The sequence below is a fragment of the Vigna unguiculata genome, chromosome 8 (assembly GCF_037176805.1).
Source record: "Vigna unguiculata cultivar grain cowpea cultivar isolate G323 ecotype 2 chromosome 8, ASM3717680v1, whole genome shotgun sequence".
NCBI lineage: Eukaryota > Viridiplantae > Streptophyta > Magnoliopsida > Fabales > Fabaceae > Vigna > Vigna unguiculata.
This window is the reverse complement of record NC_140799.1, coordinates 26,605,044-26,677,132: the sequence shown is the minus strand read 5'-3', so window position 1 is coordinate 26,677,132 and position 72,089 is coordinate 26,605,044. Positions and strand designations below refer to the sequence as shown.

General features: G+C 35.1%; 1 protein-coding gene and 1 pseudogene across 5 annotated transcripts; one reads left to right on the top strand and one right to left on the bottom strand.

The window, feature by feature from the left end:
• Positions 1-38,713: 38,713 nt before the first annotated feature.
• On the top strand, positions 38,714-42,159 carry LOC114194179 (F-box/kelch-repeat protein At1g22040 pseudogene; annotated as a pseudogene). Of its 3 annotated transcripts, none has more exons than XR_014984223.1 (2): positions 38,714-38,859; positions 40,426-42,159. The product of XR_014984223.1 is annotated as an F-box/kelch-repeat protein At1g22040 pseudogene, transcript variant X1 (transcript). The 3 variants fall into 3 exon arrangements; XR_014984224.1 differs by having other exon boundaries at positions 38,744-38,859; positions 40,405-42,159; XR_014984225.1 differs by having other exon boundaries at positions 38,757-38,859; positions 40,454-42,159.
• Positions 42,160-49,307: 7,148 nt separating this feature from the next.
• Positions 49,308-59,296, bottom strand: LOC114193528 (uncharacterized). 2 transcript variants are annotated; one of them, XM_028083362.2, is made up of 9 exons: positions 59,031-59,296; positions 57,718-57,888; positions 57,564-57,613; positions 57,389-57,458; positions 57,190-57,295; positions 55,891-55,957; positions 50,544-50,619; positions 50,010-50,305; positions 49,308-49,494 (listed from the first exon to the last, which is right to left on the bottom strand). In XM_028083362.2, exons 2-9 carry the CDS (start codon positions 57,875-57,877, stop codon positions 49,414-49,416), a joined length of 906 nt encoding a protein of 301 aa, XP_027939163.1. In that variant the 5' UTR covers positions 57,878-57,888; positions 59,031-59,296; the 3' UTR covers positions 49,308-49,413. The 2 variants fall into 2 exon arrangements, with proteins under 2 accessions (XP_027939163.1, XP_085521380.1); XM_085665254.1 differs by lacking the exon at positions 59,031-59,296 and adding an exon at positions 58,355-58,499.
• Between the last annotated feature and the right edge of the window lie 12,793 nt (positions 59,297-72,089).

The following is a 72,089-nucleotide window of genomic DNA, read 5'->3' as shown; positions in this document are numbered from 1 at the left end:
AGAGGAAAAAATTGCAAATCTTCAAAACTCGCCACTCAACACCCCGTCGACCTCCACGATAGTTCCAACAAGACTCAACAACATTGCCTTGGCCTTGAAAACCTTACATTGAGAAGCTTCTCAGACCTCAAGAACAGCTTGCTAAGCTTAGCGGGGTCCAGATTTGGATCTCATCCAGCATCAAAGACAAGATAGAACGTGATAACGGTCCATGAGTTGGGGTCCTGCGTACTAAATCCTTCCTTCATTAAGAGCTTTAAGAAGGAGGAAGATGACTACAAAGTGACATGTAGATGAATTTAGCACAAACGGCCAGCACAAAGGAAAAGGTCACAAAGGTGGAACACAAGGTTGTTTAGAACCAAACAACAAGGAGGAACATGATGTGGGTGTACATAAACAAGGTTGTGGTTGTAAGAGTGACAGAGCAGTTGAAGGAAGCAGGGGGAGGAAGAGGCAAAAAGAAAGGTGTGGTGGGTGTAACGTCCCTAAGGGAAATTACATAAACAAATAAAGAATTGAAATTCAATCGTCATGATTTTATGAATCCCAAACGCGGGAAAAAATTAAAATAATTCATATAATGCGATTAAAACTCCAAATTACAAATCCATAAAAATCGTGAAAGTTATACATGTTCTCAAAATAACTGAATAAAACTAAAATCTTAAATAATCAAAGTCCAAATCCTAGCTCGACAGCCCAAGCTAACCCATCTCTCCGTCTCAAGCGTCAGCAGCATCACCTATAACATCATCTGCTCCCGTGTAAAGAATTACATGACAATCGCCAAAAACACATAAAAATGGTGAGCTTATAAAATAAAAATGATATATAAACTAGCAGAATATAAGCAATACACCCATCTTATTCATCCTAGTTAGTTCTTGCCAAGACCTTAATCCACAAGGCTTTTCAACCTTCAAATCACACAAATAGTTAGCCTTGGACTCAGGATTTATGATGCTCACACGAATCTGCCCGCTCATGGTCCTACCTCTACGAACCTCCCCACTCATAGTCTTGCTCTACGAATCTCCCACGCCCGTAGTTCAATACATGTGATCCACCAGCTACGTACCTCCTTCCACGCAACATCTCTCAAATGTGATCTCGAAACATACGAACCTACCTCGCTTGTATCCCCACACAAGAGTAACAGGATATGAACCTCCCCGCTCATATCATCACGTGTTCACCACCATCCATGAACCTACCTGCTCATGGCACACCATCTCCTGATCCAATTATAGCACCATTGCGTGAAACAACACACGCAAACCATTGGCAGCAGCATTATCTCCTGGCGCAGACTAAGCGCCGCCAGGCGAAACCTGCACAGACTGCCTGACGGTCACTCCTTGCCACCATGTGCCAAGCTCCATACAAACCCACTTTTTTAAGCTATGTCGCCTGACGGAACACACCTTGCTGCCAAGCGCCACACATTACAGGGACCACGCATGGTAGCCCTATCGCCTGGCACACAAATCTGTGCCGCCAAACGCCATATTAGTAGTGCATCAGTGACTGATTTTTGCATACACACAAACATAGGAACCTAACTAGAAGTTCCACATATCATAAAATTCCTAGAAACCTAATGAAACAGTGACAAACAGCACGCATCGCCTGGCGGTTCCGTCTCGCCGCTAGGCAGTTCATGACAGAACCCATAATTTGGATAAAAACTGATGTGCCGCCTAGCAGCACATCCCTACTCGCCAGACAGTTTCTGGGCAAAAAACCCAGAATTATGCAGAAACAGCATAAAAAGATTGGGGTTGATGCAATTATATTCATACAATGCACAATATATTGGAAAACGATTAAAAACATGTATAGCCAGCTCCCCTTACTTGGATTCCTTGCTCAGAAATCGAATTGGGTGGGTGTCCTTAATCAAACTCTCTTGACCTTTGCTTCCACTCTAACAATGGCTTCCACACTCAATTCTCCCTGCAACCCAACACGATTCCTATAGTAAAACCGCTGCCCACTGACTCACACACATTGTAGCTCCTCTCTCTTCACTAATTCCCTCTCTCTCTAACTTACTACCACTCTAATTACCCTTTACTCCACCCAAAACGAAAATTACAATAAAAAGATGTTTAATGGTTATTCAATGAGTATTAACCTAGTGTTTCCCAGCCCACTAGGCTGCCCTTCTTGGCAGCTAGGGTTACTCTGCCCTTTCATCTCCATGCCAAAAGAAAATTTGGCAAAAAGATAGGTAACTCATTCTTAGCAAGGTTTGAACACACAACCACTCAACTGCAAAGCCAATGCACCACCAATTCATCCAATACATGTTTCCTGATAATTCCTATAATTTTAGGATTACATTATCACTAACCACATTCAAACATATAAAAAAATGCATAAATTAAAATAACATACAATTGGCATACATAGGACTTGAACCCAAGTCCTCTTACACAATTAAGCACTCTCAACCATTTGAGCTAGCACTTTTCCACATCATAGCAATCAACATTAAATGCCTTAAAGGCTTATACTACCCACATTTATTAAATAATTATTTATTTAATTATTTAAATTTCTCAGGTCTTACAATGGGAAAAAATGAGGAAGAATCACACGGTGAATAAAGTGATGGGCTTCGGGCTTAGGGTTAAGGGTGACAATGGAGGTGCCACTAAGGTCAATGAGATATAAGGCATATAGGACTACGACGATGGTGATCCAATTGTTATGGGTGAATGCTAAAGGGTTTCTGAGGGATTTGAAGGAGGATGAAAAGAAGGCGATGGAAATGGAGGAGATGTAGTGAACATGATGTGACGATGAAGGGTGGTAATCGTAAGGGATTTTACAATACTTTTCTCACTAATACAAACACACTAAACTATTTCTTTTTGTGAATCTTGTCCATCTTATTCTCACTTAGGATCTGTACGTAAAATTTGTATGTAACGAATTGTTAAGCTTATTATAGATAAAATTTGTATGTAATATGCATTTACACACGGATTAAAACTGGTAGGAAATATTTATATGTAATGTTGAATTTACTTACCAATTTAGATCCATATAAGATAATTGGTAGGTAATCAACACTTTCTTGTAGTGATATACCTGACCAATATGGTACTCATTGCATGATCATTTGCGAATGTAGTTCTTAGGTTGGCGTATCATTGTACTTCGACCTACTCACCTGAAAATCCAAACAGTACTTTGTTAAAAGGCTTGAGCTAATCTCTTGGAACTTGAAGCTTTGAAAAACAGAAAATAACAAAGAAGGGAGAGTTGAATTGTAATTTTAAAATTTCATAGTTTTTTATTTATATGTTTGAGTATGCTCGCTCTGAAGGCATGTAAGAGAACATGATATTATTCTTCAAATATTTACTCCTTCTTAGTTAGATAACAAGTTATAACACGTAATATGAAAGAACATTGAAAGAAAATATACCTAATCTTTTTATATTGATTTTTCTAATCACACGAACTACACGAACTATTTGTATGATCATTTGAGCATGGTTTATTCTTGGTCCCATTCAAGTGTTGGTGTAACATCCTAGCCAAATATTACTAGTTTAAATAAAATATAATAGAACTGCAATTAATAAAAATGCTTTCCCAAAATGTGGGAAAATTCAAAATTTATTTCATGCGCCAAAATTCCAAAATTACATTAAATCCATAAAGGTTTCAAGTCTCCAATTCATAAAACATAGTAGTGAAAATACAAAGAAAAATAGTGATAAAATAGTCTCTTTAAGATCCCCAAACTAGTCCTGCTCTGGCACTAAGCATCACTAGCACCACCTGAAACATCATCTACTCCCATGTAACAAGTTACACGATCATCACCATACACAAGCAGATAAAGTGAGTTAAAAAATAAAATATAATAAATAATAATGATAAATTGAAACTTAAACCCACGACCCTTCTGAGAACTACACTCCTCAGACCCAAGCAATCATAGCTTCGACGGTACGTCTCTTGATTCTACACCCTCTGATGATATCCTTAAGATGACTCTTGCCACCACAAGCTCCAACTCGTGATTCCACCATCTACTAGCCACCACTCGTAGACCACACGCGGGAATTATCCAATTATGGACTACAATCCATAACACTGAGTTGAGCTCTCCAATACGGACTACAATTCGTATTCATCACAAGACTACCAGCCTCACTGGCTCCGATTGTTAAGGGCAATCAAGTGAACCATCCATATTAGCCACAACTAGCACATTCATACTGGAATTCCAATCACCATCAGGCTCCAACCTAGAATGGCTACGTGTTTAACCTCCCATTACAAGCTACAACTCGTAAATGGCCCCCAACAATTCATCTCTGTAAGGCCTCCATCCAAAGCTGTGTAGAATCCTCCAAGGCAATCCACTTCTACATGTGAAATTGCCTAACGTAACACTAGCGTTGCCAAGTGAAACAACACTCTAGACTACCTGGTGGGCACCACACACCGCCAGGCACCATGCTCTTTCTAGAGTCCCTGTCTGACAGTTTCTACCTAGTGAGACCACCCTTTCTGCCTGACATCGCGCGTTCCAATGGCCACTATTTTAGTCGTTATCGCCTGGCGGCTTGCCCCGCACCGCTAGGCGCCATACTAGTAGTGTTAGTGCTACTCATTTTTTGGCACTTTGGAAAGGTTCTAAAGAACCATGTTGTAAGACCCGAGAAAAATAAATAAATAAATAAATATTTATTTAATAAACGCAAGGGCGAGAATCTCTAAGTTAATTAATGTAGAGAGAGAATACAAGGAATAGTACTAGCTCAAGTGGTTGAGAATACTTGATTATATGAAAAGACTTGGGTTCAGGTATTGTGTATGACATTGTGGTGTTAATTAATTATTTAATTTGTTTTGCGTGGGGATAAGATCTCGTGACTTAATGTATAAGCACATGTGTGCATAAAACATCACAAAACATGAATTGGTTGGTTGGTTGTGCTTTGACTTTGTATTTGTGAGAGTGTGGGTTTGAACCTTGGTGAATACAAAATCATTCTTTTGCGCTCATATTATTTTGGCGGTGAGGAGAGATGTTTAGAAAACCCTAGACCCCGACAAGGCTTATAGCATTGGGCCAATGCCTAGGCCCATTTCTTTTAATTTCTTTTATTTTTAATTAAATAAAAGTTGTTCTAATTGGGTTTGTTTTGCTAATTGCAGTCTATTTTTCCAAGCTGCCAATTTCCTTAAGTGTTGGCATTGGGCCTGCGGCCCAATTCTTCTCCACACCAAATTGCAGCAGCCTACAACACGTGCCAATTTAATTATGTCCGTGATTGGCGTTTTTATGCTGAAACAATCTATCAGCGTGCCTAGTTGGGCCTGCATCAAATCGCAACATGTGGCCCAATTCACTCACGCATGGCCTGCTATTGCATCTGCACACCTTCACACTTCTATAAGTGACAGCCAACATTCTCCATTTGATTCAAGCGTTTTTCTAATGGGCCGAGAAGCCCAATCTCGTTCATAAAGAAGACTAGCCTGGTCATTTTGAATTCACATACCACACGCATTCAGCCAGGGATCTTTTCCCTTTATTGCCGAAACCTAACCTCTGCTAGGGTTTTCTTGCCACTGCTTCATGCAGTTTCTGCCATCATCTTCACGGCACCATGTTAGCAGCCACATTTACCTCACAAATCACTTAGGGTTTACATCACACCTTTGTCGTTAGGTCCATGTTGGACGGCGTTTGTTCTGTTGGTTTTTTCGGCTGCCTTTCTTCCCCTATAAAAGGTAGGCCAACCTTTTGTAACGATTAGCTTTGATGAATGTGAAATTGGTTAAGATTACTCGCCCATTTCGTCTCAACTCAAACCCTAAACCCTAAATTAGGTTTTCACCTCGTCAGGTTTACCAAACCAGTGAGATTCGAGAGAAATCCGAGCGTTAATCTCCCTAACAAAGTCTTTCGCTGCATTTCCCTCGCATTTCATGAGTTTCAATCGGTAGAACACCGATTGGAGAGGCTTTCCGGCGAATTCTGCGACGGAGCAGCCTCGTCACTAGCCATCGTAGAAGGAAACTAAAAGGGCTGGAAACTGTCAAGTAAATGACAATTGATGGTCATTTACCTCTTCCATTTAATTTTCGTTTTTTTAGTAATGTTAGTGAAATACTTAAGTTAAGTTCAAAGTAGAGAGGAAACAATAAGGTTTTAGTGGGGATTCAATTGTGGGTTGATAGAGGAAGAGGTTTCCAAGCACACACCTGAATTCAAAGAGAGCTAATGCCCATTTTAGTGTGGAGCAAAGGTGTGAATTTTTGGAGCAAAAAGAACTCTATAAGAGCTTTGATGCGGGAAATCCAGGTTTGGGAAGCTGCCATTTTTTGTTTTAATAATATTATATGCAATTGCATTATATATTGATGCATGAAAGTATTCTCTTAAACCAAATTATTTTATCATTTAACCTTTTGATGTTTGTTGTATGCGATTTTAGAGAGAGTATGTGTATGCTTGTGGTTTCTGTTGTGTTGAGTACTCTATGTGACTCCATCATTACTATGATTAGACTGATTCTTCTTTTTGTTTTTACTTGCCGAGATGTTTAGAGTTTTTCATCTAAATGTGGCACAATTATTATTATTATTATCTTATTATTATTATTTTTTTATTCTTATTACTTTGATTATTATTATTATTATTATTATTATTACTATTATTATAATTATTATTTATTATTATAATAATTATTTTTAATATTATTACTATTATTATTACTAGTTATTATTATTATTATTATTTTTTATTATTATTACTATTATTATTATTATTTTATTTACTTAATTATTAATATTTTATTATTATTATTACTATTATTATTTTATTTTATTTTATTTTATTATTATTATTATTTTATTTTTATTATTAGTTTTACTATTATTATTTTCACTATTATTATTATAATTATTATTTTTATTATTATTGTTATTTTTCATTTTATTTTATTTTACTATTATTTTATTATTATTGTTATTATTATCATTTTTTATTTTATTTATGATTTTATTATCATTATTATTGTTTTATTATTATTATTATTTATTATTATTATTATTATTACTTTTTTATTATTATTTTTACTATTATTATTATTTATATTTATATTATTATTATTATTATTATTTATATATTTTTATTATTAGTTATTATTATTATTATTATTATTACTATTATTATTATTATTATTATTATTATTATTATTATTCTGATTATTTTATTTTACAATTATTATTAATATTTTATTTTATTATTATTATTATTATTTTATTATTATTAGTACTATTATTATTATTATTCCTATTATTTTTATTTTTATTTTATTTTATTTTACTTGTTAATTTATTGTTATTATTATCATTTTTTTATTTTATTTATGATTTTATTATCATTATTGGTGTTTTATTATTACTGCTTTATTTTGTTATTATTATTATTATTCTATTATTGTTTTAACTTATTAGTATTATTGTTTTATTATTATCGTTTTATTTTATTTCATTTTATTATTGTTTTCATTATTATTAGTTTTATTTTTATTATTATTTTTTTTTTTATTTTTATTATTATTTTTCTATTCTTGTTTTAACTTATTAGTATTATTGTTTTATTATTATTGTTTTATTTTAGTTCATTTTATTATTGTTTTCATTATTATTAGTTTTGTTTTTATTGTTTTGTTTTATTTTTATTTTTATTATTATTATTGTTGTTGTTGTTAGTTAGTTAGTTAGTTTTATTATTATCATTATTATTATTTTATTGTCCGTGCGATATTTTGGGGCAATGGTTATGTATTTTTTTTGTTTTTGTATATTGTTTGGTTGTTCAAGACTCTTTTGGACTATGATCCAGTCATGTGATTATGACTGGATAAACATATTTCATGTTATGGATTGTATTTATAGTGTTTGGGGTTCTTTGGAACTTGCTTCAAAGTACCAAAAACTAGTAGCAGTGACGCTACTGGTGTGGCGCCTAGTGGCTTTAGGTGTGCTCTCTGGCGGCTTGGGGTGTGTTGCCAGGTGATAAGGAAAAACCAGAGAAGCTTGGAACGCATGGCGCTTGGCGGAAAATGTGATCCCGCCAGGCGGAAAAGATCTGGTAGAGGCTTTGGAAAGCGTATGACGCCTAACGGCATAAGGTGTCTGCCAGGCGGTTTGGAACCAAGTTTCGCCTAGCAACGCGAGAGGTGCGCCAAGAGATTTTGGGTGCAGAGTTGGATCGCGAGGAGGATTCCTACACCGCTTTAGATGGAGGTCATGAGGTGATGCTTTGTTGGGGCCCAGTTAGGAGTGTAACTTGTATTGGGGTACACGTGGCCACTCAAGGTTGTAGCCTGGTGGTTTTGGAAGTCCAGTGGAATGTGCGAGATCGTGGCTCGTGCGATGATGTTCCGGAAGATTGCCTACTTTAGTGTAACTGATTGAGTTTGGTAGTTTGGGGACAACTACGGACTGTGGTTCATTTTGGGGAACTCCACTTGGTGTCGCGGATTGTGGTTGTGGCAATTTATTCCCACATGTGGACTATTAGGTGGTTGCCTATAGTCGGAGGGGCAAGTAGACATTCGTGCAACAAAGATCAATTAGTGTACTCATCTAAGGGCATAAAATCAAGATGTGTCCAACAGAAAGTTTGGAAGTGGAGGATTGAGGATTGGGGCTAACACAGGTTATGGTTATGAAATGCTTTAATTAGTCATGTTGTAATTGTCCTTCTTGTATTTGAGATCACCCTATCTGTGTGTGGTGATGATCATGTAACTTGTTATGTGGGAGCAGATGTTGATGCAGGTGAGCGTGTGGATGCCTAGAGTTGGAGTGGGGACCAACTATGGGAGCTTTTACTAGTTTTCTTCATGAACTATTTTGTAATGAATATTATGAACAAATAATCTTTGTAATAATTGAACGCCGTATGGATTTTATAATTGGCACGTTGAAATAGAGTTTTAAATTTTTTCCGCGTTTTGGGAAAAGGAATTATAATAAATGTGATTTTATACTTATATCCCTATTTTAATTATTTAAATTAGTAATATCCGACCGGGATGTTACACATGTCACCCCACATACACTCCAGAACACCAAAACCAATATATAAAATTATAATGGCAGGATTCAATCACACTTCAACACCACATTTACATAAATTCATAAGCTAACATCAGGCCATCACACACAATTTACCAAAACTCCATTCCACAAATTTTCACCAAGTTAATGCATATCATATTGATTTCCAACCAACACACAGTTTGCACATAAAAAGAGGTCCTCCAAAATGACATTATACAACATCACAGTCAAGGTAAAACATCCCTTTTTACACTCTTTAAATTCCAAATATCACATGCTCATCCCTAGGTTCACACATTGAATCCCCAACACCCTTAGCCCAAATAATCAGTATTATTCACACAAAATTCTAGATAACCCCACAGAACATCCAACGCGGAGCAGAATTAGAGTGCACCTCTGCATTGATATGTCGCCTAGCAGCAATTCAAGTACCGCCAAGCGGTGCATACAATTTTGGGCACTTCCCAGGTTTTCCTGCACCTGTACGAACCCTAAATCCTCAATTACTCATTCCTATCAGGCAATTTCACCAGAGAGTTATAGAATTGTAGTTCCAACCTTCTTACAAGTTTGATTTAAACAAACAACCCAACAATTACAACAATTTTATAAGATGCATCAAACTCCATAATTCTTCCCGACCCCAAATTTAACCCACATGCTTATTCATTCAACAATTCACCCAATTGTATTCACCACATAGTCATTCCATACAATCAACACAACCAAAGCATTTATCAGAAGTACAGAAACCCCAAAGGGTCCCTAAAATTCCCAATAATCCACAAAATAGAGAACATATACCAACTTCCACACGTGTCGCCTGGCAATTGTTCATCACTGCCAAGCGGTTCTTGGCAGAAACCCAGAAACTGGGTAAGTTCTTCATGAGTCGCCTAGCGGCTTTGAAGGCTCGTCAGGTGGTTTCTAGAAATTTCCAGAAACACGAACGGAACTCGCATAATTTGGCAAAAACAAAACCCCACACGTATCCATACATTATGCAATATAAATAATCAAATTTTAAAGCACTCAGTGCAGCTCCCCTAACCTAGTTTCCTTGTTCCAAGAGTGTTCCTAAACTTCTTCCTTGATACAAGACTCTCCCTTTGCCTCTAACACCTATCCACACACCAATCCTTGTACTCAAAAATTCTCTCCCGACTATTCACACGAATTTCCTTGCTGCTAGTACACCACTTTCCTCCTTCTCCAACTTATTAGGCTAATTATTTCCCACTTAATGGTCCAAAAACGAAAATTAATTAGGGGGAGGTTAATGCTCATTCAATTCCCTTTTATGGTGGTTTCTCAGTCCTTCTACCTTATCTGTAGACATCTAGGGTTTTCCCTAGGGTTTCCTTAGCTTAGAAAAAAAATAATAAACGTAAAAATAAACTACTTTGCACTAGCCAAGGTTCAAATACACCACCACACATTTACTAAGCCAATGTCCGACCATTAAGCCATTGCATGTGTCTTGATGATTTATGCGCCCACATACTTTTTACCTCCACACAAAACAAATTAATCAATTAAATAACAGTACAATAACATACACAAGACTTGAACCAAGTCGTTTCATAATATTCAAGTACTCTCAACCACTTGAGCTAGTACTATTTATTTATTTAATTTTCTCGAGTCTTAGAGTTGGCATGGTTTTAAATTGGTGAGTACATATGAATATATATATGATTGATGTATAAGATGTGTGATAGTGTAATTTCGAGTCATGTTCAAATGTATAAACATGTAATTTGGTATTCTTGATGTGTGCTTGGAATGATTGATATGTTAAAACTTGCATTGGGGTGAAAAAACCTAAGTTGTCAAACTATTGGTGTAGCGCCTAGCGGTGTGGATTGGACCGTCAGGCGATAGGTGAACCAGGGATAGCCCTAGAAGGTGTGGCGCCCGACAACGTTGTTGTACAGTCAGGCGGTCTGCAGTGCAACATCGCCCGACAGTGTTAGGCCTTGTCAGCGATGGTCTAGTGGCAGGTGCACATTTGTGTGTTTTGCAAGCATATTTGGGATGACCTTGGTCCTAGGATATGCTTAAAGGTATTACGAGCAGAGAGGTTCGTAATTGAGTTTGAACACGTGATTAATATGGGTGGGGAGGTTCGTATTGGTGATACTTTTGTGTGGGGATACGAGCGAGGAGGTTTGTATGTTTCGTGCCCATAATTTAAGGTTTTACAAGCAAGGATGTTCATAATTGGATGTGTTCACGCGTGTTGGAATACGAGTGGGGAGTTTCATACAGATTGGACCATACGCAACAAGTTCGTGGAAGCATAAGATATCCTTAAGGCCATGGTCGAGTGTGTGCACGATATGATTGGATGCGCTAATCTCATATGGGTTATGAGACTATGGTTGCATATGTACCTCGTAGTATAAGGGTCTTTAGAAATGGGAATCTTGTTAAGTTAAATTCCTTTGGGTGAGGTGTTTATGTTATTATTTATGCATGTTTATTCCTATTGAAGCGCACCCTTTCTGTTTGTGTTTGGCGATGATCATGTGACTTGTCACACGGGAGCATATGTGATTCCAAGTGATGATGGTGATGCTTAGATGTAGAGTGGCGAGATAGCTCGGGAATTTTAAGAAAGATTATGTTTTGATTATCTTTTATGATGGTGTTGCTTTAGATGTAGAGTGATGAGATTTGGGGTTTTCTTTACTTTAAAGTGATGAGATTTGGGGTTTTCTTTACTTTAAAGTGCATCAATAAAGTTTTGAGTTTTCTCGCGTTTGGGAATGGTATGAGATATTTAAATCTTGTTTCAATTGTATTTTTGCTTTACCAAGTAATATTTTCCTAGGGTGTTTGATATGATCCTATCTAGAAAAGAGTACAATCATTTCTGAATTTGAATCTTCCAAAATCTTCCAAAGGCACAATGAGAATAAATCAGAGAAGAATGTGAAATAAGACAGAGATCGAGGACGCCACAATCTAGCAGATTGATAAATCAAGTGAAGATTCGCCACAAAGATGTTAATCTTTGATAAGAATCGAAGGCCTGAGCCAAGAACAAAAGAGAATCCTCTCTTTAATGAAATAAAATTCAATATATGACTAAAAATGTCTACATTAGCTTAAGAAAACTTGAAAACCCTACAAGAAGGCCTGAGCCCAAAAAACATAAAATCATAAACTAATTTATAAAAGAAAGCATAAAGCCAAAAAACATGAAAACATAACTAATTTCTAAAACAAAACTCAAAGTCCAAAAACATAAACTAATTTTCCTAAAAATTATCCTTCAAATGTGCTCCAAGCCATGATCTTCATATCCTTTGAATTTCCTTTTTTCTTGTAGCATCAGGAGCCTTGAATAGATTTGATCTTCAGGGTTAAAATTCTTTAGTGGTACCTAGTTCTCCCCTCTCATGATAAAGTTAGTCACTTATAGCCTAAAAAAATGGAATCCACGAGTCCCTTCCCTCTTCGGCGCCTAGAATCCTTCCTCTGCATGAGTTTGTGAGTCTAGTAAAGTATAATGAATACTTTAATGAGTGTCCCTAGAGGATACATAACACTAGACTCATATGTCTTACCCTTCCTCCTTAGGAATGATACAACCACACATTTCAACTCCAAAATAAATATATCATATTACTATAATCATATACCATCTCCTTGAATCATTCATCTACATCACATGAATTAGCTTCTAAAATAATCCAAATCTGAATTCATAGACTCGCCCAGCAAGCACATACACTCACTCGCAAGTCTAATACTGGAACTAAATTCAGAATAATTCACCTAGCAAGACAGCCTCGCTCAATAAGTCATAATTCTTCTAAGTCTCGACCAACACCAAATTTGGAATTCGCTCAGTGAGAGTCTACTCGTCTAACTCTTTGCCAAATTCATTTTTGGTTGTCGCCCAACAAAAATGGTGCTCACCCAACGAGTCTACATAACATAGACAACAAAATCATGCAATTTAACCCATGCCAAGCACAACAAAATCAATCTCAAGCTTCTACCAAGTCACAAAGACTCCAAAAATCACGATTGAAACCATTCATTTTGATAAACATCATTAATTTCACAATTTCACATTCTAATTCAACAACACAATGGCATAAAACCATAACTTTTCTACTATTCACATATAACCTGCATTTGAGTTCCAACATCTCATTTCACAACTACCAACTTCAATTCATGCCAAAAATTGCCATACAACCATATATTGGAATTCAAACAATGAAATAGATAAAATTAACTCACTTCACTTGAGATAAAGAAACCCCTTTTTCTTATATTGTTCTCTAAAGCTCTAAAACACAGAGGATCACCTAAACAATCAATCAAAACTCTTATTAGAGTTCTAAGCATAAGATCATGATCAGAGAACAACTTAGATTTACTAAGAGCGACCTTGAATCATATGCATTGCTCTAGAGTTCACATGTGACTCAAGACTTAAAATACCTAAAAAGGGAGAAAAACAAAAATTTACTCTATTTAACTTTATGATCGGTTGGTTTTGTAGAGCTTCTTGCCAAGAACAATTCTATAATCTTTGATCTTCAATTAAATAAAGACCGAAGTTAAAAACGAAGAGAGAATGTAGAAAGAACTTAGAGGAAATATTTTTAAAGAAAAGATGATTTTTATAAAAATGAAGTTTAGTTATTAAAACCTTTGTATAACTTAAACTTTTTATTATTAAAATATTGTAGTATTATCTTTTTATAAAAACCATCACTCTTTTAAAATTATTTTCTAAGTTCTCACAAAATGAACATTGCAAACCATTTTATTCTCGTTGAATAACTTTAGCCTCAATTAAATGTTTTCTTCTTTTTGTCATTGCCTAATGAGCTTTAATGTTGAGAAGCGCACTTCATACAAAATCAATTATTCTTTTTACATTTTACAAAACACTAATCATCATACTCCTATACAATCACGTTTAAAAACATAGATACTATATAAGAAGTCACTAATTGTAAAACATCATTGGACAACAATGCATGTGCAATATTAAATGAAGATATAGACTTTAAAAGTTAAACGTACATGTAAAAGGCATTTCAACACAATAGAGATATAAATGTCGCATCCGAGAATTAAATTTTGTCTTTCAAAGAGATAAGATTTCATATATTCCTTTTGATTCTTAGAACTTATGTGTATGATTGTTTCAATAGTGTAACCGACTCATATTAATAGAAACCCATGATAGAAATGGAGAAAACGAAAAAATAGATATCATGGTTGAGTTAAAAACAGCACAAGGAAGAGAAAATCGAGAAAAATTCTAAATGATATTTTGACTACTAAATTTTGACAGCTTTCTCTTACAACATATATGTCATTTTCTAAATGATTTAAAAATATTGAAAATGAAAAAATAAAAAACCACTTAAAAGATATCATCTAAAATTGTAAGAGAAAATCATCAAAATTTAGTATTAAAAAATCATTTTTTTTCTCTTTAACCTAATGCTAACAAATCTCAATCCATGCCCTCTACTCCTAATTTAACCAAGTTGCTCTTCCAACTTTTCTCACCAGTTATCGATGTTATGAATTTTGTAATTATTGAGATTTGTTTCTCTCTAATAGAGATATTCTGTATTTGATGCTTGCGGCATTTAAAAACTTGTTTGACTTAGAAAAGTGTGCTTTTGTTTTTATTAATAATTAAAAATGTCATTTTATTTTCACTATTTACCGACAATCATTATAAACAGGATATCATATTAACTCTTTTACAAAATGAAAAACAAAAAAGCAATAATAATAAATTATCACAAAATTATAATATTGTATCTCTAAATCACATAAATTCTCGTATATATAGTGTCATGAATTAATATAAATTTATAGGTAACTTTTAAAATTATAATTTGATAATATGTTTTAAATGTTCATATATATAAAAATATCTTAGTCCTTTTTTGAATACTTTATAGTTTCCTATTTATAATTTATTGTACTACGAAAATCCCTTTAAATTTTGAAAATAAAATCTACAATAATTAAATCTTCAATTTATGTTAATAATTTAAAGTTAAAATACTTTTTTTGTCATAATTTTTGTCAAGTTTTTTCAAATAAGTCATAATTTTGTTTTTGTTTTAAAATAGGTCTCAATTTTCGTCAATTTTATTCAATTGGATCTTTTTGTGATAACACCGTTTAAATCATTTAACTGTCATGAATAGTGACTTTCACGTGGTTTTTTTATTTTTTTAAATGTTTTTAATATTTTTAATTTTTTTAAATGTCCACGTCTCAACCTAATAGCGTGCCACGTGTCAAAGTCAATGTACTATATTCCCTATATTTATTATTTTTGTTCAATTTAGTTCTAATTTTTTATAACATGAATCAATTTTGTCCCTATCTAAATTGAAACCAAATTTAATTTTTATATTAAAATTTACATTTTTATTAAATATTTTTATATAATATATTAAAATTCATATCATTATAACTTTGATATAAAAATTAAATTTTGTCACATTTTTTATAGGGACAAAATTAGTCGGTTTTAAACAAAATTGGGACTAAATTGAATAAAAATAACTAATATAAAAACCTAATTAAATATAGAATATTGACTTTGACATGTGACACGTTGTTAGGTTAACATGTGAACAATTAAAAAAAATCAAAAAAAAAATAAAAAAAAGTTGAAAAAAATTAACAAAAATTGAAACCTGTTTAAATAAAAAACAAAATTAGTACTTAAATACGAAAATTTGACTTAAAATATTTTAACCATAATTTAAACACGTATTTACGTTACGAATTGAAATAAAGTGAATCCCAACACGAACCCGCCACCAACTGCTTGCGAATTATTTAGCCAGATTCTGGGGTTAACAATTTAATCACCTACTTCACTGTTTACAAATTCAACCATCACTCAATCACCACCGACAGATCTTACGTCTGACTTGCACCGAATCAACAATTTTTTTATTCACACCGAATACTTTCGATTATACTATGTCTCGTCGATTATAGGTAAAGCAAATTTATATATTAAATAGATGGATATTGTAACACCCCAGATGAATATTACTAGATAAAATTTATTTTTCATAAAATATACTTCAAGAAAATCAGTCTTTTAAATAAATTCCCAAGCGCGGGAAATTTCAAACTTGTCTCGCTATAATCCATTCGTATTGTCTCATCTTTATTACAAGTTCATAATGGATAACACATCATAATGTCTATTACAAAAGGTAGGAAAGCATAGCATAAAGTGAATCCCCCATCGGTAACCCCGCTCAGTTGCTAAGCATCAGCATGATCACCTGAAGTCACATCTGCTCCCACGTAACAAGTCACGTGATCATCGCCAAACACAAACACACAAACAAGCAAGGGTGAGCTGAGAAAGAAAAAAATATACAGATAATAAGATAATAAGAATTGACCCTCACCCAATCTAACTTAGTCAATTTTTAGTTTACCGACCTTTTTATAACCTTATACCCCAATCTCATAACCTATATGAGAAAGATCAATGCACCACCTTGGTCCTTAGGGATTATCATGCTCCCACGAGCCTGCCCGCTCGTGGTCCAACTCTACGGACCTCCCCGCCCATAGTCCAACTCTACGAACCTGCCCGCTCCTAGTCCAACATGCATGAACACCTACTATGAACCTCCCCGCTCATAGTAGCCTCAAGTGTGAGCACGGAACATACGAACCTCCCCGCTCGTATCCCCACACAAGAGTACAACAGATACGGACCTCCCCGCCCGCATCAATCACGCATCTCAATCTCCGTTACGAACCTCCCCGCTCGTAACTAATCCAGCATATCCCTAACCAAGCTTCTGAGAAAAGGAAAGAAAAAGTCCATGCGAATCCATCTGCAAAGGACCCCTGCCACTGCACTCCCGCCTGACGCCTCTCCCGAGACCGCTAGGCGAAACCCGCTCCAGGCCACCTGGCGGTGTCTTTCTACCGCCGGGCGCCTGTCCTCACCATCATCTCTGTTGTGTGACTTACCGCCTGGCGGGGCTTCTCCCACCGCCGGGCGCCACACCAGTAAGGACACTCCCCTACTGGTTTAAACACTTGCACAGAGTTTCATGCACATTCGACTATTAAATCTCACATCCAGATCACTAGCTACGAATATTTACAATACTACCAATCATCAACTCATCCAACTCACAAGCATTCAATCCAAGTAAGCACTCAATCATGATCATTGGAAGTTAAATGTACACAAATCAGTCCCCAACTTGCACATGCGGTACTATGACCCGAATACCACTATCAACATTACTTCTTTTCTTTAAAAGGATACTACTCTCATATCATACATTCCCAACAGATAGTTTATCGCAATACTCCCACCCAAATCATTCACATGCTCTATTTCCACTTAATATGACACTTTAGCCAATATCAATATATCATACATTTCATAAAAAAAATACAACTGCATACCACCATTCTGAACATGCATACGATGGTACCAAAATAGTTTTGCCAATATATTTATTCGATTATCTTGAGTCCGCATAATTTAGTTCATGCATTAACCCATCCCACTAGGTGACTCTTACACCACACCACAAGTACCCCCATTTTTAAATTCAAAATCACCCCCCCAACAGCCACACTAAAATCTGTGATTCTCTACTGCACACCCTAACCCACTGAGCACGCCAATCACCACTGGCCACTTAATACCGCCTGGCGGCATATAGGTGACCGCCGGGCGGCACATCAGAACCCTGAAAATCCCAGATTTCCTGCATCTGCAGAAAAACCTATTACCCCCAAATTTCCAATTCAATTTCTCATCGCAGATTTAACCACATGCATTGGTTTAAGTAGCACCCAAAGATCATTTTACGCACTCTAATTGGGATTTTCAATAACACATTGCTACCCCCTCTACAATCCAAATTGAAATCAACCTACACCATAGTATTCATACACCCAATACATACTAGTCGGATTTCCATACACCCGTTAAATCAACATTCAATCACGTCAATGAAAGCATCATCAGCATTATATAATTACCACGGTTCGACCATATCACAGAAGCATCAAAACAGGCCAAAATATGCAGTTCCAGTGCGCGCCGCCTGGCGGGTCCACCATGGCCGCCAGGCAGTTCATCACAGAATCCAGATAACACTATGAAATGTTGTGTCGCCTGGCGGAGCACTCTTAGCCGCCAGGCGGTTCTGGTAATTTTTCCAGAATTTACGAAATTCAACGCGAAAATGATAAAATGCAACTGTCAAGCCACAAAGTCATTCCAGAATAGTAAAAATACGAATAACAGACATGAACAGCTCCCCTTACCTCTGATCCTCGCTCCAATTGAAATTTAATGAATTGTGCTTGTTGTCCAAGGCCCCCTCTATAGGTATCTTCTTCAATTCCTTCAACCCTCACTCACTCCCTCTAGAGCACGAAATTTCCCAATCTCTTCTCTGTTTTCCTTTGCTATCAATCACTCTCACTCTTGGCCTTCTCACACACTCCTTTCCCCCTCCCCAACTCAGCCCAATTTAATAAATTAAAAGAAAAACGAATTAAATTTATTTTTTTAAGTTTTATAACCATTATTCTTGTTTAGTGCACCTAAACTAACACCCCTCTGTTTTCTCATGGAATTCCTATAGTTTTTCAGATTTTCCATCACCTGGCAAAAACAAAAATATAGATAAAGTCCCTTTCCTTTAACCCAAGGTTCGAACCCATGACCTCCCAACTACCAAGTTCATGCACAACCACCAAACTAATTCATGTTCCTTGTCGATTTACTCATTCGTATGAACTTAAATCATGCTTTCACATTCCCAATATAGTAGCAAAGTAAAACAAAAACTTAAATAAATCTACTAATGGCATGCTCGGAACTTGAACCCAAGTCCCTTCAACCTAATTAAGTGCTCTAAACCACTTAGGTTCACGTTGTTTCTTGTCTAGGATTTATCAAAGAACTCTCTTATGGTAGTCTCAACTCCTCATTTCTTATACTCTATTAATTATTAATTTTCATGAATTTCTTGGATCTCACATTACTCTCAACTCAAAAGAATTTTCGTCCTCGAAAATTTCACTTACCAGGAAATAATTGTGGATATGATTCCTTCATGAGGTCCTCCATCTCCCACGTTGCTTCTTGCGTTGCCTCATCCCAAAGAACCTTTACTGTACGGATCTCCTTCCCTCTCAGCTTCTTGACCTGAGTGTCCACTATGCTTACCGGTCTCACGTCCAGGGTCAGATCATCCCTGAACTGGACATCATCGGTCTCTAACACATGGTTGGGATCCGCAATGTATTTACGCAACTGAGACACGTGAAACACATTGTGTAAGTTAGCTAGATGTGGTGGCAACGCAATTTCATAGGCTACCAGTCCAATCCTCCTGTTAATCTGATATGGCCCTATGAATTTCGGCGTTAACTTTCTGGATTTGATTGCTCTCCCAATGCCTGTAGTCGGGGTGACTCGTAGGAACACATGATCCCCCGCCTGGAATTCTAGCGGCCTCCTCCTTTTATCTGCATACGACTTCTGTCTACTCTGAGTCGCACGCATCCTGCCCTGAATCAGTTTGACCTTTTCCGTCGTCTGTTGTAACAACTCCGGCCCAATAGTCATTGACTCTCCATCCTTATACCAACATAGTGGGGTTCTGCATCTTCTGCCATATAATGCCTCGTAAGGCGCCATTCCAATGCTTGAGTGATAACTGTTGTTGTATGTGAACTCCACTAAGGGAAGAACTTCATTCCAACCACCCAAATGATCCAATACACACGCCCGAAGCAAATCTTCTAGTGACTGAATCGTTCTTTCTGATTGACCATCCGTTTGAGGATGATATGCAGAACTCATTCTCAGTTGAGTTCCCAACGCTGCCTGTAAACATTGCCAGAACCGCGAGGTAAATCTCGGGTCACGATCTGACACTATACTTGCTGGAACCCCATGTAATCTTACAATCTCCCGGATATATAACTCTGCGAGTTTATCCATTGACATCCTCAGATTGATGGGTAAAAAGTGCGCACACTTGGTGAGTCTATCAACTATTACCCAAATGGCATCATGCCCTTTTACAGATCGAGGTAGGTGAGTCACAAAATCCATAGAGATACCATCCCACTTCCACTGAGGTATCTCAAGTGATTCTAGGGTACCTCCTGGCCTTTGGTGCTCAATTTTAGCCTTCTGACACACTAAACAGGCTGCCACAAAATCCGCCACATCGGTTTTCATCCCAGGCCACCAGAATGACTCCTTGAGATCCTTATACATTTTCGTCATACCCGGATGGATACTGAGGCGACTCTTATGCCCCTCATCCAGAACTCTCCTTCTCATCCTCCAATTCCCTGACACACAAACCCGATCTCGAAATCTTAAGATGCCATCAGCCCCCATCTTGAATTCCTTTCCTTTCTCTGTACCCAACCATCCAACAATCCGTTGTAATTCAGCATCATGCACCTGCCCCTCTCGGATCTCCTCAAGGAAGGTGTTTGTAACTGTTAACATACTGCACCGGATATGATCAGAATCCAGTTGTAAGCCCAAATTCATATCGCGCAATTTCTCTATCATTTCCAATTCCTTCATCATTAGTGAAGACATATGCACCCGTTTCCTGCTCAAGGCATCGGCTACCACATTAGCCTTGCCTGGATGGTAGAGGAGTTCAAAATCGTAATCTTTAAGGTACTCCATCCATCTCCTTTGCCTCATATTAAGTTCTTTCTGATCAAATAAATACCTTAAGCTCTTATGATCGCTAAAGACTCAGAATTGGGAGCCATATAAGTAATGTCTCCAAGTCTTAAGAGCAAAAACTACCGCAGCCAGTTCCAGATCATGGGTGGGATAATTCTTCTCGTGGATCTTCAACTGTCGAGAAGCATACGCTACCGCCCTTTTCTCTTGCATTAACACACATCCCAACCCCTGGTATGATGCATCGAAGTACACTTCAAATGCTTGAGTTGTATCGGGAATAGCCAATACTGGAGCCGTGGTCAGTCTCTTCTTCATATCTTCAAAACATGCCTCACACTGGTTCGTCCATGAGAAAGGTTTGTCCTTTCGCGTGAGTTGCGTTAAAGGACTTACCATTTTGGAGAACCCTTCTATAAATCGCCGGTAGTACCCGGCCAATCCCAGAAAACTCCTTACCTCTGTCACCGTCTGCGGCCGTTCCCATTTCAACACGGCTTCTATTTTTGCAGGGTCGACTGCGATACCGTGAGCCGAGATTACATGTCCAAGAAATTGGACCTCGCTCAACCAGAACTCACATTTTGATAATTTCCCATATAATTGATGTTCCCTGAGTATTTCCAATACCACCCTCAGATGCTCAGCGTGTTCATCCCGATCTCTGCAGTAAATGAGGATGTCATCGATAAACACGACAACAAACTTATCCAGACACTGTCGGAATATCCGATTCATATAATCCATGAATACTGCTGGAGCATTTGTCACCCCAAACGGCATCACGACATATTCATAATGTCCATAACGAGACCGGAATGCCGTCTTTTGTACGTCCTCAGGCTTGACCAAAATCTGATGATACCCAGATCTCAAGTCAATCTTTGAGAACACCCCAGCCCCTCGCAGCTGATCCAACAGATCATCTATCCGCGGTAACGGGTACTTGTTCTTAATTGTAAGTTTGTTTAACTGACGATAGTCGACGCATAGTCTGGAACTCCCGTCTTTCTTCTTAACTAGTAGTACTGGGGCTCCCCATGGTGATACACTTGGCCTGATGAATTTCTTCCCTAACAGATCTTCTATCTGCTTTTTGAGTTCTATTAATTCAGCTGGTGCCATTCTATAAGGAGCAACAGACACCGGACCTGCCCCAGGGATGAGGTCGATAGTGAAATCCACATCCCTTCTTGGGGGTAATCCAGGAACTTCGTCAGGAAACACATCCGCAAAATCAGCCACCACAGATATGTTACGGATCTGCTCTTCACTACTCTTTTTATCTGACTGAGCTATCATCATGAAACAGGTAGCTCCCTCTCTCAATTCTTTCATAGCTTCTTGAGATGAAATCAGTTTTACCCCTTCAGTTTCTGGGAATATCAATCTGCACCGTCCACAATCCATTACCACATGGTGATTGGACAGCCAGTCCATCCCCAATATCACATCTAAATCCTCCAACGGCAAGCAGATTAGGTTCACCTTGAACCTACGGCCCGCCACTTCGATCGAGCATCCATCACAACTAGTACTTGTTGTAACTTGCCCAGATGTCGGTGTCGAGACTACTAGCTCGCACCCCAAGTCATGAACCTCTAATCCCAACCTCCCCACACATGCATTGGAAATAAAAGAATGTGAAGCTCCTGAATCAAAAAGCACCCATACATTCTGACCCATCATTACACACGTATCTTGTATAAGGTTACCTGATCGATTTGCCTCGGCGCTAGTCAGCGCAAACACTCTCCCTGCTGATCTTGGCCTTTCTGTAGAAGGCAATTGTGGTCGTGGCTCTGCGACCGTTTTCTTATTGGGACACCTGTCCGCAAAGTGGCCAGGTTGATCACACACATAACATTTCCGCCATCCTCCACTACTCCCTGCATTACGAGTAAGTCTGGGGCAATCTCTTTCTAAATGTGCTCCCCCACACTGGAAACACTTCAACCCTGATGGCGATGTCTGAGGTCGGTTATAAGGTGTCTTCTGGTGTCTAGCCTCTGCAACATTCCTCTGTGGTCTGGCTACGCGACTAGGCCCCATCTCTAATTGTTCTACACTTTTTGCTTGTTCCACCAAAAGAGGAAATTCTCTGATCCTGAGTGGCACCAGAACCCTGAGCAATTCATGTCGTAGACCCCTCTCAAATTTTCGACAACGCCATTCCTCTGTGATATTCTGTGTGTAAAACCGCGTCAGATATTCAAATCGGTTAACGTAAGCCTGTACAGTCATATTGCCCTGCTATAAGGTCAAGAACTCAGCCTCCCTCTCATGTCTAGCACTATCTGGAAAATACTTTTCCAGAAATCTCCTTTTGAAATTCTCCCAGTTCACTTCCTCCTCCCTAGTTCCCATATGTTGCTGCATGCCAACCCACCAGTATTCTGCATCACTCACCAAGAGAAAGGTGGCATAGGCCAATTTTCGTTCATCTGAGCAGCCTAGTACACGGAATATCTTCTCGCACTCCCTGATCCACGCATCTGCGTCATCAGGGGTAGCCTTGCCATCGAATTTGGCTGGTTTGTGCCTCATAAAATCGTCCATGCTGACAGGTCGCGGTGTAGGCTGTGGTAGCACCACCTGTTGCGGCTGCATAGCGTCAACCAATCGGTGAATAGCATGGGCAATTTCATCAGTTGAGTTATTGGCACCAATTCTTCTACCTCTTCCACCAGCCATTTCCTAGTTTCTGGTACATAGGTATCATACACCATTATAAGTTATCTTTGAAAATGCATTAGCAATACACACCATGCAACAACACATATCTCAACAACTCTTACAATTCAGTCAATTTACACTAATGTCACAATCGCAATAAGCTCACTTCCCCAAGGCCCATAAATCATTTTAAAATCATATGTTCTGATACCAAATGTAACACCCCAGATGGATATTACTAGATAAAATTTATTTTTCATAAAATATACTTCAAGAAAATCAGTCTTTTAAATAAATTCCCAAGCGCGGGAAATTTCAAACTTGTCTCGCTATAATCCATTCGTATTGTCTCATCTTTATTACAAGTTCATAATGGATAACACATCATAATGTCTATTACAAAAGGTAGGAAAGCATAGCATAAAGTGAATCCCCCATCGATAACCCCGCTCAGTTGCTAAGCATCAGCATGATCACCTGAAGTCACATCTGCTCCCACGTAACAAGTCACATGATCATCGCCAAACACAAACACACAAACAAGCAAGGGTGGGCTGAGAAAGAAAAAAATATACAGATAATAAGATAATAAGAATTGACCCTCACCCAATCTAACTTAGTCAATTTTTAGTTTACCGACCTTTTTATAACCTTATACCCCAATCTCATAACCTATATGAGAAAGATCAATGCACCACCTTGGTCCTTAGGGATTATCATGCTCCCACGAGCCTGCCCGCTCGTGGTCCAACTCTACGGACCTCCCCGCCCATAGTCCAACTCTACGAACCTGCCCGCTCCTAGTCCAACATGCATGAACACCTACTATGAACCTCCCCGCTCATAGTAGCCTCAAGTGTGAGCACGGAACATACGAACCTCCCCGCTCGTATCCCCACACAAGAGTACAACAGATACGGACCTCCCCGCCCGCATCAATCACGCATCTCAATCTCCGTTACGAACCTCCCCGCTCGTAACTAATCCAGCATATCCCTAACCAAGCTTCTGAGAAAAGGAAAGAAAAAGTCCATGCGAATCCATCTGCAAAGGACCCCTGCCACTGCACTCCCGCCTGACGCCTCTCCCGAGACCGCTAGGCGAAACCCGCTCCAGGCCGCCTGGCGGTGTCTTTCTACCGCCGGGCGCCTGTCCTCACCATCATCTCTGTTGTGTGACTTACCGCCTGGCGGGGCTTCTCCCACCGCCGGGCGCCACACCAGTAAGGACACTCCCCTACTGGTTTAAACACTTGCACAGAGTTTCATGCACATTCGACTATTAAATCTCACATCCAGATCACTAGCTACGAATATTTACAATACTACCAATCATCAACTCATCCAACTCACAAGCATTCAATCCAAGTAAGCACTCAATCATGATCATTGGAAGTTAAATGTACACAAATCAGTCCCCAACTTGCACATGCGGTACTATGACCCGAATACCACTATCAACATTACTTCTTTTCTTTAAAAGGATACTACTCTCATATCATACATTCCCAACAGATAGTTTATCGCAATACTCCCACCCAAATCATTCACATGCTCTATTTCCACTTAATATGACACTTTAGCCAATATCAATATATCATACATTTCATAAAAAAAATACAACTGCATACCACCATTCTGAACATGCATACGATGGTACCAAAATAGTTTTGCCAATATATTTATTCGATTATCTTGAGTCCGCATAATTTAGTTCATGCATTAACCCATCCCACTAGGTGACTCTTACACCACACCACAAGTACCCCCATTTTTAAATTCAAAATCACCCCCCCCCCCAACAGCCACACTAAAATCTGTGATTCTCTACTGCACACCCTAACCCACTGAGCACGCCAATCACCACTGGCCACTTAATACCGCCTGGCGGCATATAGGTGACCGCCGGGCGGCACATCAGAACCCTGAAAATCCCAGATTTCCCGCATCTGCAGAAAAACCTATTACCCCCAAATTTCCAATTCAATTTCTCATCGCAGATTTAACCACATGCATTGGTTTAAGTAGCACCCAAAGATCATTTTACGCACTCTAATTGGGATTTTCAATAACACATTGCTACCCCCTCTACAATCCAAATTGAAATCAACCTACACCATAGTATTCATACACCCAATACATACTAGTCGGATTTCCATACACCCGTTAAATCAACATTCAATCACGTCAATGAAAGCATCATCAGCATTATATAATTACCACGGTTCGACCATATCACAGAAGCATCAAAACAGGCCAAAATATGCAGTTTCAGTGCGCGCCGCCTGGCGGGTCCACCATGGCCGCCAGGCAGTTCATCACAGAATCCAGATAACACTATGAAATGTTGTGTCGCCTGGTGGAGCACTCTTAGCCGCCAGGCGGTTCTGGTAATTTTTCCAGAATTTACGAAATTCAACGCGAAAATGATAAAATGCAACTGTCAAGCCACAAAGTCATTCCAGAATAGTAAAAATACGAATAACAGACATGAACAGCTCCCCTTACCTCTGATCCTCGCTCCAATTGAAATTTAATGAATTGTGCTTGTTGTCCAAGGCCCCCTCTATAGGTATCTTCTTCAATTCCTTCAACCCTCACTCACTCCCTCTAGAGCACGAAATTTCCCAATCTCTTCTCTGTTTTCCTTTGCTATCAATCACTCTCACTCTTGGCCTTCTCACACACTCCTTTCCCCCTCCCCAACTCAGCCCAATTTAATAAATTAAAAGAAAAACGAATTAAATTTATTTTTTTAAGTTTTATAACCATTATTCTTGTTTAGTGCACCTAAACTAACACCCCTCTGTTTTCTCATGGAATTCCTATAGTTTTTCAGATTTTCCATCACCTGGCAAAAACAAAAATATAGATAAAGTCCCTTTCCTTTAACCCAAGGTTCGAACCCATGACCTCCCAACTACCAAGTTCATGCACAACCACCAAACTAATTCATGTTCCTTGTCGATTTACTCATTCGTATGAACTTAATTCATGCTTTCACATTCCCAATATAGTAGCAAAGTAAAACAAAAACTTAAATAAATCTACTAATGGCATGCTCGAAACTTGAACCCAAGTCCCTTCAACCTAATTAAGTGCTCTAAACCACTTAGGTTCACGTTGTTTCTTGTCTAGGATTTATCAAAGAACTCTCTTATGGTAGTCTCAACTCCTCATTTCTTATACTCTATTAATTATTAATTTTCATGAATTTCTTGGATCTCACAGATATAAATTTTAGGACACGTTATATAAAAAAAATATCTTAAAGTTGTTTTCTTTCACTAAATTTCTTAACAAAATATTTTCAATTTTGAAAATTATGTCTCTTTAGTTAAGATAGATTAATGAAATATGCATTTTTAAGGACATAAGTACATTCAGCCATTGTCATGTTGATAAAAAGATGAAAGAGTATTTATTACTCCATAAAGAGTATTAAATTTATGGTTAAATTACCCTTTTGGTCCCTCTATTTGTCATGAAATTTCATTTTGGTCCTCACGTTTTTCGTTGTTTCAATTTGGTCCTCATTTTCTTAAAAATGACTCAATTTGGTCCTCACCGTTAACTTTGACCAAACGGTGTTAAAATCAATACCACGTGTCAATTTATGATTTTTTTGAATTTTTTTAATATTTTTTGAATTTTTTGAATTTTTTATTTTTTTTGGATATTTTTTCTTTTTCACACGTGTCACTTCACGGTTGTGCCACGTGTCAAAGTGACTCAATTTGGTCCCTATATTTGTTTTTAGTATCAATTTAGTCCCAATTTTTGTAAAAATGAAGCAATATTGTCCTTGCTCAAATTGACACTAAATTTACTTTTTTATAAATTTTATAGTGATATTCTTACTAAAATTAACGTTTTTATTAAATATTTCTATAAATATTTTAAATTAACTTTAAATTCTACACAAAACATTAGACTTTAATTTTGTTTTGAACTTGAAATTTAGTTCCTAAATTTATGTGTGACAAGTTATTTGATTTTTAATCTTTACCAAGTTTGTATAATATGATACATTTGATGCCTTTATATATGATGACAAAATTGTTAATTTTTGAAATTAAGTTTGGGGTTTAACTTTGTTTAATAATAAAACTAAAAAAAATATTTAAAAATATTTCTATAAATATTTAATAAAAATGTCAATTTTATTAAGAATATCATCATAAGTTGTATACAAAGATTAAATTGAGTCTCAATCTAAGGAGGGACAATATTGCTTCATTTTTACAAAAATTGAGACTAAATTGAAACTAAAAACAAATATAGGGACCAAATTGAGTCACTTTGACACGTGGTACAACGGTGAGATGACATGTGTCAAAAATAAAAAAAAATTCAAAAAAAAATTCAAAAAATTCAAAAAAACCAGAAATTAACACGTGACATTGACTTTAACACCGTCTGGTCAATGTTAACGGTGAGGACCAAATTGAGTCATTTTTAAGAAAATGAGGACCAAATTGAGACAACAAAAAATGTGAGGACCAAAATGAAATTTCATGACAAATAGAGGGACCAAAAGGATAATTTAACCTAAATTTATTCATGAGCCCATGGTTTTAGCCCCTCTTTCACTTTGCATTTCAGCCACCCTTTTCAACAAACCCTAAAATGGAGGTGCAGCAAACTAGCGGCGGTAGTGAACCAGCAGTGACAGCGAACTAGCGGAATATTGTCCGACGGGGAAGAAGAAAAAGAAAAAAAGGCAAGCATTTTGGCTAGGTTGCAGGGAGAAAGAAGAGAGAAATGGAGTTGTTTAGAGAAATGGAGACTGCGGCGGGGAAGAAGAAAAAGAAAAAAGGACATGCATTTTGGCACCGGTTGTCAATCACCTGAGGCCAAATATGTGAGTTTTTGGCTTCGATTCTCCGCAACCGAGGCATATGCTAGCTTTTGGCACCAATTTTTTATCAACCGAAGCATAACACCGTTTTTGGCTTCGGGTGTTCTGTGAACCGAGGCATAAAAGTTGGGTGGAATTGCAAAAATGCCACCGCGCCATTATATGCTTCAGTTTTTTGATAACCGAGGCATATAAGGCGAGTTAAAAACAATAATTTGCACTAGTGTCATGACTATCAATTTCTTCAGATAAAGGAAAAGACAATGAGAAGAGTTGAAGTTGCTTATCAATCATAAATGATTTCAAAGAAAACAGCTTTCTTTAAGAGTCTATATGAAGTCATTCAACACGAAGTAGAAAGAGAGAGATCATATTATATATTGCTACAATGCTACAAATTTTCTAGGTCAACAAAAAGTTTTAAGAACATTATTAGTGTTCAATTTAACAAGCTAGAATAAAGTGAGTTTCAACCTTATATACCTCAACAAATGATGATGTTCTCTAGCAAGCAAAATGTGATCATTCATCACAAATCATAGTATCTTTTTATCTTACCTAGAAGTGACTATTTAGGAAAGAATACTCAGTTATTAGTCAAGAGTGGTTGATGTTTAAAGAATACTTGATTAGGCCATAAATGGCTTGTGAAAGAATAATTAGTTTAGTCATAAGTTACTTGTGGAAGAAATACTTGAACAGAGTTAGCTAGGAGTGGTTGGGAGCCAAAAGTACTCATACTAAACCACAAGTGACTTAGGAAAGAATATTTGTTTGAGTCATGGGTGACTCAAAAAAAGAATAGTTAAGAATGTGTCAGGAGTAACTTGGTAAAAGAGTACTAAAGGAGTTAGTTAGGAGTAACTACTAGCCAAAACAATACTTGAGGGATTGGTTAAGAATGACCAGAAGCCAAAACAATATTGAAGGAGTTAGGCAAGAGCGACTACAAACCTAAATAATACTCGCTTTCACATAATTAGTCCGTTGAGTAAAATTCAACCAATTGATTAAGAAATATTCTTAAACTTGAATGTCAGAGTTCAACTCAACATCCAACTAAACCATAACCACCCATCAAATAGAACATTCACCAAAAATAAAAACCTTTACCAAAATCTCAACTAGACCCTCCTAAAAAAAACACACCCAAACCAACCCACCCAATGTTTCTACCATGTTTGTCATTTTATTACTCTTTTGTAATGACAAAAGGAGAAAATTTGTATATACATTAGTTTTTCTTTAGCTTTTTTTCTTTTAGACTTACACACACACTTTATTTATTTTTTATGCATAAGACTCCAAAGGAGCTTTCATGTTTACACTCTTGTATTTATATATTATAATATATCTTTATGTGTAGATAGACAAACATGTTTTAAGAAAACATGTAAAATAAAACCAACACATTCTTATAAGCTTGTCTTATACGTTTTCCTCCAAAGATGTCTAGTTACATTTGCTTCCATCTTATCACATAAATCCCCAAAAAATGTCTAGATACATTTACTTTAATCTTCTTATCACATAAAAAAACTTTGATCACATCTTCAAAACACAAAAAGTAAAGCATATATAGATAGATGATTAGTGATGGCAACAGGGCGGAGCGAGGACGAATTTCGCTATCCCATACTCATCCTCATAGAAAAAATTCATCATCATCCCTATACCCAAACTCAATGGGTATCAAACTTTTATGTCATCCCCATCCCCACCCGATGACGGGTATATACGTGTATCCATACCCGTACCAGTTTTCTTCTTATTTCAATGTTAATTAATTATTTTTTATAAAAAAACAGTAAATGAAACATAATATTATCAAATATTCAATATTAAGTGGAGGTTGTTTCTTCGATATTAAATATTTTGAAAGAAATTATAATTATATACATTCCAAATTAGAATAACAAATAAAATTTCATGAGAACTAAAACAATTACTAAATTTGCAAACATTGATGAAACCTAGTTGATAAAATTATTAAAAATATTTAAAAATAAATATAAAATAAAAATAAATATTCAAATTAAAATATATGTCAAATGTATGTTTACTTCAATTTTTTAAATTATAATGAATCTTTTTATATAACTAATAAAAGCTATAATACATCACTTGATCAAAATAGAGCAAAAAAATAAAAGATTAAACTAATAATAAAAAAAATTTCGCATAGATCTTGTATCTTTTGAACTTCAATATATGTTGGATGGTGATAAAAAAATCATGGCAATTATATTAAATTTTTATATTATAGTAAATAAAATTTATTTATACAATTATAATGACAAAATTACAGTATGATAATGAGTTAGAAAATAAAAAATAATTATATAAAATATATCAAAATATTATTCTACATGAAAAAATAAGCAACAAATAAAAATATTAAAATATTGTCAAATGGGTGTCTTAGAAACAATTTGAGAGACTATTGAATAAAATCGCACAAAGGAAACCAAATATACAATCAAAGGTATGAAAATTGTTTTAGCAAAATAAAAGAGTTTTTCAAATGAAATACAAATTAATAATAATAGAGTAAAGAAGATAAAATATTTATATTACCTAGTAAATGAAGGTATATGCTATTGAACAGTTAAATTGAGAACGTTAAACATTCTCATGTGAAATAAAAATATACAATAAAGAAAATATTAAAAAATAGTAGAAACATTCAAATGTAATGCATAAAAAATATTTAATTGACATATATCAATTAAACATAATTACATAAATGTTATGATAAGATGAGAAATATATGGGAGATGCAAATGAATTTTATGAAAAATCAAATAATTAGAAGAAATAAAAAATAGAAAGTATGTAGTAATATATATATATATATATATATATATATATATATATATATATATATATATATATATATATATATATATATAATTTAAATGGGGACGGGGACGAGGTAAGATGAGGACGAGTATTATGGCGGGTACAGAGACTTAGACGGGACGGATATGTACATCCTCATAATCATTCTCAAACCCAATTGAAGAAGTCGGGGATTTCTCATACCTATACTCATACACAGTCAATGCGGAAATTCTCTGTCAAAACGGAAACTGGTTCAGACAATAACCACATGTACAAGTTTATTTGTCATCCCTATAAATGATGATAACAAATTTTGTTAGCACAAACTAATATTATTTTTATAAAGTTTTTATAAAGATATTAATAATTTAGTTATATTATTTAATATGTTCAGATTTCACGGAAAATGCTTTTTACCAATCAGAATTTTACACTTAAAGTTCCATGTTTCTTCATTCATTACAACACATTCTATTCAACTTAAAAACAATTCATTTTTTTTTCAATATAGTTAATTATATATCAGTTTATATATAATTGATATTTATATATTATTTAAATGCAGTTATTTAAAATTTATAATTAATATAGTTTTTTAAATATTAACTAATATACTATTTATATTCATATATTATGTAAATATAATTATTTAAATATTAATTAATATATTATTTATCCTCTTAGTCAGATTTTCTCTATTCGTGGTCTTGCAAAGTAAGTTCTTTTTTTACTCCTAATGTTATTCATGTATTGGTGAGCATAATAAAATTAATAGGTTATGAATCTTGACTCCATTACTCTGTTATAATATCAAAGTTATAATTGAAATATAAATTATAAATTATAAATTATAAATTATAAATTATAAATTATAAATTATAAATTATAAATTATAAATTATAAATTATAAATTATAAATTATAAATTATAAATTATAAATTATAAATTATAAATTATAAATTATAAATTATAAATTATAAATTATAAATTATAAATTATAAATTATAAATTATAAATTATAAATTATAAATTATAAATTATAAATTATAAATTATAAATTATAAATTATAAATTATAAATTATAAATTATAAATTATAAATTATAAATTATAAATTATAAATTATAAATTATAAATTATAAATTATAAATTATATTTCTTTTTATATCAAGTCTCAAATTTGCTTGATAACTAAGATTTTTATCAAGTTGAATCTCGGATTCCCTTCATAATTAAAAATATTAAAATTTCAAATTTTAACTAATCATCTCAAATAGTCTATTAGAAAGAACTACATTATCCTTGATTTTTCAAATGAAAATAGAGAGGAGCAAGGTACAATCTTTGTCAGGCCAAAATAATAAAAAATAATTTTGTTTTTCATCTTTATTATTTTGTATATGCCTTTATTTTGTTTAATTTTTGGGGAACAACAAATATTTGAAAAATCTACTTTTATCTTGCATACTTGATTAAAGAGAACCGTCTTAGGACAGACATTGTATGGTGCTAATACCTTTCCCACACTTAACTGATTCCCGAACCCAAATTTGGCTTCGAAGAGTATTAATTTTTTTAAGGGTTTTCTATAGTTGCCCATCATAAATTATGGTGGCAACTACTTTGTATCTTTTAAATTATTTTCATCGTCCCGCCTTGATTTCAGTTACGATAGTATGTTTCCATGTGCATATGTTTGTGTGTGTTTGCGTGCATGTGTGTGTTTGCGTGCATGTGTGTGTGGGGGTGTATGCTACAAAGTACAAACATGGCAATTTTTCCACGCGTCCCACTTCTAAAGCGTCTTGTTGACGACACATGCACAACACAATGTCTGGCATAGTTTGTTGAGTTGGATACGGTAATGGTGACATGTTAGTTTTAAAATGGTTAAAATGCCAAGAAGGGGGGTTGAATTCGCTAGTTAAAAAATCAGGTTATCTTTAAAAGCTAAAAACCCTCTTTTATTGAATCAATTGGATCACCAAGTTAGGATGCAAAAACTACTGAACAATATACTTTCAGTCGATCAAAAATAGAGTTAATCGATTGATTTTACTAAACAGGTTTTGTACTGGTATAATCAACCGATTGAAACAGAAAAACAATCGACTGAAATAGTGGAAAAAATGCAGAAATGCAGATTCGAGATTTGAACCAAGAACAATGCACAAGAATGATCAAGACATGTTCTAATTGATTATGCAAACATGCTCAATGCTGCATATATCACCAAAACACGCAAGAATATGAAAAAGATTATTTAAACTCAAGTTCTTTAAACTTTAAAGGATTCTGCAAGAGAGAAGGGATAGAGAAAAGATTGGATCACAAGATTTTTATACTGGTTCACTCATATCTGAGCTACATCTAGTTTGTCAAGGCAACCTGAGCCTAACTTTGTACTATTTCAAAAGATTTACAAAGTTTCCACCCTTACACTTTCAAAATAAGCCAAAACCACACACAAGACTCTTGAATCACACAAGAATCACACCATTACAGCAAAAACCCTCTTGTAGACCTGGAAAACCACTAGGCACACACACAAAGCTTGAGAAAGATCAAACCTTAGTGGTACCACAACCTTGTCTACCACAAACCACCTTCTCCAAGCTTCATACACAAGCTAAAAGCTCTAAGAATTGATCCAAGATCAATCTTCAACAGCTGTAGTCTGAATGATCACGAAAGAGAAAGATATCCCAAGTTTCCGAAAAGTTTCGCGCTAAAAAAGGCTACAATGTCTACAATGTGAATTACAAACATCAAGTATTCTCTCCTAATGATTAATCCATGTGAATGGTGCGCGTTCAAGACATGATCAACATGAATCCCATCAAATCTCCTTATCTTCATCAATGTAAGCTTGATTCCAATGGTAATGACTTCTAAGTACTTCAAAAAGCTTCATCAAATCTTCACGAGACACACCACCTTGGCTTTACATGTCAACATGACACGGTCCATTCCTTGGACACTTGTGTCACTGAAGAATCACACCAAAATGCCCTCAAGCATCAAAATCATAAATAGGTTTAGCACGAAAGAAACTATTAGAGGCCTAGGCATAATAGTAATGCATGTGATACACTTTTCGATCGACGCCCCTCGAGCAAGACTGGGTAAAGGAAATATTACAATTTGGGGGAAGGAGAATGAAGGCACTGTGTGAATTTGGAGAAGGAAAACGAAAGTCATTATGTAAATTTGGAAAATTTGAGGAAAAAAAAACGAACAAGGGAAAGATGAACGAGTCACGGTGTGAATTTGAGAAGAAGATGGATAGTATGTGAATTTGGAATTTGGAGGAAGAAGAACGAAAGTATGTAAAATTGGAGAAAAAAAAAACAAAAGTTGTGAGTGGGCCGACACACCTTATTGTGACGGAAAATTACGTTTCGACAAAGTTTATAAAATTTATATAAATGAAATTAAAAAAGATTACTTTTTTATTTTTTTAACCAAAATAAAGTAATAAAATAATACTTTTTTACATTGATGGTTTGTCAAAATTGTTAAATTTTTTGCTAAACTATCATTTTCTCTTTTGTGAACTAATCAAAAAGGGTTTTTAAAAATTTTACTCCCAAAACATAAAGTTTATATATTATACTATTAAATTGGATTGGAAAAGTTTAACTTTCTTAATTTTAGTTTAATTTAAATTGCTTGATTAAAAGTTCTAGTTTGTCGAAAATAAATGTTTGTTTATAAATATTTATTTAAGTTTATCTTTTTTTAATTTATTTGCATTAGATTTATTTTTAATTTAAATTTAAAATTTAAATTGTGATTTATATAAAAAAAATTTGTTAGATTTTTTTATAAATGTTTATCTTGATTTGTTAAGATTATGAAGTACAATCAGTGGAATGATTTTTATTTAAATATTTATTTTTATTTGTTAGAATACGAAATATAATTGATATATATATATATATATATATATATATATATATATATATATATATATATATATATATATATACACTATTGTGTTTGTGTCTTATATTTTTATAATTTAATTATATATATTTATATATATATATATATATATATATATATATATATATATATATGTGTGTGTTTTTGTTCAAGTCTGAATTTCAATATTTGTGTATGTATATGTGTATATACGTGTGAGTGTATTAGAAGGTCTGAAGGGACCATGGCTCCCCAAGATTTTTTAATTTTTTTTTAAATATTACTTTTTAATTTTTTAAATTGATTTTCCTTTTTTTTTATAAAATATAGTATTTAATATTAATGAATAATAAAATAAAAATTAAACATAATAAAAAATAATAAAATTTATTGGAATATTTAATATTAACTCTTTTTTTGTTTTTTGTTTTTTAAAAAGAAATAGAAAGTTAGATATAAATTCATTCTCATGTTCTTAGTTCTCATCTGTTCTCTTTTAAGATAAAAAAAAGGTAACTCTCACCCTTCTTTTGATAGGACTATATAAGTTTGATATTTAGTTTTTTTTTTCATCTTATGAGTTTTTGTATATTCATTTTTTTATGAATATAAAAAGAAAAGTTATGCCCTATATACTTTTTCATAACCATTTCTTACATGTGACTTGATTATCATATTTTTTAGTAGTTACGTTGTAAGGCTCACTTATGTTCCTGCCCTAATTTTTAAGGGCCTATTCTAATCAGATGGGCCTAAAGGTTGGTTCATAGGGTGCCAAGGCCCTTAAAGTAGCCTAACACTCCCATTTTGCACTCACTTGCAAAAATCAGTGCCTTACTCCTCTCTATTTTCCCTAAAATAGTGCTTTTCTAGGGTTTGGTCTCTAGTCCTCTGTCAAGTTAGCTCAACCCTGCTCTACTCCACGTAAGTTGTTCTTTAGTCCATACTTTTTCTCCTTCAGCTGGATTTTCGTAGTTCCTATTAGAGGTTCACAATAGTAACCTCGTTTTCATTTTGTGTCACTATTCGCAACTCTTAAATCTGCTCTTGGAGTTGTTGTATCCGTGGGCTTAGGTGTCGAAGCCTTGTACTAGCTCTTTCCAAGTAAGGGAAGCTAGGGTTTTGGTTATTCTTCGATTTTATGGTTGCTATAGTCTTGTTTCAAGATATTGTGTCTCGTCTGATGTTATGCTTGCTTGAGAAATGCAAAACCCTTCCTTTAGTTGTGAATATTTTTGTGTTGGTTGCGTGAACAATGGAGGAGATATGATATTCTCGCCCAAGCGAGTGGGTCTCGCCTAGGCGAGAGTATTAGAAACCCCTCCTAGGTGTTGCACGAGTTGTCATTCAGGCGACGAGCTCCAATCTTGAGCGAGAAGCCATCTCGCTCAGGCAAGGAGGTCTCGCCTCAGCGAGAGAACGCGATAGCGCCACTGTTTCCCTTTTCGAGCCCTCGCCTATGCGAAAGGAGCTCGCCTGAGCGAGAGAACCCTATCACCTGAGCGAGACCTTTCATCCTAAGCGAGGTTTGAGCAAGAATGTGCGAGGACTTGTTTTATTCTCTGTTCTTGGGTGTTTGCCACTTGTTTTGATTATATTACTCTGTTAAAACATGAATTGGGTGGATATGTATGAGTGAAATGGTTTATGGGTTATAATTGATAAGTTTGACATGATTTTGGCATGTGACATGTATGGGATAGTTGGTTATGAAAGTGACATGGGATTAGCATGAACAATGGTTTTATATTGGTTGATGGAACATGATGTTGGTGTGGTCAGGACGTAATTTCATGATAGTTTCGTAGTGGTGCCTCAATGGTCAGGACGTAATTCCTTGAATCTCTAGGTGAGATCTCATGGTGGTGCCTCATTGGTCAGGACGTAATTCCACGATGGTTGCGTGGTGGTGCCTCATGGTCAGAACGTAATTCCATGACTCCTATTAGTGGAAGGTCATGGTGGTGCCTCATACTTAGGACGTAATTCCACGAAGTTCGTGGTGGTGTCTCATTATATAATTTAGTAAGGATTCAAGGTAAGGATTGCATCCTGACACTCTAAAGAGTCAGTTAGTCTCACGTAGAGCGTACTGACTCAAGTGGTGAGAGTAGCAGGAGGCCTTAGATCTTTGAAGGCTAACCTTATGAGTGGTAGGGTGAAACCCATTGGCAATTGGCTCTGCAGAGCAGTAGAGGCCACCACAAGTGCAAGCATCCGGTGAATTTGACTAATTACATGTATCCGAATAAGTCGTGTCTTGAGTCTTAGTGTATTGTTTGTGAGTCATCACATGATCGGTTGATGTATGTATCTTTAACTGTGAGATTGTATGAAATTGTATAGAAAACATTTTTCTACTCTAGCTTACCCTTTCTGCTTGTGTGTATGTTCTATGTGTGATTTTCTCTTTTTGCGATGATCATAAATTTATTGATGTGAGCAGATGCGAGAACTTCTCGTGGCCAACATGATAATGGAAATTCCGCTGCTTAGTTCATCTTGAGTTGGATTCCGCTTCTTCGAGTTTCTTTTAGGGGCTGTGGCCCATGTACTACATTGCTTTTTGAGCCTTTATGTTGAATACTGCCAAATTTATATCCTGTTTTGTATTGGCATCGTGGTATGCCTAAGTATTTCATCCTATGTCATTTGAATATCTGTAAGGAGTGACATTATACTCCATGACTTTACTTCTTATATTATTTCATTTAATTAAGGTTATTATTTAAATGGGGTGTTACACACGTCTCTAAAATTTTTATTAGATTTTGATAAATTATTTTTTAGTCTTAACTTTCGTTTAAATAGGCATATTGATGTAAAATAAAATAATAGATTCAGTTTTTTGTAGAGTGATAAAAGGGAAAATACCTTTGAAAACAAAAATAATACAAATTTAGTTTTTTACCTTTTTTCAAGCATGATACTAGAAATTCAATTGTTGAATTAGAGAACCATTTCTTAAAATTCAAAGTCTTATAAGTGAAAAGTTTCATATTAATTCTTTTGAATTATAGACAAAATGTTTCATATTAATTCTTTGAAATTTATTATAAGAAAACATACTCAAATATAAAATATACAGAGAAATAGATAAAATTAAAAAAACTAATTTAAAATGAGTTTTATATCAAACACAAAATATAAAATAGATGTAATTAAAAAAATTAATTTATCATTACTAATATACTTTTTGTTATATTAATGATAATAATTAAATATATAAAATTTGAGTATATTATTTTAATTTTTTTAAATTTTTTATCTTGATGCGTCAGTGAGGCTGTACAAGTGTGAATATGTATGTAAGTGTATGTTTATGTGTATCTGCATTTGTATACATGTGATATGTCTGTATATTTGCATGTGTATACGTGTGTATGTGTGTATATGCATGTGTGTGCGTGTCCTTGTGCGAGCATGTGCCTCAATCTTCTATCTTACGAGATGTAGTTGAAGAAAACATGAAATGATTTTGAATAAAATATCAGAAAGCATAGCAAAAAGACAAAATTGAAATCAAGGTGTATGATAAAAGCTTCTGTACAACAGTGACATCTACTTGAAATATAAAATGTATTTTACTTTACTTTTAATTATTTAAATAGATAATGATTTCTTAGTCACACTGACTCTAACACCACACTTGCCAGACCGAGGAAAGAAGCAACTGCCAGTTCCTTCCAATCTGTAAATCCTCTTTCTTCTTCTTTCGTCTTTCTTCTTTTTTAATATTAATCAGTTATACACCTCTCTCTCAGTTTTAACCCTCTATTTTTCCTTAGTATTATTGATTTCATTTTATTTTATGCTTGGTTGGTCTCCAAAATTTATAATTGTGTTCTGCTCTTCGATTTTATGGTGCGATTGAAAAAAAAAAGTTTGTAGGTTCTGGAATTTGTGATGTGCACCCTTTCAAGCTTTTGTTTTTTTTCTTCGGTGGATTGGAATTTTTCTTCAAGCATGTTCCTTCACTGTTTTGGTTGGGTTTATTTTTGTCATTTTCTTAAGTTAATTCTCCAAATAGACGAGAGAAAGAAAAGGGTGAATTGTGGGGATGGGGAAAAAAAATATCGAGGTAGTTTCAAAATTTGTGATTTTTGTTTATTTGTTCATTACAATTCACATCTGGGTTCTCTACGATCTGAACAGTTTTTGTTTTGCGAATGTATCACGTTTTTTTGTATTATTAATTTGGTTGGTGAAACTCCCTAGTAACTGCTTTAATACATACCTATTATTTTAGATTTGAATTAATAATCTTAAATAGAAGGAAATGAACACTCGTGAAACCAAGCGAAAAATGTGGTTCTTGTGAAAAAGGGGTTGTGTAGACAGGGTTCACGGATGAGTAGTGAGTGGATAAACCATTACCCAACTCAATATTCTTTTTAAAATAAATAGATTATATTATTAATATTTAAAAGTGAAGTAATTAGTATTTTACAAATACAAAAAGATGAAATTGAATAATAATTATATTCGGTTTGCATTGAGTCTTCTCGTTTGAACTAATCTGTAAGAGAGTTTAAGTTAAATTGGGTGGAGTTTGAGTCTATTGCGAAAAAAATAAATAAATTACTTTTTTAGTCCTTTAATTTTATAAAAAAATCAATTAAATTTTTAATTATTTAGTTCAATTTAATCTTCTAATTTTATAAAATGATTTAATTTGATTTTTTTCATCAAATAAAGAATTAGAGACTAAATCGAATCAAATCAAAATGAGGGTCTAATTGAATTTTTCATTAGAGGATCAAAATAAGATTTTAACAAAAAAAACTAGTCCATCTTTTATGCAATGAATATCCCTATCTACACTCCTATACTTTGGTTACTTATGTATGTCATTTTGAGGTGAGAAAATCTCATATTGCAGATGTTATTATTCTGTTTCATGAAAGATTATGTTCTGTTCTTCAATTATGTTTTCTTGTATGTAATTTCCTAGCCTCAGGAAGGTCGAAACTGCAACTTAGAATCATGCAGTGTTGTTATCAAGCTATGTGTTGTTGCATAGTAATTCGTATGTATGACGTTTCTGGCTATTTTGTTCTTATCGTGCTTTGTCTCACTGTTAAAGATGTTTGGTAGATGGATGCTTTTTATTTCCTTTCTGAGTTGTTTCTGCAGTCATTGGCTTGCTCTCTCTCTCTCTTTCTGTGCTTATTTGTTTTCCTACACATGTTGGATGCTTTAGTTTTACAGAAGCTAGGCCTGAGTCATGTTTTGTAGAATGTTGGCTATTTGATGCAGATATTGTGCTTATGGGTTCTTTGTTTAGCATGACTAATACCAAGAGCAATCAAAGTGAGCCTAAGGAAATCTCTTGTAATGAGACCTGCAAGAGGCAAAGAATGTCAGCAGCCACAGCTGAAGAATGTCCAAGGCTTATTCCTAATCTCCCTGATGAGTTATCCATTCAGATTATTGCTAGACTTCCTAGAGTTTGTTACTACAATATAAGGCTGGTGTCTAGGAAGTGGAAAGCAACTATCATGAGTTCTGAATTGTATAAAGTAAGGAAAGAGATTGGAACAACCGAAGAGTGGCTATATCTGCTGGTTAGGGATATGGAAAACAAACTCTTATGGCATGCTCTAGACCCGCGTTCCGGAATATGGCAGAGACTTCCGGTGATGCCCAGTGTCGTCGATGTAGAAAATTCTCGGAAGGGTTCTTCTAGGTTTTGGATGTGGAACATGGTTGAAGGTATCAGAATTGCTGAGATTATCAGAGGTCTTCTTGGACGGAAGGATGCACTGGATGACATGCCTTTTTGTGGTTGTTCCTTTGGAGCTGTTGATGGATGTCTCTATGTTCTGGGTGGATTCTCTAAAGCTTCAACTATGAAATCTGTTTGGCGATATGATCCAATACAAAATGTATGGAAGAAGATTGATTCTATGTCTACAGGTAGAGCATATTGCAAGACAGGAATCTTAAACAACAAGCTTTATGTTGTTGGAGGGGTTAGTCAAGGTCAAGCAGGGTTGATTCCTCTTCGGTCTGCTGAGGTTTTTGACCCTTTTACTGATACATGGTCTGATGTACCTAGTATGCCATTTTCCAGAGCTGGAGTGCTGCCTACAGTTTTTCTGGCTGACATGTTAAGGCCTATTGCCACCGGGCTAACCTCGTACAAAGGGAGGTTATATGTTCCTCAGAGTTTGTATTCATGGCCCTTTTTTGTTGATGTTGGGGGAGAAATATATGATCCAGAGACAAATTCATGGATAGAAATGCCAAATGGAATGGGTGAAGGATGGCCAATTAAGCAGGCAGGAACAAAACTGAGTGTTGTGGTGAATGATGAATTATATGCTTTTGATCCTTCAAATTCTGTGGATAATGGAAGGATCAAGGTGTATGATGAAGGAGAGGATGCATGGAAAGTTGTTATTGGAAAAGTCCCTGTATATGACTTTTCCAATTCAGAGTCTTCTTATCTGTTAGCAGGTTTCCATGGAAAGCTTCATTTCATTGCAAAAGATTCCAAGCGTGATATTGCTGTTCTGCAGGCTGTTCCATGCAGCAATTTGGATTATTCAGCATCAGCCTCAACCTCAACACCTCCATCACCCAAATTCATGGAGGATGATGAATTGTTCATAGATTCGGCTGCAGAAACAGATACAGTTGTTTGGGTAGAAGTTGCCAATAAGAGTTTTGGACAGGCTGAACTCATCAACTGCCAAGTTATTGATATCTAAACTCATACCAAGCAACAAATCTCACAGTCAATATCTCAGTTTACTGTAAGTTATGCATCGTAATAATGAGTTATGTAATAGTTTCTATTTAGTTAGTATTACTATGAGAAGTAAATGGGTTGCATACTTTTGCTTGTTGCTAGGAACTCAAATATAATAGGTTAAATTACATATATGGTCTCTATTTTGGTTCAGTCAATCCAATTCTATAATTTGATATTTTTTTGAACTAGTGATTGTCACATGTCACTTCTTAATTTATTTTGTTTTTTTTATATATTTTAATTTTTCAATTTTTTAATTTTTTTAATTTTGTTTAATTGTTATAAAAGATGTCCACATGTCAACCTAATAGAATGTCATTTGTCAGAATTCATGTTTTATATTCAATTTAATTCGTGTATTCGTTATTTTTGTTCAGTTTAGTCTCAGTTTTTTTAATGGAGTAATTTTGTTCCTTTCTAAATGGAGATCAAATTTAATTTTTATATGAATATTATAATATTTTATTAAAATTCACATTTTTATTAAATATGGTTGGTTTAGACTTATAGTTAGTTTAAAATTACAACGAAAATGTTAAGAATGAACATTAATATTATTGATCTAAAATTTTAAACTAATTGTAACTCTAAACCAAAATTATTTAATAAAAAATTTTAATTTTAATAAAAACATCATTATAACATTCGTATAAAAATTTGTTCTTAAGTTGGAGAGGGACAAAATGGTTCTATTTTAAAATAGATTGGGATTAAATTGAACACAAAAAAAGAATATAAGAACAAAATTAAATATAAAACATTGATTTTGACATATATTATCATGTTAAAATGAAATGTTAACATATGTAACAAAATTAAAAAAAAATTAAAAGAATAACAAAGTGACACGTAACTATCAGATTATCATTAATTATTTAAACGGAGTTAACAAATTGAATAAAAAAAATAGGACTTAATTAAAAAAAATATTAAAACTAAATTAATAAAACTAAACGAAAATAAGGATTAAACGTGTAATTTAACTAGTATAATAAAAGAAAATTAGTATTCAACTACTCATTTTCTACAAGAATTAACATTTAAATATTTAGGTAATGTTACTGGCAGAAATTTAACTTGCCCATGACATTAATACTTAGGTTCAGAATAGCTTCTAAATGATTCAAACTGGGAATATAACTGACGTACGTTTTACTGGTGTCTCTACTAATTTAGAGCAAGTTGAATTACGCATTTATTTCCGAATTCTGACATATAATGAAACCACACAAAGTGTATGGTTTTTTAGTTTTATTTATGTTCTTGCTCAAGCGATGATATGCTTGAATCTTGGGATTTTCATAATGAATTCAAAATCCAAGTTTTAAGAATATCTAGTTGGTTTCATTATAGGGTTACTTGGTCAAATTGACAGAAATCTGGTGGAAAGAGCTTAATTAGAACTATAATTATGGTTTAAGTGTGATGAGAGAGATAGATACTCGTTTAATGTTAATCGAGATATAAAACGTAGAAGTCAGATTCTAATGAGGCTTCTTCATCTCCATGACTCCTTCACATCAGTTGCAATGGTGAAGAATATAACAAGCATGGAGGTTTTTGAAGACAAATCAAATAATTGTAAATTAATTTCAAAATAAGTTTGAAAAATTAAAACTATTTTCTTCTTAAAATAATTTCTCAGTACTCAATTATTCATTTCTCATTCAAAATCTAATTAAATTTTGAAAATGATTTAGTACGAATGATGAATTTTATCTTCGCATCAACTTGTTTCTTCTTCTAGTCTATTGTTTCTGTACCACAAATCAAACTCTAAGAAAACTTAAAATTAGTCAGAAGACAATTTTTAAACATGTTAAAGGAAAAAAGAATTTAAAAACTATTTTTTTTTTAAAAATACTTACAAATAAGAAGTTTTTGTAAGCCCTAGAAAGTTAAGTTTTAGAAGTGATAATGGTTTAAAAATAGTGAGACTTAATTACTTTAATATTAAAATGTTTTAGTATAAATAAAATTGTTATAAATGAGTTTCATTATTTTAAAATACATTATCTTTCTAGAAACCACTTTTCTAGAGTTCTCTAACTTTTCTCTAAGGATTTTTTTTTCCTCTGTTCGCCTGATTGAAAAGCTGAGACGGTAGGAGTGATTCTCGTGGCTAGTTCTTCAATTTGGACCGATCAGTTTCTTTGTTCACATAAATTAAGTTTCAGTCATTTTCCTTGGTCTTCTTATGTTTTCTATAGTATGTGAGATTTTTTCCGCATGCGAGGTTTTAATCTTTTATATGAGTATTTGTTTGGTGTATATGTTTGATGTATATGTTTAATGAATATATTTGATGTATATGTTTAATCTTCTATATGAATATGTTTGGTGTATATGTTTGATTTAAGTTGAAAGATTGATTTCATGATTGTGTGATTTTGGGTTGGTTTTTGTGATTGATCATGAAGAATTTAAAATTTGAGCAATTTAGCAAATTGGTACAACTCAAATGTTTTAAAACTGTTTTGAACCAATGCACTAAAGGAAGAGTACCAATTTGATCAATTCAACAGTTCTAAGTTCCCTAAGAATAACAAAGTACCTCTACTGTAATCTAATATAGTGCTAACTCGTGGAAAATTAGCATTGAGCTCCATCTTCTTTGTGCAGGTTTGGGAGCATTTTAGTTGTAAGCCACTAAGCGCCAGTTTATACTGTTGAGCATCGTAGTTTGCGAATGGTTTGGCATTGAACGCTGGTGACCACTGTAAATCTGGGAGCATTTTAGCTCTAGGGCTTTGAGTAGTGGCATGCTAGCACCGAGCGTCCATTTTTGCGAGGCACATGGTGTTGAGCACCAAATGCCTTATTTTGCCTGTTTTTCTTGTTTGGCTATTTTGAATGTTCTGTGATTAATGTTAAACATGCTTTATGGTTTTTATTATTATGATTTAAGGTGAAAATGGTGTTGTGAGTATGTAAAATGATAATTGGTATGAAAGGTTGTGTGAGCATGTAAAGTTATGATGTTTAAGGATTTCCAAGGAGAAGTTCCTAGTGGTGATGGTTATGTAGTATTGTTAGTGTATGCCTTGATATAGGAGAATGACTGGAAGGAGGTATCCTGAATTCTAATAATCATTTACACTCAGATAGAGTAGAATGAGTTGTGTGGTGAGAGTAGCTGGAGATCCTATTTTTGGGATGTATTGGGCCCAAGGCATGAAGGAGATTAACCTTGTGTGTGGTTGGGTGATAACCCCTTGAGGCTAGACTCTGCAGAGTTTAGGAACCATTACAGGTGCACACCTCTAGTGTACCTTACATCGAAGGCATGTATCTGAATAATTTAGTTAGTGTCAACTATTTGGGTGCATATATGTATTCTCGTATGTTAACCATGCTTAGTAATATTTAATATGCTTTAATTGTGTAGGATAACTTTTTTTATACACCAACTTACCCTTTTTGTGTGCTTTGTGTCTTCTAGAGTGGTTTGTCTATTTCTTTTGCGATGATCACCTATTCGATGGCAAAAGAGGAAGTTGCAAATTTAAAAGCACCTCTTAAGGATAAAGAGTCATCAGCTAGGTTAGTGGAAGGTCTATATATAATTAAATGTATTAGGACCATTATATTATTAGTCAGAGTATTAAAGTGATCTAATTAATTAAATCTATGGCTAAAGCATATGTCATGATATATTAAATGTGTAGATACCAACAATATTCTAATTTGATGAAGGGGCCAAATTAGAAATATTGAAATTAAAGAAGTAATTGAGAGAAGTTACATAAAAGGTTGTGGTCTCCATTTGTGGGTACGATATGTTATTTTCCTGTTCATCTCTCTTTATCCCTATCAGAAGAGAAAATCAAGAGGAAACCTTCAAGTGTTGTACAGTTGGAATATTAGGTAGCAATGTTTAAACTATTGTTTCCAATGACTAGGTACACTTCCACGTTTTGCTATGTGGGGTGTTGGGAACTAATCAATTAATTTACGGTTTATTGCTCTTTCATGATTAATCTTTCTTATTCATAATCTAACATCTCCCTCTCTCTCTAATCTTATAAAAAGAAGGTTTATTTATTTATTTACTTTTTAAAAAGAGTAACATGTTCTATGTAGTTAGCCATGACAAGTAATAAACTAATTTCACATTTCCATTGAAATTGATTTGGGCTAGGGGTGGGCATGGATTGGATTTTTAATGATCCAACCCATATCCATTTTAGATCCAAATAATTAGATTAGATTTTTGGCCCAAATCCATTTTTTCAGCAAAACTAGTTTGGATTTTTTTAAAATCCATATCAAAATATTTGGATCAAGATTTAAATCTAGTCCAAATATTTGGATCAAACTAAAAATCTAGAATCCATTTTTTATAGAAGAAATTTAAATTTAATTTTCTAAAACTTGTGTCCTTAAGACAAACACAACTCAACCTCTTCGGGTCGTCAAGCTCTCTCGGCCCATCAGGGTCTCGGGCTTGCTCAGTCTGTACAGGTCGTCGGGCACGACCCGTCCGAATCGTTGGACCGACCCGGCCAAAACCATTCGGGTCTTTGGACCGGCTGGCCAGTTCGGGCATCAAGCCTGCCCGGTCTGTACAGGTCGTCTAGCATAGTTTGTCCGAGTTGTCGGACCGACTCAACCTGTCCAGGTCATCGAGCCCGCTCGGTCCATCAAGTTGTCAGGCCCGCTCGATCCATCAGGGTCGTCGAGCCTGCCTAGTTCGTATAAGTCATCGAGCACGACCGGTCCGAGTCGTTGGGCCAATCCATCCCAGCCCATTTGAGTCTTCGGGCCTGCTTGGCCTATTTTAGTCATCGGGTTTGTTTGGGTCGTTCGAGTCTTCAGACCCACCTGGCCCGTTCGAGTCATTGGGCTCTTTTGGCCCATTCGGGTCATCGGGCTCATTCGACTTTTTCGGGTTGTTGGGCCCAACCTACTCATTCGGTTTATTGGGTCCTTCTTGCTCGTTCATGTCTTTAGGCCTGCCTAGTCCGGTCTGGTTGTCAGGCCCACTTGACCCTTCAGGGTCGTCGGGCCTGCTCGGTCCGTCCAAGTCGTCGAACAAGGCCCATCCGAGTTTGAATTTAGCTTAGTCCATCTCAGACTTTAGCCTAACTCAACTAAAAACTTAAATTGAAATTTTGGATTATCCATATTTGAAAATCTTGATTTATAGAATGGATATCCAATCCATAAAAAATATGAAATGTAGATTATATTGAAATCCAGATCCCTTAAAATAGATTTTAAATGGATTGGATTTTTAATAAAATAGATTTTAAATGGATTAAATCGGAGCAAAAGTGGATTGGATCAAGAAAATTAGACTTTTTGCCCATCCTTAATTTGGGAAGTTATCTGATATAGTTAGTAAAGGTTTGCAATTTCACTTGGATCAGTTCAAAAATAATATTTAGGCATGTGCTTACTGTATCCTCATATTTTCTCTCTACACCCTATAGACCAAGTGAAAAGATAATTTTACCCTTAGTTGAAAAAATAAACAAAACCCTACTTTCCCTTCTTTCCCTTGCCATTTTCTCCTTCCTCTTCCATAGTAGTAGTCATTTCTCCTTCCTCTCCCAAAGCAATAGTCGCATTTTCCTTCCTCTCATAGCAACACCTACACCCCCTGCACCTTCTGCAATCTATTTTGGTTGTTTCTCAATCAAAGAGTGAAAATTGTACCCTTGGTTAGCTATAGGAGTGTCAAAACGGGCCAACCCAACCCATTTAGGCCTGACCTGTATTTGACCTGTCAAAATCAGGTCGGACCTGGTTAGTCCAATATTAGAAAACGGGTTGGAAAATTGAACCCGTCCTTTTTCTGGATGGATTGGTGGGCTGGCCCTTCGTTTCTTCGTCTTGCTCGACGTTCACCTATTTTCTTTTCCTCTTCCTTATGTCTTTACAGGTTCACAAGTTCACCCATTTTCTTTTCTTCTCCCCGTTGATCTTCAACCTTTGCTTTCTCCATCATATTCCCAACTCCATACACAAAAAAAAAAAAAACAAAGGCATAAGATCTATAAAATTAAGGTAACCAGAAATCAAAATCTACAAAACTCCTAATCTGCAAAAATCAAAATCAAGGGAACCAAAAATTCCAATCCCTAAAAAGGAGGGTAATAAAAAATCTCAATTAGATGCCACCCTGAGTTATTGTTGTGGAGACTCCTCTCCTGATCTCGCCCTTTCTCGATCTCATGACTTGGTGTCTCGTGTGGTGGTGGCTAGTGAGTTGTGATGGTGGTAGGATTACCCTCTCATCTCTACGTGGATGAAGATGAAGAATGAATGTTTACTGTAGTTGCTAAATGAACGAAGAATAAAGTTTCTGAAGCGAAAAGTTAGATTAGGTTAAGTAAAAGATGTTACAGGTTAGGGTGGATTGACCCACCTTCTGACCCGACAGGCTAGTGAGTCAAGCGAAATGAGTTTAGTGGGTTGACAGGTTCAGATTTGCAACCCAACCCACCTTTTTCTTAGTGCGCTGGCAGATCAACCCGGCGGACCTAACCGATTTTGACAAACCTAGTTAGCTATTGGTAAAACCTTGAATTGTCCTCCTATTGCTCTCCTTAGAGAGGTTTTAGCTTTTATTATTTTAAAAAGTTTTCGTTTTTAACTTTATAGGTTTATTTCCAAATTAAGTAATAAAAAATCTTCCAAAATACATTATATAGAATATATTTCCAAATCTGAAAAGACGTTCCAAAATGCATAATCTGTAAAGTGACTTTTAAATTCATTTCAAATTGTACATGTATTTTTAAATCTAGACATTTATTTCAAGACAGTATTCAAAATGTGTTAATTTTTTCAATACATTTCGATATGTATTTCTGCTCTTCCATTGAAAAACAACCAACAGAGGGATGCATAGGGTGCGGCTGCTCCTATGGAAGAGAAAGGACAACAATGTGGAGATGATGCCTATAAGTGTGCAGGGAGAAAATAGCAGGAAACACCTGCGCATTATTCAAATCAGTACAGTTTAACCTGTTCTATTTAGATTGAATAAATTAGCTCATTTTTTCTTAAAAATTTAATTAACACCACTTTAATTATGTCAACTTAACAAATGAATTTCGTTAACTTTATAATAGACAATATAAATCGACCTTAAAGAAAATTATTTAAAAATATTGTTTGCAATTATTAGATACTGTTGGAGCAACATAAACCTATTTTAGGACTTATTTGAATTGAATAGGAAAATCAAATTGATTTAGTTTAGAATATAAGAACTAAACCATACAACAGAAAATGACTTTCTTTGAAGGGTTTGTTTAGTTTACGTTGTGCAATTTGGATCGGATTTTTAAAACAATTAAATCCCAAAATCCATCAAACACGTGAAAAATCAAATATGCCGGAATAAAAAGAAATGTCCTAAAGATGGGTATAACATTCGTGAAAAGAACCGTTTTTATAATGAAATGCCGCAGTATCCAGAATGTACAAATTTAAGCAAACATTCAGGACAAAAAGAGATGATTGCATAATTCTACTCAAACCTCCATAGCAGAATTTTCTTTGTCTAAGAGGCTTTTTAGTTCCTTTACTCTTTGCCGGGTTAATGCTACACAGTCCTGAAAACACAGTATCGTTATATAAATTTCATATTAACAACATAACGCAGTATTATTTCACGCTGTTCAGAATACTAAATTTTGTTTTAGGGATTTTAATGTACACTAAATAAATTTCCACTATCAAACAATTGTCATAATTTACCCTTCAAATATAAAACTCAGACTAAAACTGTAGAGTGGACGAATATTGAGGAAAAAATTGAATCACAAAACCCAGCAAAACTAAACAGTGAAAGATGATCTTTAGAGAAAAAATGAACCTCAATAAGACACAAACAAGCCTCACTATATTAGATGGGCCATTATATGAAGGTCTCAGGGGACCTGCACATCTTGTATTCATTTAAGTTTGAAAGACTGACTTGAAACTTCAAAGTAATTACTTTAATTTTTCCAAAATTGATCAGTAATGCATTCATATCAATGCTATAACTACCATATTTTTTTAATAGAAATGAGAATGCTAAGCATCACTACCTTATTAGTTCCGTAAAAAAAATGAGTAAACTAACCTGGACAGACGAAGTATAGGCAAGAACCGACCCACCAGGCTTGTAAAGTGATATTAGTTGGCCAGATGTATCCAAAACTATTGTCAAATGTGTTTCCACAATGGATTCTTCTTCTGCAGTAGGATCTGCCAAGATGTAATTCTTGTGAAGTATGCATGTTAATGAGAACGGAATGCTTCTTAATGTAAGCTTCCTCTTTTCCTTATTGACTGGCTCCTGTGCTTGGTTTTGTCCATCTTCATCAGACACAAGTACTATTTTGCCATCATCATTCATGGCAACAGCAGGAATTTGCACTATCAACGCAGAAATTCATAGACAAACTCAATATGGTAATACCACAACGTGCTGAAAGGCATCACATTAAGAACACCAACAGAAAAACAAATTCTCTTTAAGTATATGAAAAGTCTATATTCTCTTTGTTCCTAAATTGCATGGTGTACAGTTTTCAAATGTGCATCCTATTATTATGAAAAAGGGGTCTAACAGATGCATAATCTGACAAAATTACAGCGAAGATGAACTACTTACAATGAGATAAAGCAGCAACAGCAGAAAGTAATGCAGCATCAAAAAGAGCACCATCAGCATCCAAACAATAGATATCCTGCGTGATAAAAAGAAGTCATTATTCTGCCATTTAATCAATTGATAGCACAATCAGAGCAAACAAAGACAGTGTACGTCACCTAATTTGATGTGTTACACGTTTATTGTAATAGAACTATTGACAGAAGAGCAAGAAAACTAAAGCTTTATTGAACGATAGGAAATATCTCCCCACAAGAATGATACACATTAGATATTTCGAGATCTGGCTCACAACTTCCTAATTTTAAAAAGTGTTCTTAAAAATTTCCCATTAACTTGCAAATTGTTCCGACGAATCCTCAGAAGGAAGATGCTCTACAGAGACTTTTGCTGCTACTTGATCCCCCATTCGTAATAGCTAACACATCTGCTGGTTGGGGTTTCCCATTCCTCAGTTAGTACTGATGTTAGAGGTTGTATCACTGAGGCTGTTGCCAGTGCCTTCTTCAGTAGGCATATATGGAATCCATGGTTGATGTAAGTATGCTCTATAGCTTGTATGCACACCAAATCAATTCTATGGAGGATTTCATATGTGGCATAGTAACATGGAAATAATTTCTCATTCCACTCAAGTAAAAGATTTCAAGCAATAAGGTTGAACCTTAAGATACACCCATTAACCATAAATAAATTCTACTTCATTCATTCCTAGTTTGCCGGGCACTTTATCCTTTTTTTTGAACTTGGTCCAGGTTTTGTTTAAATTGTTATAACATATTGTCTCTTTTGTTTTGAAGTCAAATAATATGTTCTACCTTAGGGAAATTATCTCTTCCAAATTATAGAAATAAGGAGCAAGAGGAGCGAAAGCCTCAATTAAAAGCATAGGTAGAGGACATGTTGGACAGAATTAAAATCCTATGTAGGAGGGAAGAAAGGAGTTGATTCGAAAAAAGGTGATATTGGCAAACATATAGTACTTATTGGTTTTAGGAAAGTACCATTGATATCCATTTTGAAGTTAAGAACAGCCAAAACAGATACATTCAATGGCTCCAGCTGAGACTTCAACTAAACTCAGACATACATGGACAAAACATATACAGCCAAAAAGACGTGAAGAAATATGAAAGAGAGGTTCCTTTGGAAATACGATGAAGTAGGGAACTATATTGTTAAGAAGAAGGCATTCAGTTAATGTGAAAACAAGCAGTTAGCAAAGCATCAACCTAATAATGAACGGGCATGTGTGCACCAAGTACAAACGGTTTCAACCAAGTGTCTATTTTTCTTTCAACTATATCATTTTGCTGCGTTGTGTGACGACAAGTAGATTGATGCAAAATATCATTTAAGCTTAAGAGTTTAGATAAATCAAAGGAAATTGTTCTTTGTCATTGTCACTTCATAAGATTTTGATTAATTTTCCATAAGGAAAAACATAAAGATACACAAAAGTTTAGAACATTCTTCCACTCGATAAATCCAAATATATCTAGAAAAATCATCAATGAAACTAACAAAATAGCTAAAACCAAAAGATGAGATACAACTTGGCCCCAAAATATCATAATGGATCATAGAAAAAGAGTTGCATATAGGAGACCAAATATGTATTCCTAATTAACATGATTCATATTTTAAAGTTTGAAGACTACTTAGTTCAAGAACCATATTTTGACAAATGAGGATTGCCTTAAGTGTTCTTGTAGTAGATTAGGAGATGAGGATTCAATACAGGATACAGATGAGCTAGTACCAAAGTAGTATAGGCATCTAGATTCATGACCTTCACCAATCATCTCATACCACATTTTTGCATGCTACCCAAGGATTTTAACTTTCCACAAATTATGAAATGCAAGTTGTTGACAAACTAGGAGTTCTAGATGATTTGGATTCAACCTCAAATATTCCTGATATTCTTCATTAGAGAACTTTGGTTCAGTAACTTCAGATTTGGAAAAATTGGTTGTCTTGTCATGAAAGCCATGCAAAGAATAACAATTCCCTTGGGTGTGGCCCATTCCTTTACTACTATGTGTATTGAGCCCTCTACCAACACGTCCTCCTCAAGTGCTACGACCTCCTTTTCCACATGCAGATATCATGGTAGATAACTTTGCAGATTCTTGAACATTCCTACTCTTAAGAGTTGGAACAAGGAGTCATTATTAGATTGCTTGAGAGACAATTCCATTAGCAAAATCTGAGAGGCACCGGATATCGTTTGTAAAATAATTTGGGCCTTCTTCCAAAAGGACTTACAAGTTTTAAATGACATGAGTGCTCAAAATATTGGGCTTTATTGATTGCCAAATCATTTGTAAAATATTTTGGGCCTTCTTCCAAAAGGACTTACAAGTTTTAAATGACATGAGTGCTCAAAATATTGGGCTTTACTGATTGCCAAAGTAAAGCACAAAGCTTAAAATCAATTTTCGTCCACTGAACATGATTTGATGGTACTCTAATTTCATCTTCTAAAGGATTGTGAAAACCTTGGCCAAGGAACCAAAGTTTAATTGTAGCTGACCAAGACATGTAGTTTTCTCCATTTAATTTCTTAGAAGTTACAAAAGGAATCCCGAAAAAAGAGGAGATAGTTCCTAAAGACATGTTAAAATATGGTATACGTCTCACCAAAGGGGAAAACAAGGTTGCGAGAGAGAGAAAATGTAAGCAACCTTATATGTCTCACCAAATGGTACCAAAACAAAGAAGTGAGGGCAAAAATGTAGGCTGAGACGAAGAAGATACATGACGGCACATCAATTGGAATTTGAATACATACCAACAGAGGGTGGATCACACTCCTCAAGGTGCACTAAATACAAACATTGTACGAAACTGCAATGATAGACAACAGTGACTAGACAACGATTTTTTTTGTCAGATGGAGATAGGAAGAGCGAGATCAACGCAATACCAACTTGAGATAAATAAAAAAGAAAAGAGAATGAACTAGAGAAAGTGATTTCCCTGTCTAAAGATCTCATATTTATAACAACAATGAAGATTTCAAATACAATGAATGAGAGAGAAGGGAAAAGATTGAGAAAGGTCATATCTAAAAACTAGGTATACCACAAAGCACAACAACTTTCCAATAAATTCTATTTAAGATTGACTTATTCTAAGAATAACAATCAAACTGATTGCATTCTCAACTCCTCTATTTGTAACAATTCTAAGAATATTTTTCCCTAATTAAGAGAGATATTACCATATTCTTATCCAAATAATCCCCTATTCACAACAAGGATCAGTAACACAAGTCACAAATATTGTTCTAGTACTACATTGAGGAGAGAGAAACCTAGAGGAAACTTTAAATTCCTAATGTTATCAGTATTCTTATTTATCATGAAAAAGAGATACAATAATAAGAAACAACATCAATATCTAATAATGGGAAATATTTGGTAAGAAATTTCCCTATCAATTCATATCATATCTCCCTATTTAATGTAATGAAATCAGATCTCTAACACTCCCTCTCATGTTCAGGCATATGAGACAAGGTTGTTATAAATGACATCAAAACAAAACCTCCTGAGAGACTTCGTAAACATTTCAGCCAGTTGATTGTGAAAGATGACTTTACATAAGACAAAGCTAGTCTATCTGTAGTGATAATCAATCTTCAATATGTTTTGTCCTTTCAAATCATATCTGTAACACTCACCCATCAAGTTGGAACATATGTATCATTAGCAAAGCTTGATATAAATTATCAGTGGAAGTGACAGTTGTCGGAAAGCAAAATTGCTCAAAGAAGACAGCAGTGGCAAGAAAGAAAAAAAATGCTCAATGAAACCAAAAGCTATCTGAAAACAACAATGCTCAAAGGACAATGGTGGCTGTAAGAAAGCGAAAATGCTCAGCAAGTGCAACCACTGTTGGAAAGAAAAAATGTTCAAAGAGCACAAAGAAGAAAAAAATGTTTTGAGGGCACACCAACTACTGAAGATGAACAAATGGTCATCACTCAGCAAGGTAATGCTATGGTGGCAGTTGTCGCCCAGAGAAAAGCTCATCTTAAGAAAAAATAAAAGGAACACACTGGAAAATGTCTGAATAGTATTGCAGAAAAAGGTCCACGGTGAATACTAATGTCAGCTAGAAAAAGCTTGCAGGAAAAAGAAACTTACTGATAAACAATACACACCAGAAAAAATCAGGGTAGACAGCACTCCCCCGAAAAATTGAACAACAGTAAACAACCTTAGCTACAAAAGACATCAACAATATAATACTTATTAAAGAGCTCATGATGGTGAACAATGACATGAGCGGTGAAATGTGATGTCGCCAGTGAGCAGAGTATCTGACGTGAACAGTGACAACAGGGGAAAAAACACAGGAAACGAAAAACATACACCGCTTCTAAACTAATTTACTCCTTTGGCAGTAGGCCATAGGGAAAGCATGGATTTAAGTTCCCTTCTCGTTAGGCTATTGATACCATGTTGAAAGGATAACTACTTTGGTACCATGTTGAGAGTCTGGTCCACTCCTCCCAACTTTCTAATTCTGAAAAGTATTCTTAACAGTATTTTGCCAATCCCTTTATAGAAGTAAATTGTTTACAGTTTCTAATAGAAAACTAGCCCTAAATGCCTAAATGGACCCACCCACCTGTGACCCACTACTTCCTTTTAAAATGCACTTGCTTAATCATGAGCCCAAAACTAGATCCAACATACCATTTTATTTAATGAAGGAGATAAACACCCCATAATACAGAAGTCCCTACATAGAACAATCCCTGGGAGTCGGCTTTCCACTTTACAACACTTCATCCATGACACTACACTCAACTTCCTCGTTGGTAAAAACCCTCTACTAGTAAAAATCCATTGTAATGGCCTTTTCCAAGAAACCAACAAACAACTCTAGTACCATATTAAGAAGAAAGCAGCCAAGTAGGAATATTATGAATCCCGTGTATTGTGTACACACATAAGCATTCTTATTTATAATGAAGAAATACAATAATAAAGAACAAAATCAATATCTAGTTATCGAAAGTATTTGGTAAGATATTTCCCTATCAAATAATATATCATATCTCCCTATTTAATTTAATCAAATCATATCTCTAACATAATCAACTTGTATCTTTGATATAATCTTCCCAAATCTCTAACTCCAAGAGACCAACAACCAGTTCTAATACCAATTGATAAACATCCAAACACTTAAATACTCCAGTCAGCATCCCATTTTATTCATTGTGGGACCTAGACACCCGATAATACCCATGTTACTATAACTTTGTTATAACTTTCTGTGGTTGATATACAAAATTTGGTAATCACAAATCAATATAAAAGCTTACCAGGTAAGTCATCCATGCAGCTTTTCCACTAACCAGAGACAATTCTTTCAAATCAATCATTCTAGAACTGCAGAATAAAAGTATAGGTTACTTATTATTTGACACATCAAACAAAGAAATACAAATTATTGATCACCATGATGGTTGACATATATATATGTTTGGATGGAGGGGTTTTTGAGGGAAAGGGAGGATAAAGTCCTCATTTTTTTATTAGAAGGTTTCATGATAATCTATTATTCTAAAGAAAATCATATTAGAGAATTCACTTCAAACTAAAAGTTTACCATTCCTTGCTTTTCCCTAAAAAATCCTGTCCTAAACATACCATGAAATGAGACAGCAGGTGGGGTAAACCATAGAAATGATGAATTGAGGTAAATTGTGTCTGATCAACTAACAACTTCAACCAGCATACTTTACCTAGATGTTTATCAACTCTCAGGATCAGATTTAATATTCAAAATCTATGTACTTTCCTGTAAGAATATCTCCAAAGATGTATCAGGGGCGTAGGCACAATTTTTTCTGCAAACCCTCTTTACTTCAAACTGAAATTAGACAGCAGGTGGGGTAAACCATAGAAATGATGAATTGAGGGAAATTGAGTCTGATCAACTAACAACATCAACCAGCATAATTTCACCTAGATGTTTATCAACTCTCGGGATCACATTTAACATTCAAAATCTATGTACTTTCCAGTAAGAATATCTCCAAAGATGTATCAGGGGGTAGGCACAATTTTTTCTGCAAACCCTCTAATAGAAAATCATAATAGAGAGAATTTACTTCAAACTAAAAGTTTACCATTCCTTGCTTTTCCCTAAAAAATCATGTCCTACACATACCATGACATGAGACAGCATGTGGGGTAAACCATAGAAATGATGACTTGAGGGAAATTGTGTTTGATCAACTAACAACTTCAACCAGCATGCTTTCACCTAGATGTTTATCAACTCTCGGGATCACATTTAACATTCAAAATCTATGTACTTTCCAGTAAGAATATCTCCAAAGATGTATCAAGGGGTAGGCACAATTTTTTCTGCAAACCAACCCTCTTTCAGAAAGGTGACATCTGTACTGGACATACTATAGGGAAAGGAAGGTGGAGTAGCTTTGGTAGAATTCAAAAGGTAAACTACAACCATTCCCTTTAATTCTTCAGTTTCTTATGGTTCCTTTATTATTGTGGAGGATAGAAAGCTAGTTGGAGTGACTTTGATAAATTATTTTCTTTCATCATCTGAAATAAATGAACCTAATAAAGTGATGAAAAAGATTAAAACATGCCTTGAAATGGTGTCAGACAATTGCTTTGACACCACTGGTGATGCTTCAGCAGGCCTGCCAGGCCTAACAATTGGAGAACAAATTGGAGGCATGAAGAAATCAACAGCTGAAATAACAGATATTAACACATTATTTTTTTTTTGTCATGTGACCAAAAGACTGAATAACTAACACAAGAGGCACAGCAACCAATACCAACCTAGACAGCCCTCATCCGGTGACTCCAAGGAGGGGGTCATAACCTCCATTTTGATAGCAGTCAACATAGTCTGGGAAGAGATCAATTAGTAAATCATTAAATCCACCCCGTAATAAAATCAATAACCCAGATGCACGCAAGATTTAACAAAAAATACACAGGAAGAGTGACTAACAGTTGATCCAATCTTCACTAGAGCTGACCCATTAGCAGTCGAAACAGCACCTAATCAAATGAGTTAACCATCTAAGTTTTGCTTAAAGTGTGAATAATACAATATACCAAAGGTTTTGAAGATTGTAAATTGGAAGAGAGAAAAAATAACTAACCAAGAAAAATACTTGTTTCTCTGCTTTTTCCAAGTGGTCTACCATCAGGCCTTATTGATTCGGCAAGATGACGCTCAAAATAACGAAGTGGAAAAAGGCGCCGAAAGGCATCAACCTCCATCTCCGATGACAAGTCCTCAGAAGCATTTGGTAATCCCATCTCTTTTAAGTCTGTGTCAACATAAACAAAGCCAAGAGTGTAATAAAATTGAATGAGTAACAGCTGCCAGAAATTGAAAAAAGGCTTTAAGTTAAGTATCAAACATTGATATATTTTATTGATATTTCAATAGAGTATATTGATATTCCTATGAATTTCTGAATAGTATTTAAATCAACTATGTAGCTTTTAATCCAAGGATAAATTTTTTTCTTTCCTGTGATTGAGAAAAGAAAAACCACATGGCATTATTTCTTCCCTCACTTTATAGATGAAAACGCAAGTCGTATTTCTGAATAATTTATAATTTATGAAATGCAATATAAGAAAAACTTGATAACTTATTTCATGTTACCAAACAAAATCCAAACAGAGATCTAAATGGTATGGCTGGTTCGATCCCTAGTTTAATCGGCATGCAATATTGCAGAACAACAACCGTAACAAAACCGTGGCAACAAGGTTAGATGCTCGAACCTTAAAATTCATTCAAACTATTCAAATCCCCCTCCATAACTAAGCCAACCCTAGAGGGTTATTTTCTTTGTTTCTTGAAAGAAGAAGTGTAAGTGACATTGCCATAACACCCACAAATGAAAATAAATGTCAGTACCAATACATCCTCCAACAAATCAACATGTTGAACCGATAGAGGGTAAACTACTGGTAATTGGAATGCACATCGTATCAAACACCTTAAAGGAATAGCGGACCAAACTATTTTGACCCACAAAACAACACTAATAATAAAATAAACTAAAATGGTTTTTGCAGCAGCTCCGTATGGAACAGTGGTGGGGCAAGGCAGCTAAGGCAAGTATTGAAGAAGCCTTTGTTGTTTGGCTTAATGTTTGAGAAATGGCCATATTTAAAATGAGAAAAAGATGCAAACAAGACCAATGATGAATTCAAAATAAAGAACAAAAAAGTAAAGAAAGAAAAAAAAGAAGTTCCCCAAACATTAAAGAGAGGGGGGAATGGGAAAGGGTAATGCAGCAAAAATCGCATGCAAATGAGTAAACAATAGCGAATGAACAAGAAAGTTATACGCAAATCGTCAAAAATGGGCAAACCAGACCAAGAATGATTATGAAAATCCAACAACTAAGATATGCAACACATTAATAAAATAACACATAGGGAAAGCAGTTACCTGGATCGAAGAGGTGCGGGGCTTCAATTTCAGAACAACACCGGCAACTGGAGGAGCCTATTGAGCGAGAGAGGGTTTTCCAGAGGCAGTGATGATGTCGGGTTTAGGGGACTAAGGGGATTGAGCAAATTGAACAGTGGGATTATTGAGTGAGAAATAGGGTGAGTTCGTGGAGTGAATTGAATTCGCAGCGATATTTATGTGCGCGGGGAATCAAATTACAGAGAAAAACATGATTAAAAACAAAAGCACCCTAAGCCCTAATTTCATAGGTAATATTTGGTATTTGACAATTTTTCCTTTTTTTGGTTAGTGAGAGTAAGGTAAAAAAATTGATGGTAGCTAAACATAAATAAGTCTAGCAATATGTAAAAAAATTCGTACATGCATGTATTTGCGGGAAAGATCCGTAAGGTGTAAGAAATGTATATTGTAGACGGATACATGCACGTAATAGGTAAAGTTGTCAAAATGGGTTGGAATCCGCGAGCCAACCCAGCTCATCACGTGTTCGGGTCAGGTTGGGTTGAAATTTTTTTACAAATTTCAATACGGGTTGATTTTTGACCCAGCTAATCTAGAATCCGGCTCATCAACCCGTAGATAAAAGGGTCATGCAAGTGTTTTTTATTAAGTTGAGTTTTACATCTAGGTCATGTTAGGTTGTTTTTTTAGCCAACACATAAATAATTTGTATTTTTTTTTAGTTTGAGTTGTATTTAGATTGTATTGAAGTTTATTTTAGATTTTAATTAGAATTACAATTTAGTTTTGACCGAAAGAAATAAAAAAATTGTATTTTTTTTAATTAAGTGAACTCGTGAGCCAATCCGTTTAACCTGTCAACTCGTGGTGGGTCGGGCCGGGTTCGAATTTTTTAGCTCGCTAAAAAGTGAGTCGGGTTGGGTGGGCTCACTAAATCATCAACCCGTGATTGATCGAGCCGGATCGGGTTATCCGTTTTGACAGCTCTAGTAACGGATACGGGTATTTTTAATACCCGTATGTTAACGAGACGGGTACCGATATCATAGTATCCATACCTGTAGATACCCGTACCCGCTATACTCTAATTTAAATTAAAAAAAATAAAAAAACATGATTAAAATACTAACATATTGATTTTGAATGAGTTATTGTTTTATCAATTAGTTTTAAAAAAAATCATTTCTTTGTAAACTATTATTCAACACTATTTAAATGAGTTATTTGGATTTTGTTTAAAATTTATGAATGTTATGTATTATATTTTATTTGAATTTACGATTAAAATATGTTGTTAAATTTTTATTTTTATTTTTTGTAAGTACCCGTGGATATTCGTGGATATTAAAAAATTATGCAGATACCCGCATAACGGATACCCGATGGATATGGGTACGGGTACAGGTATGGATGTCAAAAAAATTCGTATCCGCGGTATCTGCGGATAAAACCCGCAACAGGTAAAAAATAGATATTGTAGATGGATACCCGCAGGTAACAGGTATGAGTATTTTTAATACCCACATGTTAACGGGGTGGGTACGGGTATCATAGTATCTGTACCGGTAGATACATGTACTCGTTATACTCTACTTCAAATTAAAAAAAAAGCATGATTAAAATATTAACATATTGATTTTGAATTAGTTGTTTTTTTATCAATTAGTTTTTAAAAAAAAATCATTTCTTTGTAAACTATCATTCAATACTATTTAAATGGGTTATTTGGACTTTGTTTAAAATAGAGCCGTCAAAATGGGTTATAACCCGCGAGCCAACCCGACTCATCACGGGTTCAGGCCGGGTTGGGTTGAAAAAAAATTACAAATTTCAGTATGGGTTAAAAATGAACCCAACCCACTAAGAACCCGACTCATTCGGGTTGAACCCGTGATGAACCGGGTTGGCTCACCAACCCGCCAATAAATTTTAAATATTAAATTAATATATATATATATATATATATATATATATATAATACTAAAAAAATAAAACCCTAAATCTAAATGCTATTCTCTTTAATTCACCATTGCATCTTTTTGTTTGTTGTTGTCGTCTTGAAACTGCTGCTTCCAGACTTCACATTATTTGATTGTTCATTATTTTCACAGTTCTAATTTCCTTATCTCATCTTTCTCTCTCACTTTCACTTCATACTTTATTTTTTTTTAAAGTTATGCTACTTGACATTTTTGGTTGTTTGTTTATATAGTTAACGTTTATGGTGATTACAGAACAAAATGAATTCTGAAACAGTAGATGATCAACGTTTTAATGATAATTTGAATGATTCTTTGCCACCAACCGTAGAAGAGATTGATAATGAGGGTAAAAATTTTGGTAGAGAAAGTAAGAGACCTAGGGGGACTACTTCTAAGGTTTGGGATCATTTTACAAAAATTGGTATAAAAGAAGGTAAAGAAAATGTTGTGGATTTATCCATTCAAGACTCTAATACTACAATTTGATAAGTGACAAGAATGATTTGATGTTAGATAGTAATTTATATTTTTGTGATTTTGGTTTGTATTTGGAGTTTAACATAATTTGGGATTTTATTTGGATTGTATTGAAGTTTATTTAGATTTTAATCGGAATTATAATTTAGTTTTCTTGGGATTGAAGAAAAAAATTGTGTGTGTGTGTTTTTTTTAATTAAGTGAGCCAGTGAGCCAACCCGTTTAACCCGCCAACCCGTGGTGGGTCGGGTCGGGTTCTAATTTTTTTGGCTCGCTAATAAGTGAGTCAGGTTGGGTTGACCCACTAAGTGGCCAACCCGTTGCGGGCCGAGCCGGGTTGGGTCAGGTGACCCGTTTTGACAGCTCTAGTTTAGAATTTATGAATGTTATGTATTGTATTTTATTTGAATTTACGATTAAAATATGTTGATAAATATTTATTTTTATTTTTTTGTAAATACCCGCGGGTACCCGTGAATATTCGTGGATATTAAAAAATTATGCGGGTATCCGCATAATGAATACCGACGGATATGAGTATGGATATAGGGTGAATATTTATCCAGCGGGTATGGTACGGGGAGCTACTACCCGTACCCTACCCGCTCTGTTGACATCCTTAAGTACGAAACAAATATTTATCCAGCAGGTAAAGTACGAGGGATCTATTACCATATCCTATCCCTCCCGTTGACATCCCCACTGGCAAGTAAGTTTAAAAACTTGATGCAATTGGTATGATACCCTTTTCAATTACTAAACAAGTTTAACTTTTTATTTTCTTTTTTATTATCTAAAACATAATTTATACAAAAGTTATATATTTTTTTGCACTTAATTTTTTTTCTATTGTTCTCATAACGGAAAATACCGAATTTTAATCTCTTCAATAATGATTAATTATTTCTTAGATAAAGATTGTATTATATATCCCATATGTTTTCGGAAAACCAATAAATTAATTTAATTTACTCTAGCAAAAGATAGTGTAATAAATTATTCTGATTTATTTTTCAAAACTACAATGATGTATATTTTCCTAAAATAGATTAAAAAAAAGGAATGACATAGACAATTATAATCTTTACCTAATTAGTTGTAATAGAGAAGTAACATAAAAAAATTACATATTGTAACACCCCATTTAATTAATAACGCTAATTAAAGGAAATGCCACACAGAATAATATTGGAAACAAAGGACTGGAGTATAGACACTACTCCTTACAATTATCCAAGAGAAATCAGAATAGAAATCTAGGCACACCAAGATGCCAGTAACTAAAGTAGAGTAAGAGTCGGCAATTTACAAAAGGAAGTGCCAAACGATACAATACATGGGTTGTGGCCCTAAAAGAAAGCTGGAAATCCAATCCAGAGAGACTAAGCAGCGAAACCTCCATCACGCTGATGACCACGGGGAGTTCTCGCATTTGCTCACATCAATAAATTGATGATCATCGCAAAAAGGAGAAAACCACACACAAGAACACAAACAAGCAGAAGGGTAAGCTAGAGTAGAAAACAGTTTATCATACAGTTACATACAAATTCGCAGTCCAAGATGCATACGTCAACCAATCATGTTATGACTTTTCAAACAATACACTAAGACTCAAGACACAACTCATCCGAATACATATAATTAGTCGGATTCAGCGGATGCTTGCACTTGTGGTGGTCTTTCCTGCTCTACCGAGCTAAATGTTACAATGTTTCATCCCCCACACACAAGGTTAACCCTTAATGGGTTTCAGGCCTCCTACTACTCTCACCACTCGAGTCAGTACGTTCTATGTGAGACTAACTAACTCTTTAGAGTGTCAGGATGCAATCCTTACCTTGAATCCTTACTAAATTATATAAATGGGGCACCACCACGAACTCCCACTAACAGGGGTCATGGAATTACGTCCCAACCAACTGAGGCACCAGCATGAGGTCTCACCTAGAGGCTCATGAAATTACGTCTTAACCAATGAGGCACCACCACGAAACTATCGTGGAATTACGCCCTAACCACATATAAATCATGTTTCACCAATCAAAATAGGATCATTTCTCATGCCAATTCTATGCTACTATTTATAACCAATCCTTTTCATACATTTCATATGCCACATATCATGTTAAACTTATCCATCATAGACCCTAATCCATGTTACTCATGCATTTTCACTCAATTCATGCTTTTAAAGAGTAACCAACCCAAACATATGGCAAACACCCAAAAATAGAGAAAGAAACAGAACAAATGCACCTTCTCGCCTAGTTCTCGCTCAGGCAAGAGGTTTCCCTCGCTCAGGTGAGCTCCCTTCGCTTAGGCGAGAACTCGAAAAGTGGAATAGTGGTGTTGTCGTGCTCTCTCGCTTAGGCGAGACCTCCCCGCTTGAGCGAGATAGGCTCTCGCTCAAAACAAGAGCTCGTCGCCTGAGCGACAGTTCGCGCAACACCTGGGAGGGGTTTTCTGATACTTTCGCTTAGGCGAGCTCCACTCGCTTGGGCGAGATTATCAGATCTCCTCCACTGTTCACGCAGGCCAGTACACAGATTCACCCAGAACAATGTGGAATATACATTCATATCAGGTTGAGCATCATACACACACCATAAGTACGAAACAAATCTGAAAAACATGCAAAACACAATCCAAACTCGAAACCCTAGCTTCCCTTACATGGAAAGAGCTAACAAACTACTTCGACACCTAAGCCCACAAACACAACAACTACAAGAGCAGATTTAAGAGCTGAAATACTAACCTAGATGGAAAAACAAGGTTAAACTCATGAATCTCTGTTGACCCACGAAAAATAGAGATTAAGGGAAGAATATAAGGACTAGAGGTCAACTTACATGGAGAAGAAACAAGATTGAGGTAGCTTGAAGTGAACTAAGGATCAAACCCTAGCAGAGATTCTGTTGAGGGAAAAGAAGAGAGTAAGGTAACTGTCATTTTGCAAAGTCACAAAAATGAGAGGGTTATGATACCTTAGGGGCTTTGGACACTTTATGGGCCAGCTTTATGCCCAACTGAATTTGGGGTAGCCTTTAAACATAAGGACAGAAAATAAAGGGCCCTACACATATAAGATGTTATTATGCATCATAATAATTAATAATAAGAAATTATATTTGAAATTAGTTTTTTTTGTAAACTTTTTTAACCTGTATTTTTACATTCATTAATTAACTTTCTCGTTTGTATTATATTAAAAAACTACTCTTAAAATGAAAATAATTTTATTATATAATTATAATTGTGATTTTATAAATAAAATTCAATTATTTTATACTTTTTTTCTACACATATTTTATCATAATTTTACTTTTTTATTTTGAAAGAAATTTACAAGTGTTTCAATTTAATGTATACTTATCGTATTAATAAAACTAATTAAAAAATAAGTTTATAATAAGTTTTTGTTAGTTTTATCATAATAATTACTTTTAATTTTTTTTATTTTCATTATCACAAGTATTTATATATATATATATATGTACGTGTTTCTTCTATTTTGTAAAATTACATAGTCATGGTTTACTTTTACTTATAAATCTTAGAAATTTTGTTACTTTTACCGGTCTTATTCTATGATAATTATATTCAAATTATTGGGTTAAATATGTTTTTGGTCCCTCAAGTTTTAGTGAATTTTGGAATCCCTCATCAAAACTTTATACCAATATAGTCATTCTTCTTTCAAAATGCGTGAATTTAGTCCTTTTAACCAAATTTTGTTAAGTTTATCTGACATTTCAAGCACATTTCATGATAGTATTTAAGTTAACATTGAAGAAAAAATGTGTCAAACAGTGTAAATAATTTAAATACTATCATGAAATGCACTTGAAACGTCAGATAAACTTAACAAAATTTGGATAAAAGGACTAAATTCACGCATTTTGAAAGATGAAGAACTAAATTGGTCAAAAGTTTTGATGAGGGACTAATTCCAAATTTTGCTGAAACTTGAGGGACCAAAAACATATTTAATCCCAAATTATTTGTGGTTAAATTTGTTTAAGAGTTGTTTTCTACATAAAATAAAATTCAAAAAATACTCCATATGGCAATAATGTTAGAATTTTCTTCATTTTGTCTTATTTAATTGAAATATAGGTTATCTTTACAACATAATACCTTTTTTTTCGGTATAAACTCAAAGTTCTAAGTGGTCCTGTAAAACCCACCTATTTTCTGCCCTAAAAGTTTAAGGGCCTAGCCCTATCTGTTGGGCCTAAGGGCCAGTCCATAGGGTGCCCCAATCCCTTTTTCAGACCTAAACCTCTCATTCTTTCCCATTTCGCAAGACAACCCCTCCTCCTCACACATTCTTCCCTCTTCCTAGAGTTTTGTTAGGGTTTGGCCCCATTCTTTGTCAAGCTAGCTCAACACCATCTCTATTCCACGTAAGTTGGTTCTCGACTCATACTTTCCATTCTCTAGCTTACTTTTCGTGGTTCCAACTAGGGTTCTCTTAATGACCTCGTTTTTGGTTCTTGTGCTAGTATTTTCAAGTCACAAAGCTGTTCCCGGAGTCGTGGTGCTCATTGTGGGTGTTTACCATTGTCTGCTAGCATCTTTCAAGGTAAGGGAAGCTAGGATTTGCTTGATTCTTTCGATATTCTGCTTGCGTTGGTTTTGTTTCATGATTTTGATGCTTATTTGCTGTTATAATTACTTGGGAATTGTTAAAACATTGTTTGGCTTCGAATGACTGATTGTTGCACGCGTGAACAGTGGAGGAACCTGGTGTTTTCGCCCAAGCGAGTGAGTGTCGCCCAAGTGAGAGTACCAAAAGTGCTCCCTGAAACTTGTGCGAGTTGTCGCTCAAGCAACGAGCTCTTGTTTTGAGCGAGAGTCTATCTTGCTCAGGCGATGGGAAGCCTTTACACTAGAACGCTACGCTGGGACATAGACCCCGACGAGCATGTCAAGATATATGTCACCCACGTCGGCTTGTACATGAATGAAGATGTTGTTATGTGTAAGACCTTCCTCGCCACCCTCAGAGGACCAACCCTGGAATGGTTCACCCCTTTATCCCTCCTCAACGTCAGGCAAGAAAAAGACGGGATGCTAAGAGCCTTTATTGACCGTTTTGGTAAAATGGTTTTCCGAATGTAAAACCTAACGTAGGAAATGATCCTTCAGTGTATGACCCTCGTATTGAAGCTTGGACCATTCGCAAATAACATCTGTCTTTGACCACCAGCCACTATGCACGAACTTAAGTTGCGTGTAGCAAATTACATATGGATGGAAGAAATGAAAATCCTACGGACCAGATTTTGTACTGATTTCCCACCCACAGATCGCACAACCAATAAGCCACCCACAAGGACAAACTCTAGGCCTAGGGAGCTTAGACGCCCCCAATATTCGAGATATGCCCCCTAAGCACTCCCCGATCTTGCATCCTAGATGAAGCCCTAGAAACGGACTTGATTTCTCCACCTCACAAAACCCTTAACCCACCAAACGTAGATATGACCAAATACTACAAGTATCATCGTAATAACGATCACACTATGAATGAGTGTAAGGCGCTATAAGATAAGATAGAAGAATTGATACGTGCCGACAACCTAAGATGATTCGTCAAAAGGGAAAGACAAAACAGCTCCAGACCAATCGAAAACTGTGGCTCAACGCATAACCATCAAAACAACCATCGCCACCAAGAAAATGACCGCACAATCACCCCCCAGCCCACACCGACATCAACTGCGTAGATCCTCCTCATTTATGTGACACCATAAACACCATATCCGACAGTTTCTCAAGTGGAGGATCCACTTCATCCGTTAGAAAAAAAAAAACACCTCAAAAGCATCCAGTTTGTCAACTCTATTACCCGTTCTCATAGACGACGAAGAATGCCACCAATAACTTTCACTGACGCGGACTTCTAGGGCGTGGAACAGAAGCAAGATGACCTTATGGTTATCACCATAGAGCTCGAGAATTTCGTGGTAAAAAAAGTTGTGATAGACCAAGGAAGCTTAGTAGACATGTTATATTGGACAACCTACCAAAAACTACAACTCCCCATCGAGGCTATGGTACTTTATGATGAGCCCATTTATGGATTTTCCGACGAAAGAGTATGTACGCATAGGTATATCGATCTTCATATAGTGTTTCGCAAGGGGCACCAAACCAAAACCATCCTCGTTCGATTCCTAGTCGTTGAAGCACACACATCCTACAACATCATTCTAAGGAGGCCCTCCCTAAACAAGGTGCAATAGTCTCCACACCCCACCTAGCCATGAAGTTCCCGTCCGCATCCGGTGACATCATCACCATCCATGGAGACCAACAACTTGTACGCGAATGTTATATTGCAAGTTTATGGCCAAAAGAGCCCATCCTTCCAACCAACAATATTGAACGACGACCCGGAGCCAGCCTGACCTTAACCCCATAATAGGTTGTGACTTGCGCATCGAACCAGTAGAGGATACCAAAACATTGGAGCTATCGACGAAAGAAATCTCAAACTAGGCACAGGTTTGAGCCATAACGACCAAGACTTGATTAAATCAACATTGAAAAATAATGCAGATTTGTTTGCCTAGTCCGCGACAAACTTGCTAGTCTTTGATCCCCAAATAGTCGTCCACAAACTATCCATTTATAGGGAAGCTAGGAAATTTAACTTGTTTTGCATTAAGTATCCTAAGCTCCTAATCTAAGGTTGTAAGATATTCATCCCTTTCAACTCTTTCCTTTTCTTTTAAAATGGATTCTTGTCTTTGCCAAATTTTTGGTAACTTTAGTTCTTTAGCCAAGTGTTGTAAACTAGGCACTTCACTAGAATCACTACCAATTTGGTAAGATGGAGCCTTAGAAGGAGCTTTAAACATCTTAAAGTTTTTGAAAAGATTAGAGATGTCAAAATGGGTTTCAACCCGTGAGCCAACCCGACTCACCACGGGTTCGAGCCGGGTTGGGTTGAGAAAAATTCAACTTTTTCAAAAGTGGGTTGAACTCAATCCGGCTCACTTAACTCACGGGTTAAACGGGTTTGAGCCGGGTTGAAGGTGGGTTGGCCCACTTAACCCACCAACTTTTTTTTACAATTTGTTTTTTATTTTTTTTAATTTTCTTTTATTTTTTTAAATCTTTTTAATAATTATTTACCACTCCTATTATATTTGTTCACAATTTCATATTTTTAAATGCTAGAATGTTGCTTAATTATATTTGAATAGTTTGAATGTTTAATGAATTTGATTGTCAAGTTATATATGTTGATACTTTAATCTTTAACTATAATCTTTATAGTAAATTACTCAAGTAACCGTCTTATAAACAATTTTTTTCTAAATTAGCATGAAAAAAATGTATAGTTTTTTTTATTTATATTTTGTTGAATAGCATGACAGAAAATTTGTAATATTAGTCATGCTTTCTTAGACTATATGGATACTTTCATGGAAATAATTCTTCATATATTAGTGGTGAGCATGATCAAAACATTGGTTCTTGATTTTACTATGATTGTCATCTCATGGGTTACTTAAAAATTTATTTAAATATTTGAATACTAAAAAATAAATAAATAAATAATTTTTTTAGGTGAGTTGGTGAGCCAACTCACTTAACCCACCAACCCGTGGTGGGTTGAGCCGGGTTACAAAATTTCTGGCTCACCATAAAGTGAGCCGGGTTGGGTTCACTCATTTTTAACCCGGCCCGTGGTGAGCCAACCCGTGCGAGCCAGGTTGGCTCACTTTGACATGTCTAGAAAAGATGTTATGCAACAAACAAACTTGTATTTCAAATTCTAATTTGTTAAGGGACTTTAAGAAGCAAAAGAACTTTGAATTCACTTCCAAGAAAGAGAGGAGAATCACTAAGGATTACTTAAAATCTAAGCCTTTCCTTGCCAAAGCTACCTCAAGCCCTTTTACACCTAACCTCTCAAAGGGAATTAGGTTTGAAAAGCAAGTAGACTCACACTAAACTACAAACAAAAAGAAAGCAATTAAGGAAAGCAATTAAACTAAACTATGCGGCCTAATAGTGGAGTTAGAAGGCACTTTGGAACCTTCAAACCTCACCAACTAAAATGAATTTAATAAGAGATTAGAGGTTCAAGTTAGGAGATGGGATTGAGTACCTATGACTCCCCCAAGACACCTAACTTGGCCATGAATTACAAGTACAAACAAATACAAGATTACAAATCCAAAAATTGTAATACAAGCAAAGATGTTGTGTATTCCTCTCCAAGTGTTTCACTCCTTTTTCTTCTTCTCTCCAACTCAAGCTTTGAGGTCTAAAGAGGTCTCCAATGACTCCAAGGGCTTCCTCTAGTCTTGGCCAAATCTCAAAAGTTCCTACACCACATTACAATTCCAAAACCAAGAGTAGAATGTCAAGAATAAAGCAAATAAAGGCCAAAAATGAACTAAGCTCTTCAAAAGGAGTTTTAGGATGACAAAATCGTGAGTTAGGAAGGAGACAAACAAGAAAATAAAGGCTAAGAACAAAGGTTAGGCATACAAAAGAAATACCTAAAGAAAAGCTCTGGAATAGATCACAAAAACCAAAAAAAATACTAGAGTAGAAATTATGCTTTTTGTCTTTAGAAACGTTAAGCCAAAGGTGTACTATTGACACTCTTTTGTTTGCATCAAATGCATGAAGCTTGGCTGCTGGACAGAACACATATATCAAGTAAATCAGCCCACCAACTCAACATTACAGTGCTTACATGACTTTTGGTGGTAGTGGTCCTCTTTTCTACTTTTACTTTTCACTTTTTGCTTTTGTTTTTCTATTTTTTCTTGCTTTTGATGTATCCAATGTTGTGATTCTTTTTTTTTCTCTCTTTCTTTTCACATTTTCCAACACCAATACACACCCCACTACCACACCAAATCTGATTTTTGAAAAAACTTTTGGTAGATCAAAGGTTCAAGAAGCCAAAATAGAAGAGAAACCTACTAAATTAGGGCATGAAACTCAAACAAACATAAAAGAAACTTAACTCTAGGAATTTGCCAATGGTCTAGTGACAAATATGTAAACAAAAAGCACTCAAAAGGTGGTATATGGTGCAATTTTGAAAACAAAGAAGAACATATATTTTTGTGATTTTTGAAATCTCAAAACTAGGAGAAAATGACATTAAAAGGACTAAACATGACTCTAGACAACATGGATAGATTTGAAAATAAAAATGACCCAATAAATATGAGATGACCAAATGGTAACATGAAACAAGACTCAAAAAACATAAAGGCACACAAACAACACAAAATATGGAAGCCTAAAAATAAAAACGCATGAAAAATGCTAATGTTGCCAAATCTGACCTTTGTTGACTATTTTGCTCATAACTCTCTCCACAGAACTCCAAATGCATTCATTCCTTTTTTTTTGGAAACTAGACTCAAAGGGATTTCTTTTGATATAAATAACAGAATTTTTGGACCACTGAGCTAACTGTAGTATTGTTTTGAAAATAGCCCACGTTGTTGCCAACACAACTTTTGTGTGGAAAAGAAGTTGATTTGGAAACAAGACAAGAAAGAAAAACACATGAACACAAAGAATAACAATAATGTAGGTAAGGAACAAGAAACTTAGCTCTTGTAGAACCAAATCTCTTGATTCCAAATGATAGCCTCCTCCTTAAGCTAGGTTGGGCCAAAGCTTGAAATGGTGACTATGGTGGTTAGTGGATTCGCGGAAGTTTGGTGTTGAGAGAAAATGGCTCTCGATTTGGGTGATTTAATGGAGTGATGAAGGTGGTTTATGGAGCTCTAAAGAGAGGTTAAGCCAACTCTAGAGAAAGGGGTGCTAGAGGGACCTCTTGGAATACTCTAGCAAGTCACTAAGAGAAGAAGTATGACTCAAAAATAACTTTGGCAGCATAACATTATCATTCTCAAAGTGCCAAATACATGGGGGACAACTCTATTTATAGAGTAAGGTGTCTCCAAAATGGTCCAAATCCTAAAAAGCTAACATACACCAAAACCCTGGAGATGTAGAATGTGTATGAACATTGTGGTGGCCATGTTTTCTAGAATCGGAGAATTAAGGTTCTTCGATGAAAGTGTGTTTACTTTATTATGTTATTAATTGTTTATTCTTTTATCTCACCTTACCTGCTTGTGTTTGACGATGATCATGTAATCATTACACGAGAGCAAATGATGTTGCAGGTGCAACTGGTGAGGCACAGTGCCAGAGAGGGGCATCATGGGAGTTTTATTTTATGATTTAAATCTACGATTTTGTAAATGGGTTTTACTATCGATATTTGAATTTGTAAACATTGAGTTAAATTATTAATTTTGAATTTTAGCGCTTTTAATAAAGTTTGAAATTTTCCCGCATTTTGGGGAAAAGCTTTTGTTATTAAATGCGTTTTTATTTTAGCATCATTTTATTTTATTTAAATTAGTAATATCCGATCAGGATGTTACATGGAAGGCTTCACAACAACTTATATGAACCCTCCAACAAAACATATAAAGGCCACCACAACTCAATCAAACAAATCAACAATACAGATAACCACCACACACAAATCAAGGATGATACATAAATGAAGGATACAACTCAATCAAACTGATCATATAAAGTT

Excerpts from the sequence above, each read along its gene's own strand:
- LOC114193528 (XM_028083362.2), bottom strand. The coding sequence starts at position 57,877 with ATGGGATTACCAAATGCTTCTGAGGACTTGTCATCGGAGATGGAGGTT. Across the intron at positions 57,459-57,563 it reads TAGTGAAGATTGGATCAACT|ACTATGTTGACTGCTATCAA; the intron begins GTTAGTCACTCT and ends ATCTCTTCCCAG. Across the intron at positions 49,495-50,009 it reads CCTATACTTCGTCTGTCCAG|GACTGTGTAGCATTAACCCG; the intron begins GTTAGTTTACTC and ends CTGTGTTTTCAG.